At 32.4% G+C, this 72,089-nt stretch overlaps 2 protein-coding genes across 2 annotated transcripts in view; one reads left to right on the forward strand and one right to left on the reverse strand.

Annotated features, from left to right (window-relative positions):
- The first annotated feature begins 12,922 nt into the window (after positions 1 to 12,922).
- LOC123665222 (ABC transporter G family member 20) lies at positions 12,923 to 56,790 on the forward strand. The gene is made up of 15 exons (XM_045599557.1): positions 12,923 to 13,183; positions 18,322 to 18,481; positions 25,202 to 25,338; positions 28,022 to 28,147; positions 33,453 to 33,546; positions 34,808 to 34,993; positions 35,922 to 36,160; positions 36,693 to 36,933; positions 40,253 to 40,430; positions 46,246 to 46,361; positions 47,564 to 47,634; positions 48,245 to 48,342; positions 48,918 to 49,085; positions 55,653 to 55,760; positions 56,270 to 56,790. Exons 1-15 carry the CDS (start codon positions 12,933 to 12,935, stop codon positions 56,461 to 56,463), a joined length of 2,367 nt encoding a protein of 788 aa, XP_045455513.1. The 5' UTR covers positions 12,923 to 12,932; the 3' UTR covers positions 56,464 to 56,790.
- Positions 56,791 to 59,202: 2,412 nt separating this feature from the next.
- The window catches only part of LOC123665085 (lysyl oxidase homolog 2), a 13,346-nt gene continuing 459 nt past the window's right edge, over positions 59,203 to 72,089 (reverse strand). The window contains exons 2-10 of the mRNA XM_045599432.1: positions 72,009 to 72,089; positions 71,280 to 71,530; positions 69,685 to 69,916; positions 64,774 to 64,925; positions 63,119 to 63,255; positions 61,997 to 62,154; positions 61,637 to 61,731; positions 59,681 to 59,827; positions 59,203 to 59,463 (exon numbers count right to left, since the gene is read on the reverse strand). The exon at positions 72,009 to 72,089 is cut by the window's right edge and continues 60 nt beyond it. Coding sequence (XP_045455388.1) covers positions 59,705 to 59,827; positions 61,637 to 61,731; positions 61,997 to 62,154; positions 63,119 to 63,255; positions 64,774 to 64,925; positions 69,685 to 69,916; positions 71,280 to 71,530; positions 72,009 to 72,089 — 1,229 coding nt within the window. The 3' untranslated portion in view covers positions 59,203 to 59,463; positions 59,681 to 59,704. The remainder of the gene's footprint in view (positions 59,464 to 59,680; positions 59,828 to 61,636; positions 61,732 to 61,996; positions 62,155 to 63,118; positions 63,256 to 64,773; positions 64,926 to 69,684; positions 69,917 to 71,279; positions 71,531 to 72,008) is intronic.

Below are 72,089 nucleotides of genomic sequence, written 5' to 3' on the forward strand. Positions count from 1 at the left end.
GAAAATCCTTTTTAAGTTTAACTACTTTTATATAGAGTGCTGTGTGGCTACGGCACTAAAGAATTTAGCCACCCCCTCTCTTCCCGTGGGTGTCGTAAGAGGCGACTAAGGGATAACAAGGTTCCACAACCACCTCGGAACTTAAGAAGCCGACCGATGGCGGGATAACCATCCAACTGCTGGCTTTGAAATACACAGGCCGAAGACGGGCAGCAGCGTTTTCGGTGCGACAAAGCCAGTACTGCGGTCACCAACCCGCCTGCCCAGCGTGGTGACTATGGGCAAGACACATGGGTTCGCGTTATTTTTGGCGTCAACTTGTGGAGGCCTATGTCCAGCAGTGGACTGTATAGGCTGTAATGATATAGATTAAACAAGATTTTTATATTCCCCTCATTTATAAATCATGTAAAACAAAACATTGTAGAAAACGATCTGCGTAGATTTTAAGATAAATAATAAATCAATTAACACATTATGCGTTAATTTCCGTATTTTGCGGTCACGTTTCAATTTACGGATTAGTCTTTATGTCACGTTTGTTTTACCATTTTGTCACGTTATTATTTACGTACAATAGATGTATAATTACACGTGTCGCATTGACACACACACACACACACACACACACACACACACACACACACACACACACACACACACACACACACACATATATATATATATATATATATATATATATATATATATATATATATATATATATATATTATTGAAGCTGCGAAAAAATACTATATATACCAAAAATAGTGTCCATACATTTGCTTTTTATGTAATAATGAGAGATCGATTCGGCAATGAAAGTTCTCAGAACTGAGAAACAGACCTTGACACAGATATCCAAGCTCGTATAACTTTTTTTAAAACTGCACGCCAAAGATGCGCTCGCGGTGTTGTTTTAAGATTTTTTACACGTTCGTAATTTTTAATTTAATTTATAGTACATCACACACCAAAAATAGATGTGCTAAGGCGATCTTGTCGCTAAAATAGGATAAAACTTAAGGCTAAGCAACTCCCTTGTTAAAAACTGAGTATTGGACACAATATAGTAGCAGCTGTCAGGAAGTGTACAATAATATCTAATAGAAATATAAACTATAGCAGAAACGACGTAGTACTCAATAAAATAAAACGGAACAGACTTGGTTTTGCTTGCGTTGAAGCTCATAACGTGATAATGTTATATAAAAAATAGGTAAAAAAACTTTTTAAGTTAAACGGTTTTATGTTAAACATACATTGCAATGGTTAAGATAAATGTACTAAAAACCAAAAAATAATAAAATAGATACAGTCGTGGGAATTATAAACATATGCATAGACTAGACTAAAATAAAACCGTGGGGCACGTCAATTGTCTACAATCGTTGATCAAAATGTTTGTTTTGTAATGTTACACTATAATTAGGCAGTTGTTCAACCGACAACGATGGACGTGTGATAAGTAGGGCTAGAATGTGGAAACAAGCTAGCAAGCTCGATTATAAGCGAGTTTTAGGGTTTCATAGTGGTGAGCGAGTAGTACTTTTATCATATGTTTTGTCGATTAAAGACAAACTACGAGCAGTGAAACGATTCCTCGCCAGCCAGCAGTGTGAATGTCCAACGATAAACTAGTTGAAACATCTCTTTTATTTACATGGAGTGTATAACTATTGGAATTTCCATGAGCAAGAAAATAGTAAGTAATTTCCTCACCGTCTGCGGGCCAACTGCCTATTTTAACGACGAATTAAACGATTCTTCTATCGCACATTAAGCCGATAATTTGTAGACAATTGACGTGCCCCACGGTTTTATTTTAGTCTAGTCTATGCATATGTTTATAATTCCCACGACTGTATCTATTTTATTATTTTTTGGTTTTTAGTACATTTATCTTAAACATTGCAATGTATGTTTAACATAAAACCGTTTAACTTAAAAAGTTTTTTTACCTATTTTTATTTTCTAGTTTTTAGTTTTTATTTCGCATTCTGTTTAATTCATTTAGTGCTTCATTATTGCAAGGCCCATCTTAAATATTGAGGTTGTATAGTGCACTGTATTCTTCTTGTCAAGCCCTTTTATTTGATACCCATATTGGTGGGATTGATAAAAAATTGTTATCAGACATTTGGTAGCGGCGGCCAGCTTAGATTTCAGTTTTGCATAGTAAATTGTATTCTACTTGTTGAGACCTTTCATTTGATACCCATGTTGATGGGATTGATAAAACCTAAGTTATCCGCCATTTTGTAGAGGCCGCCATCTTGGATTTTAATTTTATATAGTACATTGATTATACTGGTTGAGCACTTTCATTTGATACCCATATTGATGGGATCGATAAAACCTACGTTATCCGCCATTTTGTAGCGGCCGCTATCTTGTATTTTAATTTTTTATAGTATATTGTATTCTGCTTGTTGAGCCCTTTCATTTGATACCCATATTGATGGGATTGATAAAACCTACGTTATCCGCCATTTTGTAGCGGCCGCCATCTTGGATTTCAATTTTTTATAGTTTAATGTATTCTGCTTGTTGAGCCCTTTCATTTGATACCCATATTGATGGGATTAATAAAACATAAATTATCCGCCATTTTGTAGCGGCGGCCATCTTGAATTTATAATGATAATGAATAAACATAATTGTATTGTCACCAAAATCCAAAGTGTATACAAAATTTCAGATTAATCGGTTGACAGGAAGAGGGTGAAATTTGAATTACTAAATTTGACCCAAGAATAAATAATAAAAAATAAAACAAACGGGGTGAGCTAAATAAAACCGTTTAATTACAGCCTAAACTAATCCACAATGAACACGCAAAAATGTATATATTCCACAATAAATATAAATTAGATCTAAATTTTACAATATTATGCATACTTATTTAAAATAAATAAATAAATCGACGTCGATGTATTAAGGCAACGGCAATATACATTATTCAACTTTTAATTTCATTTATTTATTAAAAAAATTGTCAACATATTTGTTTTAATTTTTTTACTACACTAATAAAAAGCAGCAATTTAAAGCACTAATATTTATCTTCTTAAAAAAAATTATTGCTTTTACGTATAAAATAAAATACTTCCATACAATTTTTCTCAAATATGAAAAATTTAAATAACAATTTTATTATAGGTGCTTAGTCATTATTATTTTTTTTTTTATAGTTTTTAAAAAAGCCATTCGCAAGGATGTGTTAACATCAAATCACGCAATTAGTTAAGATGCGTTATTAATAGCTGTAAATAATTTATATGTCTTTTTTATAGCTAGAACTTATTTTTTGTGATCGGTATTAAATTATAAATAGTTTTTATAACATGAACATATTGAAATAAAACGATTTATCTTCTTTAATCTATTAAAATGTATTATTACATACTACAATTAGCATTTTATATATTTTTTATAATAATAGTATTGTGCAAAGATATTTTAGTATCTATACGTACGTATCGAGATATAAGAAACAAATTTTAGACAAATTTTGCATTTGGGAAATCAGAAGTGCTAGTACTACTCCTGGTCAGTCAGTCAGTTCATCCTATTGCAGTCCACTGCTGGACATAGGCCTCCCCAAGTTCGCGCCATACATCCCGGTCTTCCGCAATCCTCATCCAGCCCACACCGGCAATCTTACGTAGACCGTCGGTTCAACGGACCGAAGCACATCCCACAATGCGTTTGCCAAGACGCGGTCTCCACTCCAGGACCCGTCTGCTCCAACGGCCATTATATCTGCTGCTGGTATAAAACAGCAAATATAATCATTAAAAGTAAGAGGATTTTGACCAACTATATAGAGCGGTGGTCAATTTCTATTATAATTATTCATGTATCAAAATATGTTAAGATGATCCTTACATCAATTCAGTTGACTTACCTTGAAATGTATATGAAAGTAAAAAAAAAGTAGTAAGTTTTTTGTTTGGGTATGTAAAGTTTTTTATGTTTATTTCTTGTAATTTACTCATGCTCCCGTTCCCCTAACTAACAGAGCATAAAATAAATCATTTAAATGGTACCTCTGCTATGGTTTACCAAAAGACCTTGCTAAGTCTCTCAAATTTCTGGCAAAGGGATACCTGAGGTCATTTACGTTTATTTATTGTTAATTACCATATGTTTGCGGAAAGATTCCGGTTTATCTTCAAGAGTTATATAGGTACCCTTTTTACCATATTGTTAGTAGATATTAACCGATTTGTAAACTGTATAAAGTCAGACAAGGGTGCTTAAGGATATATACTTAAGGTTTTTTAGTTGAGTGTAATTTATCTTAATATTATTATTATATCTATAGTTTGATAGATATATTTCATCAATAATATCGAATAAATAATCTAACGTAAATGTGTTCTGACAAGGGTTCAGTATTGAAAAGAAGTTATTTTATAAATACGATGGTAAAAAAAAATTATAATAAGCACAGACCATGCAACATTACAAATTTTGCCATAAGGGGGGATCGAACCTGCAATAACGTAATAAATAATTGACCTACAGATAATATAATTATTCTAATACATATTTTACGTTTTTCAGTAATTTTTGTTTTCTTGACATAATAAACTTTACAGCGCTATTACATGTATATTGTTACTGATTTGGTTTAGTAAATTTCTAAAAGATATTAGTAAAACTTAGATAAAGTATAATTAGCACTAACTAGCATTACTCGATGCAATAATTAGTTTCACCTAAATTCTAACCATGCGCAACATTGCCCTCTAGTTTTTATTGGATAAACCTCATCAGAAAAATCTTACCAGACATAATAAAAGAAATTTAAACTAGTTTTAAATAATTAAGAGACGATTTGAAATGATCTGAAGATTATATAACAAATTTCTAAATAAAATCTACGAAAACAAAAATCAAATAAGTATACGAAGATACAAAAAAGAAATTACTAAACGAAAAAAAAAGAACAAAAATAAAGTTCAGTTTTGTAGATTTTAAAAAATATTTTCGAATCATCATCATATCAGTAGATACACGGCATAAAATTTTCCACGCTCGTTTATCTATAACTTTATTTTTTACATTTTGTTTTAGATTTTTTTGCTGTCATGAAAAATCACAAAAATGTTCATAAATATAAATACTTTTCATATAACAGAGAATTGAGGTTTATTATTCAGAAAAGGACCCTAAGTTGACCCCTACGAAAATCCTATTTCATTTTGACAACAAGTCCAAAGAATGTCATCTAAATCATTACTGTTGAAAATTTTTGGAATAATGATAAATTGTGAAATTTTAAACAATACGAAATATGTTACGCTATTTGATAGTCACGTATTCAGATACAACATGGATTAATCTTGTAAGTGTTTATATGGTCAACATGCTCAAACATGCTTTAAAAATCTAATATAAATTGAACTTTGAATAATAAAATTTTTATTGTCAGTATATATAATAACCATAACAACCTTAAGAATTACAAAATAAGGTAATTGAAAAAAATACCAGATACTCCAAGGTAAAAACAAGCCTAAAATATCTTGAAATATTTTTTTGCTCTCTAATTACTTGTATTAATTATTGTAGTGTATTCAAAATACCAAAACCAATTAGCAAATACTAAATCATTTTATAACACTGTTGCAAACTGGTTTTATTATAATATTCATTGAACGGTCAGCGGTGATTTATCTTGACGTCATAAATATTTTCTACGTAATATTAATGAGTGCCTTTGTTCTGACGTGGTTTTTTTATCTCTTCAAAGAAATAGATTATTGAAATATCAAAGTTCATGTCTATGATTTTATTAATTATAAACATATTAGAATCATATATTGGAATCTACTTATCCTTTTTGAATAATCGTTTTTATATTTTCATATCTTCTAGCTAAAGGTTGTAAGTTCATGTGATCTATAATTTATGATGATACCGCTTATTATAGCAAATCTGTTACCATAAACGTCAGAGAAACGTGTACTGTGTGGCTACGGTACTAAAGAATATAGCCACCCCCTCTCTTCCCGTGGGTGTCGTAAGAGGCGACTAAGGGATAACACAGTTCCGCTACCACCTTGGAACTTAAGAAGCCGACCGATGGCGGGATAACCATCCAACTGCTGGCTTTGAAATACACAGGCCGAAGACGGGCAGCAGCGTCTTCGGTGCGACAAAGCCAGTACTACGGTCACCAACCCGTTTGCCCAGCGTGGTGACTATGGGCAAAACACATGAGTTCACGTTATTTTTGGCGTTAACTTGTGGAGGCCTATGTCCAGCAGTGGACTGTATAGGCTGTTATGATGATGATGTAATGATGAAACGTTAGAGACACCTTAAGAAAATACACATATTTGTTAGAGTATATCGTGCAAAATTAATTATTTCATAGCCGGGTTATAGGCATAGCTTTTTTAAAAGAATTTTTGTGTTTTAATTTTTATTGCTTTCCACTGCTTAAGGAGACATTGCAGGAAAGCCAGCTACATTTAAGTAAAATACAAAATTTGACAACGCGTTGGCGCAACGGTTACAGCGCTGGCAACAGCATTTTTAATTTACTGTACTACTAAAAAATTATAAAACGTAGAACTTGTAGCGGTAGATTTCCTACCTCTCAAGAATACTCGTGTATTAAATTGACGCATAATATAATAACTTTGTTTATTCAACATAGTAATTTAAACATTTTTAAATATCATATCAAAAATTGACCGCTCCAGCGGGATTCGAACCCGCGTCTTCGACATACCGTGTCGACGCTCTAGCCAATTAAGCTATGGAACGATATACTCGCCAGAGCGAAACTTTTGATATGATGATTTTTACTTTCGGTTTAAGCGAACCGTGGCGCCGTCTATAGTGAGTTCTTTACAGAGACTCGTAACTATTCAAAGTTTCATATTACAATGAAAATCTTTGACAGGAGACGACACCATGCTATTTTTAATATGTACGATTTTTATTTTTGTGTTACCCACAATTAGGAATTCTAAACATTTTTAAATATCATATCAAAAATTGACCGCTCCAGCGGGATTCGAACCCGCGTCTTCGACATACCGTGTCGACGCTCTAGCCAATTAAGCTATGGAACGATATACTCGCCAGAGCGAAACTTTTGATATGATGATTTTTACTTTCGGTTTAAGCGAACCGTGGCGCCGTCTATAGTGAGTTCTTTACAGAGACTCGTAACTATTCAAAGTTTCATATTACAATGAAAATCTTTGACAGGAGACGACACCATGCTATTTTTAATATGTACGATTTTTATTTTTGTGTCTAAACATTTTTAAATATCATATCAAAAATTGACCGCATTCATTGTAATATGAAACTTTGAATAGTTACGAGTCTCTGTAAAGAACTCACTATAGACGGCGCCACGGTTCGCTTAAACCGAAAGTAAAAATCATCATATCAAAAGTTTCGCTCTGGCGAGTATATCGTTCCATAGCTTAATTGGCTAGAGCGTCGACACGGTATGTCGAAGACGCGGGTTCGAATCCCGCTGGAGCGGTCAATTTTTGATATGATATTTAAAAATGTTTAGACACAAAAATAAAAATCGTACATATTAAAAATAGCATGGTGTCGTCTCCTGTCAAAGATTTTCATTGTAATATGAAACTTTGAATAGTTACGAGTCTCTGTAAAGAACTCACTATAGACGGCGCCACGGTTCGCTTAAACCGAAAGTAAAAATCATCATATCAAAAGTTTCGCTCTGGCGAGTATATCGTTCCATAGCTTAATTGGCTAGAGCGTCGACACGGTATGTCGAAGACGCGGGTTCGAATCCCGCTGGAGCGGTCAATTTTTGATATGATATTTAAAAATGTTTAGAATTCCTAATTGTGGGTAACACAAAAATAAAAATCGTACATATTAAAAATAGCATGGTGTCGTCTCCTGTCAAAGATTTTCATTGTAATATGAAACTTTGAATAGTTACGAGTCTCTGTAAAGAACTCACTATAGACGGCGCCACGGTTCGCTTAAACCGAAAGTAAAAATCATCATATCAAAAGTTTCGCTCTGGCGAGTATATCGTTCCATAGCTTAATTGGCTAGAGCGTCGACACGGTATGTCGAAGACGCGGGTTCGAATCCCGCTGGAGCGGTCAATTTTTGATATGATATTTAAAAATGTTTAGAATTCCTAATTGTGGGTAACACAAAAATAAAAATCGTACATATAGTAATTTAAATTTATAATGAGAAGATATTTTTGCTAATTACCTCACTGTAAATGTCACAATTACATACATAACCATCTTTTGTTTTGTCAAAAGTGTCAAATATAAAAAAAAGTCTACGAAATCACTAAAGATCCTACTGCAAAGATCAACGATACTTTAAACTAAAAGGTTTACTACTATGTTTACTACTATTCCTATTAAATTACTAATCATGTATTCAAAATATCGTTCACTTAGAAAATACGGTAGAATTTGCTTTACTCTAAGGTTGCCTGAAAGAGATCGATCTTTGTCGATAAGGCCGCCTTTTGTACTTATTTCTTTTTTATCTCTTGTAATAATTTTTATCCTACGACGCGTTGGCTGAACTGTCACAGTACTGGTTTGTTGGTGTTGCACTGGCGGTTACGGGTTTCATCCCCGTTTGTATTAGCCATACAGATGTTTGTCGTGGTCTGGGCGTTTGTGTATTGTGTATATTTTCAGACCCCCAACACCAAAAATAATCTTAATAGGAGCCGTTAAGTGTAAAGCGTTTTTTTTAATCTTGATGTACAATAAATAGTTATCTATATTTTCTAGGCACTCTTAGCACTGATTTGATGTACTGTTATGAAACACACATGAATAAGTAATATTGTGTGATTTAATAAAAACAGAACAAAGGTAAGCTTAGAGCCTCTTGATGTTCTTTTATAATAATAATAATAAAACACTCAAAAAGCGATAAACTGCTATTTGGCTACAAAAAATAATGTTATACCCAATAAAAGTAAAGCAGAAATAAGAGAATCCAAAACAACACTTCGTTGAGTTAGTCATCCTATGTATTATTATTTTACACTTGTAACGCTAATGTGTTTTTAATAACTTTAATAATTGCGACAAAACACTCTTGAACTTGATGTCAATTCAAGTCTGAGTCTTGTGTATTTTTCCGAAGGTGATTCGCTTTGTCTTTTTAAGCGTAAAGATAACTTTTTGTAATGTGCCTCTTTGAGTAATCTTTGCGTATTTACTTGAATATTTATTCATCTATCTACGTTGTATTACTCGTCGATGTAATTGAAGTCGGTTTTTTATTTAGTTTGCGAGCAAATGCAACTGTTTAATCTAACGGTGCTTGACATGTGGTTCCATTTAAATTTGACTGAAATATGACGAGTAATGTATCAGCCTAAAGTGATGATGATGATCCGAGTATTTTTTCGTCTACCTAAATTGTATTATTCTTGTATGTATGTATGCGGGTAAACTCAACTATCGTAAATATATCTTTTCTTAATATTTTTATATACAATCTGACAATAATAAACACAAATAAATGTGTTTTGTCGACTTTTATTTACATCGAAAAGTAGTACAACGTAAGTAGGCGAAAAATTAGTTAATTAAACACGAATTAGATAATTAAAAAAATACTCGACACATATTGATCTAATTGAATTAAAATGATACTTAAATTTAAATGATACCACAAGACAAGAACCAGCTTTCGTACACACAATAAAAAATAACGCAGTAAAAGACATAAAAAATACAGTCAAGTTGAGAATATTCTCATTTTTGAAGTAGGTAAAAAAAGGGTACAGGCACACCTGAGTCCTTGGATTTATATTAAAACAGTAAACCTGTTTATCCTGTTTCGTTAGTAAACTTATCTTGATGATGAACCAGTCAGAAGGTATTGTATGAGTACAGCTAAACATTTAGATCAATGTCTTATGATCATGTTGTTTTAATTTAACTTTAAAAGTCTTGTGTATCATAATAAAAATAATTTTCAAGCTAGTAAAATTACTCGTGATACTAGAAATACAATTTTCAAACAAATTTATGATAATACATTTAGGTAATCATGCAAACAGTATCATGTACACCTGATAGCGATCTTTACTCATAGTAGGGAATATATCTACAAACTCCAAGTGGAGGAGCGTGATGGATTATGCTACAATCCTTCTCCTATGCACTGGCTGTTGCGCTGGCGGTCGCAGGTTCGATCCCAGCTCACGACATTCATTTGTATTGGCTATATAGACTTTTGCCGTGGTCTGGGTGTTTGTGCAGTCCTCACCGTGCCTCGGAGAGCACTTTAAGCCGTCGGTTCCGGTTGTTATCATGTACACCTGATAACGATCGTTACTCATAGTAGGGAGTATATCCGCCAACCCACATTTGAGCATCGTGGTGGATTAAGCTCTGATCCTTCTCCTACATGGAGAAAGAAGCCTATGCCCAGCTGTGGGATGTTACATGCTGAATCAATCAAAAAATGCTATCAGTGAATGATTTAAACGTAAAATACAAATTTAACAGGCCGATGTTTATACATGATACATATTTAAGAAATTACGAACTGTATGGGTCTTTATTATAGCGATAGACGCTAAATTAATTAATTTAATTTTTTTAATCTGTGTCTCTATTTTATTTTTATCTGTGTGCTATGCATTACGCAAAATCGACAGCACGAAATTAGGTGTGATTTATCCAATAATGACTACGAAAGTCTAAAATAAGTCTGGTAAAGGTTTGATCTCGATACAGAATAGAAGTGGAGTTATTACTCTATAAACGATCGTAGTGAAATCGTAACAAAACCTTTTCGTACATGCATATGTCATGTGTATCAACTAATGCATAACAATTATGACATGTTTATAAATAGGTTGACTCGTTTGTTTACTACTTCGTTATTATGACCTGCAGTGATTTTATTTAGCCTACGACATATCTTTGCAAACAGGTTTTAAAGTAAGGAATGTTATTTTAAATGATCTTTTTCTGAGATGTTTTTATTATGTGAACTAGATGAGTCTGAAGGCTACAGTCGTAATTTTACCTATCACTAAGTTTCTCAGAGTATCTAACATGATTTTTGTAACCGTACATAGGTTATAACTTTAAGGTAAAGACCTATATTAGACAACAGACAGACAAGAAGCTCACAGTGTCTAAGAGAGTGGTCTAAGAATTAATACATTTTTAAATTTAATTAGTATATTATTTGTATTATATAATATATTTTTATATTTATATTATAAATTGTCTAAGACTAAGACCGTAGTTTGCTGTCCTTCGTAATTATTCCGCAACTCAAAAAGAGCATTTAACCTATGACTTCGTTTTTCAAAGTATATAATATTACTATTGTTTAAGTAACAATAGTTCAACTCAGCCGTCACAAACTTAACACTTCAGAAATATTTAATAGCTTTAAATCATAATAACAATAGCGCGGAAAATATATATTATTTTTATTTTCCTTTTAAATATTCTCAACGTGACATATGACCTTTTTACGACGTGTTTACACGGCCATACATTGGAAATTATGTTTTTTTTTTACTTTGTAGTAAATTATTTTAATTTTTCTTAGAATTAATATACGATTGATGATCCCCTTCAAATACAACCTTTTAAACTTTATTTTTGATAGGGTTTCTTATCCCACTCATGTGCAACAAGTAACTTTTGACAATCTTTTTAAACAGGATAATTTTTTTCATTAACGATTCAACTGTATTTAAATGGCTTTGATTGTCAACGATGTAAATAGTACCTTTAGTAGTACCTTTTTTTAATCGACTTAAAAAAAGGAGGAGGTTACTCAATTCGACCGTATTTATTATTATTTTTTTAAATGTATGTTCGGGGATAACTCCGACGTTTATGAACCGATTTTGATAAAAAAATTGTTGGAAAGGATATTCCTAGTTTGGTACCATGGTAAGGAAACCAGAATCTGATGATAGCATTCCAGAGAATTCGAGGGAAACTCTCGAAAATCCGCATACTGGATGTACCGATTTTAATGATTTTTAATTTAATCGAAATCCGATGTTTCATGTGGTCATTTAAATTCGTCATGATCGAGATCTGATTACAACTTTGGGAGTAATCTTTGATAACGCGTATTTACTTGACTATTTTTTCGTCTACCTACATTGTATTACTTGTCGATATAATTGAAGTCGGTTTTTCTTCGTTTGATGGTAAACACAATTATAGTTGAATGCAGCACTTACTATTAATATTTCACTTTACCAACGTTTTTAGGGATAAGATAAATAGTACTGGATGATTATGCAGAAGTAAGTTACAGAGTAATTCATATATTAAGACAAAATAAAATTTAAAAAGGGCTAAGGTTTTTTTTACGTGAAATGTTATCCATAACATATACATACACTTCTTATTTGAAGGAACACAATTAGGATTCGAACAACCTATATATAAAAACATTCATAAGTGCCTGCTCATACATATATGATAATACCTTCTTATCAGCCTAAAGTCATCATTCTATATATAAATAAATGTGTCATGAACAAATTTTAAACATTTGTTTTCCTCTTTGCAATATGTACAAGAATTTGCTAGGAGTTTAGTTTTTGTTTTGGACATTTATATAATTTTTACATTGGTTTGGTAAAATTTTTAAATAAAACTGCATTTTTTCAAATTTTTCTAAAACATTATTGTAAAATCTTGTCCTAATAAATAATAATAATAATAGTAAAAACTTTTTATTGTAAACCAAGAATGAGCAACATTACAAAAAAAGGAGATAATTACAAAAGGTGGCCTTATCGCTAGTGAGCTGTAAAAAAGTAATTTTTATTCCATTTCGAAGATATATGGCTCATGGTATTAACGTAAGTTAAATACTTTTACGATACTATTAAGTAATTAGACTGTAATTAAAATATCTTTTGCAGAAAAATGCCAGCCTACGACAACCAGGGCGCGACGATATCCTTAGAGGATGTTCGTGACCCAGAATTGAACGTTAGCACAATACATGAAGAAATAACGGAAAGAAGGAATCGGATGCTCAAGCCTCAGAAGTCCACATTGGCTTCTAGAAGAAAGCAAGCGGTCTGCGTTAGACGCGCTCACAAGAAGTACGGAACGACGAAAAATCCTAACGTCATTCTTGATGGCTTGAATATGACTGTGCCGAAGGGTGCCATGTAAGTATTTTTATCTTCAATAATTAGAAAAAAATACGTTTTCTACGTTTAGATTTATACGAAAAGGAGGGCGAAATTTTAAGTTTATTGATTGTTTTTAAATAATAAACAAGTCAAAATTTACTGGTTGGTATCCCTATGACGGGGTTCTCATCCACTGAGGCAATTGATTTGAATTAATATACATTTGGAATATTAAATTTTGTGTGTGTGTGTGTGTGTGTGTGTGTGTGTGTGTGTGTGTGTGAGTGTGCGCGCACGCGTGTGTGTGTGCGTATGTAAGAAACCCTGTAGATAAGATATGGTTAAATGAACATTTAAGAAAATTGTAATTAAAAAGATAGGCACATATGTACATTCCTTTACGAGAAGTGTATATGTTGCAGTCAGAACTCTTAACCAGTCAAAAGTACTATTGACTAGCGAAATTAGTCAAAAGTACTTTTGACTGGACAAGTTGGTCAAAAGTGGTTTTGACTGAAAATTATTGGTTATTAGTACTTTTGACTGCAAATTCGCGGTTAAAAATACTTTTGACTGACGCTCTCCGTCAAAAGTAGTTTTAACTGCAAAAAGCGTCAGTCAAAAGCACTATTAACTCGTTAGATGTGAATAAATTTAGTCAAATGATCCTGATAAACCATAATAAATTTATGCGCGCGATCTTCTTGCGACTGCACGTCAATCAGATCGACTTGGCAGCGGCTGTTCATTTCAGTGTGCAGGATCGGTTTCTAAACCTGACCCATCCTTTTCTTGCTTTACTTCCTTTGGCATACTTCGCACATTGATAAATATATATTAATCATTTATTTTGTAACATTAGCGTATTTTTTTGCCGTTTCATTCTTAAGTCTATCGCGACCAACATGCCCTATAAAAACATGAGCAGCATCAATAATGTCGTAGATTTCCTCAGCCGGCAAAAATATTTGACAGGTTCTGTGTTTGTAACTAATTTTTTTATACCACAAACTTCAATGTGTTAAAGCGTTGTAGTCTACTGTACTGTAATGGTGTTTCCTTTTCATTAAATTTCGCGTCTTCCACATCCATTGCAAACTTTTCAAATTTTTCTTTTGTCATCACATTGAAATGACTATCTTTCATATCTTCCATCGCTAAAATTCTTTGCAAAAAGCCTTCTTTCTTTTCGTAGTCACTCATTTTTGTTCTAATATCAGCACGTTCTCCACTAATAATGAGTAATATAAAAGTTTATATTACCGTTTGTCGTTATTTTTATCGACCACCTTAATTTTTTAAGAGTTTTGACTGATACAACCAGTCAAAACCACTTTTGACGGAATCATTTAGTCAAAAGTACTTTTAACCAGCTCCATTGGGCAAAAGTACTTTTAACTGTTATTTTAGTCAAAAGTATTATTGACTAAAGCAAACGGTCAAAAGTACTTCTGACTGATTTTGCCAGTCAATAGTGCTTTTGACTGGTTAAGAGTTTTGACTGCAACATATATAAATCTTTCATACTGTCTGTTATCCTAATACACGCCGAATAAAATAAAAATTTCTATAAAGTAACAAACTAAAGAAGCGTTCAACGTTAATAAGGTTCTTAAGCTCATTTTTTTACCATCAATCTTAAGAGTCGATAATTTACTCATACATCAGTCTTAAAATAAAATAAAGTTATATTTAATTGCTTGCCACTCATTATTTTCATTTATTTCTAAGTTAATTTGTTTTAATCTTAGAATAAAAATAAAAGCTTGCAATTCTTTTGAACATTTTTTTGGTCGTAGCAACTCGAAAACCTTTGTATTGCATAGTTTACGATTTTATAAAGGACATACAGACAAACATTCATTATATATATCGATTAATGTGAAGCGTAACTTCAAAGCTTTAAAAACCTATCCTGCAAGAATATAACAGTCATAAAGAAGGCTCACTTCTGGAAACACTTCTCAACCTTGCAGTTTTATGTTCCCAAGAATAACGTGTGCTTATCTAAAAACTCAATAAAAAGAAACATTTACAAAGTCATTGTGAGTAACTTCATGCAAGGAAAACTTTCAAGTTAATCTAACTTTTAGTCGTTGCATATCTGAAGCGGTAATAATCGTTGAGTACGTGGTCTGATATAGAAATAGTACTTATTTTGTCTAAATCTTAAGAAACTGGCCTCTTGAGCCCTTTGGGGCAGTTTGCAGTGACCCTGCTATCTGTTCCAGGGTTGTGGGTACGATTCCCGCTCGAGTCCGGGTGTGATATTTAATTAGATATAAGTACGTTAATATGTAGCTGTAACAGTCGGCTGTCACTTATAACAAAATAATTAAATTCCTTACTGTAGCGTGTGGGTATGTTATACGATATTTATTTATTATTTATTTATTTACCGGTAAATTGTGTCTCTATTAATTCTTATTTTAAAAGCTTTTATTTTATATTTGTTAGGGCAGAATCTTGCAACTCAATTTTAAAGCATATATCTTTAACCGATTGAGCTGAAATTTTGTACACACGTTTAGTTTGAATGACAATGTATAGCTAGCTATGTGATGTCATTCTAAATCCAACATGGCGGAATACACAATAAGTCAGACTGGTTATTTTTAACAAGCTCCTACAATATGGGTATCAAATGAAAGGGGTTGATGAGAGAAACTTTAAAAAAAGTATTTTTTGAATTACTTTAGCGACAAACTTTTATATCAGATAAATTGTATAATAATATTATATGTTGATAGAAAGACTTATTAGGGGAAATAATATATTTTTTTAGCGCATTTAAATAAAAGACTGTTTTTAAAAACTTTTTATTTTAATTTTTATTATTTGTAACATACTATTGTTAATGGCAATGTCTTCAATTTAAGTATGATGGTATGACGATCTTTTTATATGTATTATATGATTTATAAATTAAATGTTACATGTTAAGGGTACATATAAACGACTGCTCTGGTGTATGGTTGTGTGTAGTCGGCTAAAAAACCGACGGTTTGCGGGTTCGATCTTCGCTCGGGATGGATATTTGTATTTGTATAAATATTTCTTCCCGGTTTGAATGTCTGTCCTTGTGGGTCTCCGCATTATGCCTCGGAGAGCATATTAAACCGTCGCTCCCGTTTGTTATTATAAATACCTGACACAATCGTTACTTAGTAGGGAACATATCAGCCAACCCGCATTGGAGCAGCGTGCTGGATTAAGCTCCAATCCTTCTCCTACATGAAGAAAGAGGCCTATGCCCAACAGTGGGGTGTTACAGGCTGAATGCGTGCAGAAGTACATAATTATACAATAAAATATGAGGACGTTTATATTTGTCTATCTAATAAATAAAATTCAAGTGTCTGTTTGTAATATTAAAATAACCGCTTTTTACTAAGTGCATATGGATGTATACACTGCACATATACCACAATAACATTTTTTACAATTTTTGTCTGTCTGTCTGTCTATCGGTCTGTCTGTTTATTCCAGCTAATCTCTGAAATGACTAAACCGATTTTGACGGGGCTTTCACTGGCAGATAGCTGTTGTAATAAGAAGTAACTTAGGCTACTTTTATGTTGGAAATTTACATATTTTATAACTCTACGAACTGAACAATAACTTTTTTGTTAAATTCCACACGAATGGAGTCGTGGGCACTGCTAGTTCTAAATAAAGTGAATACGGCGGGAAAGACTATCGCGTGTCTAATCTATAGCCAGACTTTCAAAAAATCTAAGAGAATACACTTTATTAAGAATATAAGTATATATAATAATATAGCCAGTCTTCCAAAGAAACTAAGAGAATACTCTTTATTTAAAATATATATCTATAATCAATATTTACTAATTTCAAAAGTGTATATTATACACGATTCACATTTTTCCATATCAAAAAGAACGATAATTCTGAATTGCAATTACAATTTATAATTTTATAGAGAATTATCACGAATGTAATCGAAAAATTGATACGTGAGAAGAAACGAATTATATACTAGTTGTGCCCGCAACTGTGTCCGCTTGGAAATAAACAAAATAAATATGGAAATATATTGAAATTGTAAAAAACAGAAGAGGTAAAATATATATATATATTTATGTATTGTGTTATTCTGAAGTGCCATGCCATATCCAGTCGTTTTTAATGCATGTTTTGTCCGCAAAGTACGAACTTTCGGTCACTGTTGCTGACATCTACCCACCAATAAGTTTTTTATTTTTATGTAATATCACTTTTTAATGGAATGCGATTTGTTGATCTTGTTAAGTTTTAATTTATTATGTGACAGTTTTTTTTTAATTTTTTTAAAATTATTTATAATGTTTTTTTATCTGTAATTTATGAAACGTGAAGAGTTGTCTTGTTGTTGTGTTTTGCTGTTCTTTTTTACTGTATGAAACTTATATTGCAATGATGATATTATGATGTGATTTGATGTAAGTCTGAAACTTTATTTGATATTGATTGATTATTACTTATTTACTGTATTAGATGATGCAACCATAATTTGTGTAAGTATAAGCTTACAACGAGTTAATTGTTGAATTTATTTAATTTTTTTTTGTTCTTGATGTACCTAAAGCATTTATATGCATTCTTTTATTTGATTTATATTATGTTCTTTTTTAATAAAGTTTTAATTTTACTTTATTGTCTTACTAAATGAAACTGTGATTTTTGCATGCGGTGTTTGCCTATAAGTGGTTGTTGCATTTATGTGTGATGTATTATTTCACAATGCTAAACATTTATGAATCGGTTTAAACAATTGTTGGCTGACCTAATAAATAAATAAATAAATAAATAAATTAATTAATTAATTATAAATTTATGAAAAAGCATTTATATTAATATTGCAAACAGACACTCCAATTTTATTTATTTGTATAGAAGTATAGATTATAACCTTTGAATATAAAATATACAATTACATTTACACCTCTAAGGAATATATATCAGATATAATTTTTTTTATATTTCAAGTCAACTTTGAATTTTACATAGAGTACATAACTATGTATATAATAACACGTTGTTCAATAATATAATGTCGTGCTCTTTTATGTAATTACATTTTATACTTTTTTATATTCATCACGTATTACATTAATATCCACATATATATGAGCTAGGCACGGGAGTAATAACATATAATATTTTTCTTCTAGCTATGGTCTCCTTGGAGCTTCTGGATGTGGAAAGACAACACTACTTTCATGCATAGTTGGGAGACGTCGTTTGAACTCTGGTGAAATATGGGTCCTGGGTGGAAGACCTGGGAGCCCTGGAAGCGGAGTTCCAGGTCCTAGGATAGGATATATGCCACAGGTATTTTTTCTTGTAGTTATAAATATGTAAAAGTATTATTGAACTAGGGCACAACTATGCGAAATTTCGAAAGTGCTCGACCCTAATTCAATCTTACTAAAGATCACAGCCAAATAATGCTGTCCTCAAGTCGTGTTTATACCTGTGGTGAGAAAAGTAGCCAGAGTCGGGGGTCTGTAACGCGCTTACTATACTCCTAGTATTGCAGACGTCGATAGGCTAACGATAGGGTATTCGTTTTTCATGAAGCGGACCAACATTTTTCTTGCCATCCAAGTTATATTATATAGCATAAAAGTTAGTTAAAATAAATATACAATAATAATAATAAAAATAATAAATATCATATAACATACACACACGGTCGTGTTCCTATGGTACGCAACTTAATGCTTGTGTTACAGGTAACAGCCGACTGTTATAACTATTTTTTTTTTGATAAATATACATAAAAATAATACATATATAAATATTACACCCAGACTCAGGTGGGAATCGAACCCGCAGCCCGCGGAATAGAAAGCAGGGCCACTACATACTGCGCCAACGGGCTAGTCAAAATATAAATTTAGCTCCCTGCACTCAAATCCAACTCTTGTTTGACCGGTTTCATATTTCATAGATGGATAAAATTAGTTTGAAAAAAAAAGGATTCTCTATGACAAATCAATTAAATATCTTCTTTTTTCAAAATAAGGTTATCCTTCTATTTAGTTGAAATGAAAAAAATAAGTAATATTGCCCGTAATCTGCAAAAGGAATCTTCTCGAATCCTCCTAAATCCAACGTAAATGTATTATCCGGATGTCCGCATATCGGGGTATTTTATCACGTTACAAAGAAAAGTATAATTATATTAGACGAGTATTTTTGTAGAGATCTGATCTTCCTTCGGTCTTGTTTTCTTATGTAACATTAACAAATTGGTTTTGGACTTTGTTATTTGATTACATATGTTGTAACATTTAGTTATTTTTATATTTGACTGTGATTATAAATAGATTATACACGAGCCGTCGGATGCGATTTTAGTGTTTTTTTTTTTATACTTGTCAGTTTATTATGAAATCAATATCATAATATATATATGGTTCCACTTCCACCTTGGAATTTAAAAAGCCGACTGTTGGAGGGATAACCATCCAGTTGGATGTTAAATACACAGGCCAAAGAGCGGGGCAGCAGCGTCTTCGGTGAGACAAAGCCAACCCTTCGGTCACCAACCCCAGCGTGGTGACTATGGGCAAAACAAATGAGTTCACGCCATTTTTGGCGTGAACTTGTGCATGAACTCCAGCAGTGGACTGCGATAGGCTGAATTGATTACTGATGATATATATGTCTGTGTGTGTGTGTGTGTGTGTGTGCGTGCGTGCGTGAGTGCGTATGTGTGTCGCGACTACGGGACATAATTAGACATAATCGTCGCCATTAATATAAAACAAAACATCATGATGTTCATCAGTGTCTCTGGACTTAAATATGTTAATACAATTCTAATTGCAGATCCCCTACCTCTTTATTATTATTTTTATAATTATATACGAGGTCCTTAACCAATGTTGAAATATCGTGCACCAGCTGTCTGACTGTGCGCTTATGACAAAATTATATTTAGTCGAAATAATAAAAAGTGTACACGTGCACGTAAATGACACATGCCAGTTATTACACACGAATGGAGTTTACGCATTAAGAATGATTACCGAGGGGCATAGCGGGAAATATCCTGCTCAAAATGTAGAGCAGCTCGACAGGAATAGACAGGGATGTCTAGCGTGAACTTGGGGTGGCCCATGTCCAGCAGTGAACTGCAATAGACTTAACTGACTGACTGAACTATGGCTAATATTAAATTCTTTTGTAGGGTACAATAAAAACGTAATAAGAAAAAATAAATAAATATAAAAACGCCAAAAATATTTCTCTACAAAAACAAATATAAACCTCACATAATTTACCAGCGTTAATATGTCAATGTCGTTCATATTCGTAACAAAACACCACAAGCCGAGAGGCGCTCAAACGAAAATTTAATATTCACCCTGCAGACTACAGACACCGTCCTGAGATGAAGATACTCTTTTTAACAACAAAAAAAAATTAGGTGGTCTATCTAATCTGTAGTGGCTTTATAATTTTACATTGCACAAGGTTGCACATAACACTGGGTACATTACCTAAGTTTGTAATGTACACGATGTTAAGATATAAATTTTTATTTTATTGCTTGATTTTATTTTGCTACCTTAACATTATTTTATTATTGTCGAGTATTTTTTAATTTTTATTTTTGTATTGTAAATGACACGATTTTGACTTTCGTTAAGTGTGTATATCACCTTATGACGAAATAAATGTTTTCATTTCATTTCATGTTATTAGGAAGCTAGCTACTTTTTATTTATTAAGGTTACTCTTTTTATTTTTTCAATAACGCTTCAGCCTGTGATATCCCACTGCTTGTTCATAAGTCTCTTTCTCCGTGTAGGAGAAGGATCAGAGATTAATCCACGACGCTGCTCCAATGCGGGTTGGCGGATATATTTCATACTATGAGTAACGATCGCTTTCAGGTGTATATATATTATTACAACCGGGACCGACTGCTTAACGTGCTCTCCGAGGCACGGTAGGGAGACTCATAAGAACTGCACAAACACCCAGACCACGACAAACATCTTTGTGGCCAATAAAAATGTTTGTCATGTGCGAGTATCGAACCCGCAACCGCCTGCGCAACAGCCAAAAACCAATGCTGTGACCGTTACGCTAGCGCGACGTCTTTTTCTATCTAGTGAAAAAAAATGCTAATTGTCTACCATGTTGCTCAATCCTCTGCACTTCATGAAAAGAAAGAAGTGCTATCATAGATGATAGATCCGCCATGTATACGATTGATTAAGAGTATTTTATTTTGTTCTAAACCTGTTTATAAGCATTTTTCTATTGGCTATAGTATATTTAATGAGTAATATCTGTTACTTGAGATAGTTTTGGTTACTTATGTAATCAGTAAATTTAATAATATATACAATGTCTAGTCTGCGGGAACTCTTATACTACGTTCAGACGATTCTGTTTTTTTCATGCGAAAATTAATCAAAAACAATGAACAGATTATTCATATTAAAAACCTGTATAACAATTTTTTACAATTAAATACTTCGCAATAAATTACATAATTATTTACTTATATACTTTTTTATTTATGCTTGGGAAACAATCAGATATACTAAAAAAATTCATTGATAAAATTTCAATAGTAAAAAAACCAAAGTTAACTAACGACCATACTTTACAGAAAGTAAAGTAATAATTTTAATACTAATAATAAATTAAAAAATAAAAAATAAACTTACTACAAAGTTATATTATGCAGGTGTATATATCACTTTAAGTAAGTCCTAATATTGACGTCTGTTTGAAGGTAAAGATTAATCGGGTCAACTAACGTCTCTTTAATTTTTTTTTTTCATTTTACATTGGTTCAATTCATAAAATTAACCGTATTCTCTGCAATACAGAATATCTGAGAAATCAGAAATCAATACATCGTCAAGTAAGACAACGTAGTCAGCAGTCAGCTCAGCCTATTGCAGTCCACTGCTGGACATAGGCCTCCCCCAGTTCGCGCCAGACATCCCGGTTTTCCGCAATCCTCATCCAGCCTACACCGGCAATCTTACGTAGATCGTCGGTCCAACGGACCGGAGGACGTCCCAGACTGCGTTTGCCAAGACGCGGTCTCCACTCCAGACCCGTCTGCTCCAACGGCCATCGGTCCTGCGACACAGATGACCAGCCCACTGCCACTTCAACTTGCTAATTCTGTGGGCTATGTCGGTTACTTTCGTTCTCTCGCGGATAGTCTCATTTTTAATCCTATCTTTGAGAGAAACCCCAAGCATAGCTCGTTGCATTGCTTGTTGAGCGACTTTAAGCTTGTGGACCAGTCCCTTCGTCAGTGACCACGTCTCGGCTCCGTGTGTTAGCACAGGCAGAACGCATTGCTCGAAGACTTTTGTCTTCAAGCATAACACAACGTAGGCAAACGAAAAAATAGTCATTTAAAAATTAATTATTCGAAGTTATTCAAAAAGTACTAGTGAGATTTCGATTAAATTTAGATGAAACCACACGATAAACACCAGTTTTTGATTACAATAATTGTGTTTGCTCGCAAACGAAAAAAAAACCGACTTCAATTACATCGACAAGTAATACAACGTAGATCGACGAAAAAATAGTCAAACAACTACGCGTTATCAAAGATTACTCAAAAAGTAGTTATCAGATCTCAATAAAATTTATATGTGACCACATGATAAACATCAGCTTTCGATTGAATTAAAAATTATCAAAATCGGTACACCCAGTAAAAAGTTATTGCGGATTTTCTAGAGTTTCCCTCGATTTCTCTGGGATCCCATCATCAGATCCTGGTTTCCTTATCACGGTACCAAACTAGAGATAACCCCTTTCCAACAAAAAAAGAATTATCAAAATCGGTACATCCAATAGAAAGTTATGCGGTATAATACAACGTAGGTCGACGAAAAAAGCGTCAAGTAAAAACGCATTATTAGATATAACGCGAAAAGCAGTTGTTAGATCTCAAATAAATTTAAATGGGACCAATTGGCACATACCACCTTTCAATTAAAGCAAAATTTGTCGAAATCGGTCTACCCGGTCAAAAGTTCTGATGTAACATACATAAAAAAAAAAAAAATAAAAAAAAATACAGTCAAATTGAGAACCTCCTCCTTTTTTGGAAGTCGGTTAAAAATAATATCAAAATCGGTACGTCAAATAAAAAATTTACAAGTATAATAACACACGTAAAAAATCCAGTCGAATTGTGAATTGCCTCATTTTTTAGAAGTCGATTAAAAATATATCTACCAGGGTCTCAACAACGTCCGCTAAGGAACGTCATCGCAAAATCTTGTTTTGCTGGTTTTTACTTAGTCATTACTTTTAAATATTTTATTATGATGCCCATTGACGTCAATGTGCAAAAAATACCTGCGAAAACTTGTAAATAATTACAAGAAGGTGACTTCAAACGTTGATGTATATATTTTTTTAAATTAATGCGTTTCATTTTTAGTAAGTTACGTATTTTTTTAATAAAAATAACAAAAATATTATATAAACATATAAAAAAAAACTGTATTCAATGAGAACTATATTAACAATGTAATAATAGTCCATAGGAGTTATTTGCTATTGGAATTTTCGCCTCGATTAAAAAGATCTTTCATTACATTTTGTAATCTGTGACACAAAAATAAGGTTCATATTATAGGGATGCGTTGTGAATAGTCTAAAACCTCATCATAGTAAAAAAAATATCAAATTATATACAATAATAAACTGAGTGTACGTTTAAATAAATCCATAGAAATTAATAGACAATAAGATCCTTCCTATACCTACTACTTTATCACATTATGAAATATTCCGATAGTTATAGAGAATGGGTAAAATGCCATTCAATCTTTTTCTAACAATGTTATTGTTCTATAATCTTTGCTTCATATTATTATGATTGCGTGTACTTATGTTACAATTGATACAATGATACAATGTAGAGGCAGTACATAAAGACATGTAAAATAAAATTAAACCCAAGAAATTATTAATTTGGTCGATTCTAGTACTGAAAATAAAACCTTAACTAATAAGTAGTCCTCCAACTTCACTTTAGCACTAAGTCGAAATAGAGAGAGAATAAATGCGTTTGATTATCATATCATATCAGCGTCTCTTTATTTTTCAGAAAAAATATTATTCCCATGAGGTTCCCGGTATGGAACCATATAAAAACGTAATAATCCATATGCTTATGTTTGTAGTTTATTATACTAAAGAATGCTATTCAAATCCGACCACTCCGTAAAAGGTTTTTTAATTATCATACACCCATACTCGTTTGATTGACCACACATTCTGCTAGCTTATAAAAGGTTAATCCACATAATAAACAGAAATATAGTTTCTGCAAAGTAACAGTGAATCATTGTATTTTTATGTGTATGCAAACTGGATAAAACTGTAAATTTTCCACTCCCGTGTCAACCTTTTCATTTGTCTAGGAGATGACATATGCTATTCTATATACATATGTATGTATATGCGACTTACTCCATCATATAATTTCTCAGAAATTGGCATTGTCTCAGCTCCACATGACCAATCGTCATTGGACTAAAGCATTGCCGTTGAAATATAAGACATAAATAATATACCATCGACCCGAATCTGCTTCTACCCTTGTACTATCAAGAAACTTTTAAAAATATAATGTAAGAGTCAAAATAAAAAATAATATAAATAATTAAGGCTACAGTTTATAACAAAAAACATTACAAATATTTTCAAAATCAAACTAATTTATCGGTCTAAATTATTTTTTGAGCAAGTCTTTGTAATCTTATTATCTTACTAGCATCCCGCCCCGGATTCGCACGGGTATTTAACAAAAAATTCAATATAATTTTTTCCTCTACTTTTTTGAAAATATAATATAGCCTATGTCACCCGCGGATAGTGTAGCTTCTCAACAGTGAAAGAATTTTTCAAATCGGTTCTTTAGTTTCGGAGCCTATTCAATGCAAACAAACAAACAATCAAATCTTTCCTCTTTATAATATTAGTATAGATGTATGTTTGCGTGTAGCAAAATTCTTATGTTCTTCAAATTTTTTGCAGGAAGTAGCGCTTTTTGGTGAATTTTCCATTCGTGAAACAATGATATATTTCGGTTGGATCGCCGGCATGTCAACGAAAGAAGTTGAAGAACGAATAGATTTTCTGATATCGCTACTACAACTACCAAACCATACGAGGTAAGAAATCTGTAAATTTTTACTATTGCTGTGCGAACCTTTGCGCTTAATAGTGCAAACTTTTGCACTGACAAACGACTTAGATGTAGTAATACTAAAGTATTATACGGTAAGTCGATATATGTTTCCTATATTTATATGAAACTAGCTGACCCGGCGAACTTCGTATCGCCTAACACAAACTTTATCGTATGGTATTAAAGTTCAAATTGACTTTTAAGTATTATCACAAATCTTTTTTATGGGAGTATAAAAGTGTTGTTTTTAGACTTTTTCAGGAAATTTAATTTTTTTTTTGAATTTTTCTCTCCGTAAGAACCATCCTCGTACTTCAAGGAATATTTTAAAAAAAGAATTAGCGAAATCGGCCCAACCGTTCTCGAGTTTTGCGCTTAGCAACACATTCAGCGACTCATTTTTATATTATAGACTAGGTATCTATATGCAAGTTTTTAAGCATGTATCAAAAATGTTTCAATAAATTCGTATTACAGACTTTAATAATATTTACGAGTGCATATATAAATGAAATCTTTGTCAATTGTATTTGCTTGTTGTGAATAAACAATCTGCAGTGGGTATTGTATGTACGATAAATTTTAATTGTCTATTTGTTTTAGTAAAATAATTTTGTAGCTTATAGCTTTTATTTGAAAATTTCATTTAGTTTTATTAGGATTTTTACCATGTAGGTTATGGTACTTACTATTAAGAACAAAATGAGTATCATTATAAAAGAAAAGTTTAGGTGAGAAATCATCTTACTATGACTCAATTGTCTACGCTTCAGCCTGTAATATCCCACAACTGGGCATAGGCCTCTTTCCCCATATAGGAGAAGGATCAGAGCTTAATCCACCACGCTGCTCCAAGCGGGTTGGCGGATATATTCCCTACTATGAGTAACGATCAGGTGTACATGATAACAACCGGGACCGACGGCTTAACATGCTCTCCGAGGCACGGTGGGGAGACCCACAAGGACTGCACAAACACCCAGATCACGGCAAACACCTGTATGGTCAATACAAATGTTTGTCACGTGCGGAGATCGAACCCGCAACCGCCAGCGCAACAGGTACAATCCATGGCTGTGACCGTTGCGCCAACGCGGCGTCATTTGTCTACTTTTATGAACATGTCAAACATGCCTAAGTATCTAATGTATAATTAAACTTATACTAAACCAAAAGGGTTCTAGTATTGTAAACAATCACGAAATATAAATTAATTTAAAAAAAGTCGAGTTTTTTCAAAAAAATATTATAATATCATGCAAACTCATAGGTCATAGGTGTGACTCGCATAAACTATTACATAACCGTAATTAATTAGCGCATTGCAATGTATTATTCGATTTAATCGGACCGATTCTCACATAAATTAGCAATATCACCAGATTAAATAAAATGGTAATACTATTTCATTACAATAAATCAAGTCATTTTAATCATTAAAAACAAATTTTAAGTTACTTTAATCCTCTTTTTTATAACAATAATAGCTGTGCCCGCGACTTCGTCCGCGTGAAATTTAACAAAGTTTTTGTTCAGTTCGCAGTCTTATAAAATAAATAAATTTAAAAACTAAAAGTAGCCTAAGTTACTTCTTATTACATCAGTTATCTGCTAGTGAAAACCCCGTCAAAATCGGTCCAGCTGTTTCAGAGATTAGGCGGAACATACAGACAGACAGATAGACTGACAGACAGACAAAAATTGTAAAAAATGTTATTTTGATATATGTACCGTGTATACATCCATATGCATTTGGTAAAAAGCTGTTATTTCAATATTACAAACAGACACTCCAATTTTATTTATTTTTATAGATATAGATTATATGATAGCAATTTTATTACTGCAGTTGCCTCAATCTCGGTAATATTAATAGGCAATTGTAATTCTATTTTTTTTTAATAGACCATTAACTATATAGATTTGCTATAATATCATCATTTACTTTTAACCTTTTATATAATAGTCTATAACAACTATGTACAATCAACATAATTAGAACTTAAATACAATGCGCAGTAGACAGAATACAAAGGAGGTGCTAGTGACATTTCATCGTAACTATTGATTCTGGTGAAGGTAAACAGAAAATCTACACGATTTAAAAAAAAAAAGTTCTTAGATATGTGTTTTCGGTAATTTACAGTAAAACAGTATGTGTGTGAAGTAGGAATCTTCTTGTTTCTAGAAGATTTTTTAGCAGTAAAACGTATAAAGATTATGTATATAAGATATTGTATTCCATTCTTGCAATATCTATGTTTTTATCAGATTTTTTGACGTTATTTTTAATAGTTCCGCTCTAAACAGTCATGCTACCTCAATAAACAAGCTTAGTGCAAAAAGGTGTTTAACATGAACTAGCAGACCTTCAGAGTAATGCGATGAGGAAGAAATTAAACTTTACGTATAAAACAAAGTATCTTATAAATCAAAGCAAAATATGCATTGCATAGATAAACTTAAAACAACATTTTGAACTTAAAAAGCGAACTGTTCAGATTTCATAAAAAAACTGATGTTGGTCAACTTCAACCAATGGCATAATGCTCGTAAGATCTAACTGTGTAGGATTTCAGACACTTAAAATCTGCCCGAGGCTCAGTCCAAAATGAATTAATGGAAGTCCTTGGAAAGTCTTAAATGTATCTGTTCTTGTTTTTCAGACAAGTGAAAAATCTGTCAGGAGGTCAGCAACGTCGTGTGTCTCTCGCAGCTGCCCTTATCCACGATCCTGAACTACTGATCCTTGACGAGCCCACAGTTGGTGTTGATCCTGTTTTGAGACAGAGGTATGAAATTAATTTTTGAAAGAAAGATGCTTATAATAATATATATTCTTCGCCAGTTATTCCAATACTAGCGACCCGCCCCGGCTTCGCATGGGTGCAATGCTGATACTAAATATACTACAGAATGTCTTTATTTATAGTGTGAAGCTAGCTTATAGCATGGTTATTAACATAATAACAACAACATTCAAATATGCGTCGTTAGATTACACGTTGTTACAGAATGCGTTGAAGAGATAAAGGTTCACTGCTCGTTCCCCGTAGGTGATAGCGTGATATTATGTAGCCTATATATTGACCCGACTTCTTAATAATATTCGTGCCAAATTTAAAGTAAATCCATGCAGTATTTTTCGAGTTCATCCCGGACATACATACAGACAAACAGACAAACAGACAAAATTCTAAAAACTATATTTTTGGCTTCGGTATCGATTGTAGATCACACCTCAAATATTCTTTTAAAAAAAATATTTAATGTACAGTTTTGACTTTCCTACCATTTTATAATATGTATATGGATATTTAGTTATGGAAAAATTTCAATAGATTGTGCATTGAACGAAGCCAAAAAATAGAGATGGCGCTGAGTACAGATGTTTTCTGTAGAGTCCAAAAGATTGGATTTAGGAGAGGATATAAATATGTAGATAATAATTAACACTAGATTTATAGACATGTCTTTACATTCGAAATAAAAAAAAATCAGTGATAATAGTGAAACAATTCTTGGAAAAACAAAAGAAATAGGCATATACAAAAATTGTTTTGTAGAACCACATTAGGGTTTGTCAATGTAGTTGAAGCCATTGTTGTTATCAACCCATATAGTAATGTTACAAAACTTTTAAGCTTTTATGGTTGCTAATAACCTGATTTATAGATAAAAGGATATATGTAGCGTATCCCGTGTTAATATTAATCATAGCTATTATTATTTAAAAGTTAATTCTAACAGCCGTATAAGAATTTTGACTTTAATATTCCCGGAAATGACGTAGGTATATTGTATTGGTTAACTTAAACATAAAAATGTCACACTCACGGAATATTATTCGTGCGTTGTTACTATCTCACTATTTGTTATCCGCATAATTTTATTTAAAACTATAAATGCGCACTTAGGGCATTCAATATTACAATTTTTATTTTTTATATCAGTACCATTTTACTAAAATTAAGTTATCATTGAATATTACTGCATATTATTTGTACAAATTTGCGTCTCCCCACCATGCCTCGGAGAACATGTTAAACTGTCGGTCCCGGTTATTTTCATAAACATCTGATAGCTATCATTTTTCATCGTAGGGAACATATCTGCCAACCCGCAGTCGAAAAGCGTGGTAGATTAAGCTCCAATCATGGAGAAAGAAGCCTATATTCAGTAGAATCAATCAATCAATGAACCCTATCTCATGCTGCATATTTTGCGTAATGCTCATAATAAACAGACAGTTTAAATCTATCAAAAATATTTTTTGCTGGCAATCGAAAAAAAACTAATTTCGATTACACCTCCAAGTAATACAATGTAGGTATACGAAAAAATAGTTCAGTAAATAAGTGTTATCAAAGATTACTTCAACAGTAATCCAGTCAAAAGTTATGAGGCATAATACAACGTAAGTCGACAAAAAATCGTCAAGTAAATACGTATTATTAGATAAAACTCGAAATGTGCTTATTAGATCTCAATCATATTTAAATGGGACACGCACCAACTTCCAATAAAAAAAATCGTTCCATCCAGTCAAAAGTTCTGATAACGCCAATAACAAAAAATACAATCGAATTGAGAACCTCCCCCGTTTTCAGAAGTCGGTTAAAAATACTGCGTATGATTCGTTATTTTTTTGATTGGCCTAAAATGCTGACTGAGAGAGAATGCTGTTAGGCATTAAATCAGCCCTTTGTTTCAATTATATTTCTTTAATAAAAAAATGCCTTTATGAAAGACGATAATTCTTTAATTGTTAATAATTCACTTTAATCGAAATCACTGTTTCATAATACTAATAACGAAACTTAGTTAAGATTTATTTAATACTAGCGACATCTGTCTGTCCATATTTTTTTTACTCGATGAGTAATCACCAACATATTATATATCCTTCATCAAAACAAAACAAAACAAAAGATCAAACAAACAAACAAACATCAAAATGAAAGCTGCATCTTATGGTATAAAGTATTGTTCCGATAGGTTCAGCAGTTTTCGAGGTATAACCGAACGAAAAAACCGGCTCTCTATTTGTTAGTATAGATAGAAGTTAGAAGGTAAATGGATTAAATTAACCAAGTATTGTACTCTGTAGATACAAAAAATTATGGATGAGCATTTTGTATAATAAAATTTTAAGATGTTGTAGTGTTATTACGTACATTGAACTTATGAAGTTTCAATGACCTCACGACGTACATAAAAGGCGTATCATCGCAGGGTCTACAAACATTTTCAAAATGTATTAAATTATTTTGTTTTTATATTTATTACTAATTAAATTGATCAGAAAAAGATTTATATCTCCATAAAGTAGTCAATGACATTCTTATTGAGTTGACTGGAACTTTTTAGTCGGCGGTGAATTGGGGGATTTTCAATTTACCAATTACATCTAATCGATGGCGACAGGGTTGCTAGATAAAAATTAAAGAGAGATAATTAAAATTATTGAGATTTTGGTTTGATCGTTGAGAGAGATGAAAATACTAGTAAAATAGTTGGAATTACTCGCAAATGTTAACGTTTAAATGGATATGTATAATACGGTACTTTTTAAGTTATTGATTTCTTTAGGTAATAAATGTGTGATGATATATACAAAATATATTAAATTTAAAAATATTGGCGTATAATAAACTATTATTATTTTATATTTTAGATATTCGTGTCAAGTATCTCTGTAGTATTTGTAAGTAAAGTTGTTTAACAAGGTAGTTTGTATTTTTACGGAATGGTGTCTGAACATAATCAAAATGATTTTTAAACTCGGGCGGATTTCGGCAATTTGCCAACCCTACCAATCGTAGTCGAATATCCATGTCTTCGGTGCTACAAAGCCAGCCCTGCGGTCAGCAACCTGCATGCCCAGCGTGGTGACTATAGGCAAAACAATAAGTTCACGTCATTTTTGACTCGAACTTGTGGAAGCCTATGTCCAGTAGTAGACTGTAATAGGCTGATGTGATGACCCATGTCTTACTGCATATTGAGATAGAGTTCACATATAACCAATTGACTATAGCTTTATACCCTACACACAAGAAAATCTGCCTGAAGTTAAAATGGATGAAATCTGACGGCACACGAGAGCACCAAAAACTAAAATCTTTCACACTTCTTTTTCTTTTAATCCGATTCATGTCTTAACACATTATAAACTATGAAACTTATTTAAAGTGCTCGAAGGAATTCAAAGTGTACCTTTTATCTTTTTCCTCTACTAAAAACTTTTCAGAAAAGATCGATGTTTTAGCGATAGTGCCGGGGAACAATTTATTATGGAACCGAAATTTCGAAGTGTATTTATTCGACATTATTAAATTTATAACGGTTTCGTAAAAGATTTGATGGTTTTTAAAAGAGTAACTAATCAGCTACTTGTCAATTCTTCTTAGAAGAATTTATATTCCTAATCGTGTGTGGTGACTTAACATCAAATATACATAAGCTTACAGAATATTCCAAATTTTTTTAAATGAATCAAAGGTATTTGAAACCCTAATCTTAATATATATAAATCTCGTGTCACAATGTTTGTCCTCAATGGACTCCTAAACCACTTAACCGATTATAATAAAATTCGCACACCATGTGCAGTTTGATCCAACTTGAAAGATAGGCTATATTTCATTTTGATATATGTAATTATTATATTTAAGAAAAAATTAGGCGGAACGAAGTTCGCCAGGTCAGCTAGTTGTATATAGGAATGTTTTGAGTGATTGATTGATAGATAGCTATAATAATGTTACATCATCTACTCCATAGTCATAACGCAGTTTTTTATTCTCTATAAAATAATAAAGACTTTTGGACCTAAAAATTATTTTCGAAGTAATTTAAAATATTCTAAGATTTAATAAACATATACAAATTAGATGTACAGAAAAGTTAATAGCCAGTGTCTGAACTGCACAAATTTCGTTATATGTGAACTACCCTTCAATCTCAGATAAAGTTCACAGCTGCGTGTATTCGAATTGATGAAACGATTATTTAATCAAAGTTTTATAAAGGAGTAAATATTCTACTTGACAAAGCATAAATTATTCAATGAAATTCATTATTGAATGCGCGAGTAACGGATAATTTTGAGTTTTATAGATGAAATTGTACACATTTTTTTTTTACTTTTCTTTTCTTTGGTTTAATTTGAAAATTAATTATATGATAGAATAATGAATTTACTTGATAAAACCGATACTATGATATGTATACGAGGTCTGATTGAGTAAATAATAATTCTGTTTAACAACTTCTTTTGTACTATAACAACATGATGTTGTGTAGTAGGTATATATATTCATTTAAATAATTAATATCCTAGTAAATATGCATACAATGTAGGTAAAAACTAATTATGTTCTATCCGTTACATAAAAATGCAATTATTTTAGTTATTATATGGTATAATTGTATAAAGTGGTTCTAATATTACAAAATCTTGAACAAGTATATACTTAGTACAATTTTAATATCTTTTTATAAAATAATTTAATTTTTTAAAAATTCAGAATTAGCAAACCTCAAATCAGTTAATGCTGAGGTTACTGCTATCAATGAAATCTACATTACGAATCATTAGTAACTTATATTTATTAAATGAAGACTCCAATCGTCTATAGACCCAATCAAATTAAAGAATATTGTGTGACTCGTTGATTAAAAACTCTTTTAATTAAAACAAAGAAAATAGAAATAATTCAATCACCGGATACTTTAAATTTTCTTTTTGTTGTCGTTTTCCTATTACAAACCATTTCTTTAAATGAAACGTATCAAATTTTACTTTATCAAACCAGATAAACTGTTTTCTTCATAAGTTTTGATCTAAAATAAACATATCATAAATATGGGTAATACCGGTCCCCGGTAGAATTTTTTTCCTCAGTCAGAGGTTTAGAAACACAATACACGACCGCAACCGCCGAGACCACAACCAAATGGCCAATACAAATGTTTGTAATGAGCGGGCATCGATACCGCGAGCTCAAGTGCAAAAGCCAATGCTGTGACCGCAGCGCCAACGCGTTTGAAGTATAAGAAGACTAATATATTTTTGTTTTTTTTTTTTTTCAGTATTTGGGATCACTTGGTTGATATAACTAAAGGCGGAAGAACAACAGTCATTATAACTACACATTATATTGATGAAACTAAACAAGCTAATATTGTAAGTATAAAAATGTGTACATATTTTTAAATATTAACTAAATTAAAGCCCCAAATTCTTATATTTACGCCATTAATGTTAGGAAAAATATTTCAAAGACTATCTCTGAAGTTATATTAAAACATAATGAAATAAATAACAATGTTAATGTTTCTTTTGATCTATAAAAAGGTATTAAGGAAGGATTTGAACAATAAAGTTTGTGGTCCCTTTGTGGCTCCGTAATTCCGACTTTCCCAAAATTTTTTTGATACCGTACACGTTTTCTTCTGGTATTTTCCTGGTCATTAGGACAAATGTATCTGTCACATATTTTGGCAATAAGACGTTAGTTTTTGTTCGTGATAGTTAATGACTCGTAAACAACAAAAATGTGGATTTACGTTCATTAGCTTTATTGGGAGATAACTGCGATTATTTGGAACAATTATTTAATGTTTTTATAACAGATCACTTTTGAACTACTTAAAAAAAAAGTGGGATGAGATTTAAAATGATGATCAGAGCATCAGGTTATATTTTTTAATACTTTAAAAACAGGCGTGTTTCACCAGTTTTTGATAACGCTATTTGAAAAATGACGATACTAATAGTCTTTAACAATGGGAGGTAGAGTTTTTCCCGTTTGTAGTTTAATTACAGAGAACTGTCAAACTAACCATTGCTTTGAGGCTTGTTAACTAGGTGACCCAGAGAAAAATATACTATTACAATTTTTTTGGGTATGTTTCGATTTATTTTTTATTTTGTCGTGCACACCACGATGAACACGTGAACAATTCAGTTAATTGCAGTCGTTCGGAAGTCAGTTGAGTTTAAATTTAGATAAAAGTATAAACGAGTACATACATACGTTCCGGCCATTCACTTTAATTTATCTAAATAGATAATTATAAAAATAAATAATTGTATTTGTTCGCAAACAAAAAAACCGACTTCAATTACATCGATAAGTAATACAACGTAAGAAGACGAAAAAAATTAAAAAAATGCACTAGTCGTCTCTACGATTTTCGAGGGTTTCCCTCAATTTATCTGCGATTCCATCATCAAATCCTGGTTTCCTTATCATGGTACTACACTTGGGATATCTCCTTTCCAACAAAAAAAGAATTATCAAAATCGGTTCATAAGCGACGACGTTATCCCCGAACGTTCATAAATATATGTATATACACGAGCGAATTGTGTAAGTGTAACCTCCTCCTTTTTTGAAGTTGGTTAAAAATACGAAATAAATTAACCTAAATCTATTTCTTAGATCGGCCTTATGCGTGGAGGAAGATTCTTAGCAGAAGAGTCTCCGAGTGAGCTCATCGCAAGATACCAGGCAGAAAGTCTTGAGGAGGTATTCTTGAAGTTATCAGTTCTACAGAACTTGGGCAAGAGAAGACGGTCCAGTATACTGGCTGATGTTGTGGAAAAAGTTGAAATACCTTCATTACCTGTAAGTAACTTAAATATCTAGGGATTTGTGATATTAATGACACTTAAATCTGTGAATTAAAAATAATTATAATCAATTCAAAAAGCTTTGCTAATTAGTGAAAATTGTTTTTTATTGTAATTATTTTATTCTTAAATTCACAATGTATCAAATCTTAAATCTACAAAAGTAAAATTGGACTACCACAAGACAAACACATAAGAAATAATACCTGATACACCGTATTTATTTGGTTAAGACTAGGCAACTTTGAAAATTTTGTTTAGTTGTGTAGTGTATTTTTATGATAGTTTTAACGCAGGATATTTTTGTGACCATTTATGAAAATCTAAATTATTCTTATTACATATTAACGTAACTGACCGAGTACCCTACAATATTTAAATAATACGTTATGTAAAAATAAAGCAAATTTTATTTCTCAACCAAAAACGTAATTGAATAATTTCGTATCGCCGAAAATTTGTGTCAAGTTTAAAAATGTAACAATATCTTCATTATTTTACAACTAACTATTCTTGAAAAGAAGCTTATGGCAATGGTACTTAGTATTTTATTTACCACTTGTACACACCATTGTATAATTACTAGGTAAATTATTTTCATTAAGTTTTCTTTTCAAACAATTTTCATTAATTTCTAATTGACACAAAATCTTGTACGAGTATTACCATATTTTTGAAATAATGCTTTAAATTTCAATATATATCTCTTGAAGCTTATTGAAATTGTAAACCTTCCAAATTTCAAGTATGTCAATTTTGATTTTAAGTTTTAATATTTATTGCTCCTTTCATTTTCGACAGATGAGAGGTCGTTTGTACCAAAACTTGACGAAAAGCTAATTTGCCATAAAGTAATTACTGAATGAACTATGTATTTCGTTTATTTATCTTATTCTATTTTTTTTGAAATCTCTAAAATCTAGGACCCAACCATTGATGTCGAAGATCCGGAAATTGGTGAAATTTCTGGAGAGTTTGGAGACAATGTGTCTATGAGTAGCAAGGGTCGAGGTATCGTCACTGAATCTGTTGCGGTGGTGGAGGCCTTACCACCAGAAGAAAAACCAACCATTAGATTCTTAGAGAGAATAAAACCCATGAAAGCTCACCACATGCAAGCATTGATTTGGAAGAATTTTTGGAGTCTGTTCAGGAATTTCGGGTAATATATTTTAACAGATAATCAAACAATATCAGCAGCAACAGAACTTAATTTATCTAATTTTGCGGCAAAAGCTAATGCATAATAATTAATAGCTGCAATAGCTTGCGTTAATATCGTATAATGAATAAAATGAATATTAGAATTCGCTTACAAATTTTATGCAAATTGAACGGCCTTTTTAATTAGGAACGAAAATAAATGGTTTCATTATTCTTTTACTCTTTAACTCACATTTATAAATGAGTGTAAACATATATCTTTACTACACTACTTTTATTTACCTACACGAAATGTTCATTAGAGCCTTTAAAGAACTCATGTAATATCAAATATCTTAAGTTCAAAGTCATTTGCTTCGTTGGCCAATTTGCGTGATGCCTTTAATATTTTCTCTACTGCTGCGCCTTTGCACTTTCTGAAATTAGAATATTGTTATTTTCTTCGTTGTTAATATTCTTAAATGTCATTCTAGTATCTTGATTAGACTTATTTCAATAACTCATGTTACAAAAGGTTGTTATATTTGCAGATTACTCTCTTTTATCGTCGGGTTACCAATTTCTCAAATGGTCCTCTTCTGCCTCGCTATTGGTCACTACCCTGTCAATCTACCCATCGGTGTTGTCAACTACGAATTAGAATCAAACGACACTGCCCTCTGTGACTATAACAAGTTTACCTGCCCACAAGATCGTGAAACTTGGGAATGGAATATTACGAATTTCAGCTGTCGCTATTTGGACTTCCTGTCTCAAAGGCAGCCTAACCTGGTAAGTTAATTATTTTTAATTACATTTCCTTATTGGCATAGTCAATAGTCTACTTACTTTCTGATTCAAGGTTATGCATTATAAATATTACACAAAAAAAATTTGTGTGTTAGTCGTCTGTTACCCAAAACATTCAGCGGCCTAACTTAAGAATGCTAACATATCATGTTTTAATGAGCCTTTATTGTACCAACCTTATATTTTTAAATATAAACAAGTAGGTCATACATGCATTGAAAAAAAAACACACACACACACACTCAAAAACTTTTTTGTGTGTAAATTAAATAAAATTCTAAAACGACAGGAGGATTAATTCAACTCAACTGAAAGTAGCTGGTTTATTGGTAAAGAAATTTTATGGAAAGAACCGTTCTATAGCTTTAATCTATATAATATCCTAAAAACTATGAAGAGGGTTTGACGTTATTTTTCAATTACAATATATATCGATGTGATACTACACAGCCTATATAGAAACTACCATATTGTTATTATATTATCATTATCTATTACTATTTATCATTTTGTCACAGTATTTACTATTTTTAAATAATATTTAAAATGTGTTTTAAAATTAACCGCGGTGCACGGTTTCATCCGCGCTATTATCAATCCAATGGAAATGTCGGGATAAAAAGTTATAATTATATTATTCTAGGTCGTTAGTTACCTACGTGTCAAGTTTAATCACAATTAGTTTAAGTAATTTTTGCTTTAGAGTGAACAAACATCCATCTACCCTCAATTTTAGCATTTATAATGTTAATCAATACATATAATAAAAATGTAACGGGGCGCTGTCATCACATTTAAGATATATGAAAAAAAAATATTAGGACCTTTAACAATGATTGTCAGAATTTTTTGTCTGTCTGTTTGTCAGTACGTTTGTATGCGCTAATCTCAGAAACGGCTTTTTCGATTTAGATGTCGTTTTTATTAATATATTGTGGCAAGCTTAGCTTAAAATTTAGTGTTTGTTTCATGTCAATCGGTTCATAAATAAAAATAATAATGCTATTTTAAAGAATCACGATGAACATGTAAAGTCACTATTCCACGTGGACAAAGTCGCGAGCACAGCTAGTAGAATAATGTAAATGTTTTATATAGTTGGTGAATTAGTATTCAAATTAACAAAGATGTGCTACGTTTTAGTAAGTAAGCGAGGAAATTAATATTATAGTTTACTTAAAACATAACAGCTTGTTATTTTTACGCTCTAGAGCAGATATAAAATAAATGAGACTTAACTTAAATTTAACTAAATAGTTTTAGTACACGTTGTGTAATTTTCGCAAATGAGTTTTTAAATTCCTTTGCGTTCTTAATTATTATTAAGAAGCGATTACCGTATTTTATAGTAATCTGCAATACCAGAAGCATCGCAATCGCGTTGCTGACCCTATCCCCAATTCCCCCCAGGAGCTCTGTTCACCTTACTCACCACAGGAACACAACACTGCTTGAAAACAGTGTTATTTAGCTGTAATCTTCTATAAAGTCGAGGCTGCTCCGTGTTTTAGGCAGGTTTCCTGCTGTGCCCTAACTCAGTTAAATAGAGTCAGTAGCTTTTCCAGCAGTTCTACCAAAAGTTTATACCTAGTTACATTATATAATAATAACAATAAAATTCTGATAAATAATCAAAATGACTGTACAATAAAATAAACCGTCACTAAATTTATTAACATTTAACGTAAGTACGAAATACAATCATGGAAACATTAATCAAAATGGAGATAACAATCTCTCTTTTATTACAAAATGGCTGATATAATTAACATCGTGAAATACAAAGCTCATTTACATTTCATGGGGAAGCTGAGGAACTTGTAAGCATTAAATTGTTTAATTACACAATCCTATTCGCTGAACGGAAACGAAACGGTACGGCGTTATTTATTAAAATTACCAAACAACATAGATATCTCTACGAAATTAACACGTGTGGGTTCTTTATAAGAACCATGAATTAATCTGTCTAGTATAACTTAGAAAGGCTTAATTTTAAAAATGGTAGACATCGTAAGCCTGCTCGAGCAGAGTTCTGTAATACTTATCAAGTATTTTTAGTTAATGGTTTATTGAATTTAGTTTTAATGATTGTAACTGGTTGATAAGAACAAGTTAGACATATTTTAAATTCAATTATACTATTAATTACATTACACGCTATTTATTTATTTGAAATACTAACTGAATTTAGTTACATAACATATAAAATGAAATTAGACATTATATACATACAGAGACGTTTTCACAATTAACACATTCTTAAGATAGGTACAACTGTGTGGGGATCTTTGCATACTAATTTATTAACTATAATATATACAAATATTTTCAAACTTTGTAACACACACATGCCATATTTGCAATATTTCTTACGTAACTCTACAAATCATACGAGCGGAGAACGCGTTAACTGTGTAAATAACCTACGATTCATTGTCGAAATATTACAAACAGCGATACAAAAATACTCATTTACTCGAGAAATCGTGTAATTTATCTTATTCCGAAGTCCTTTATCGCTTAAATTCCATTCGAAAAGCGTTGTGGAGATTCTAAAATGAATTAGCGATTCGCACCGACGTAATTCGTTCGTGAACTCTCTCGAAAGTTTCATCAATCAAATCGATTACTTATTTAAATGTAGCTAAAGTTTATTACGAAAATAAAGCAAATATTAAAGAAGCAAATTACAGGAGCCTGACACTTCTAAAATAATTAATTCAAAGTCTCATAACCTTCTCTGCTGATATCAAAGTTGGTGCATTTTGTCCAGACAATCGGATTTATGCCAAACGCGTCTATATATTAAAATAACCGCTTTTTACTAAATTCATATGGATACACGGTATACACGGTACATATACCAAATTACATTTTTTATAATTTTTGTCTGTCTGTCTATTGGTTTCTTCCGATTATTCACTGAAACGGCTCGATCGATTTTGACGGGACTTTCACTGGCAGATAGCTGATGTAATAAGGGGTAACTTAGGCTACTTTTATTTTAGTTTTTTTTTTTTATTATGCTATAACTGCGAACTAAAAAATAACTATTTTGTCAAATTCCACGCGGACAAAGTCGCGGTCACAGCTTATGTTCTATAAAATTTGATTTATGTACTTAAACCAGTACATACATCTATTACTACTAGTATTAATTACTAGTTCTTTGTATGTTACTATTTTTATTTTCAGTTTTTGTTTCTTTTAACAGTGTACAATAAAGAGTATTTATTATTATGGTAACCAATTAGTGAAACATACATTTTTAAAACAAAAATGCATCTCTTGTTAAAAGGTGTCCTTCCCAACAAAGGAAGTAGCGATGGCTGAATCAATAAAGGGAAAAGCTCGTGCCGTGCTCGTGTTCCCAGCGAACTTTTCAACGAACTTGCAGGAACGCGTGCGGGACCCGAGACACGCAGACGATTACACCGTCATACATTCAGAAATCGAAGTACATATGGATGATACAGGTATGAATCTATTGAGGCTTTATACAAACTTTTTCTTTTTGGCCAAATTTTTTTCAGCAAGAAGTCGCTTTAGCAAAAAGGTCGCAATAAGTTGTCGTTTTTATTACCTTTCCTCCAAAATTTTGTCAGAAAAAAATTGCTTTTTCAGCAAAAAGATTATAAAATTATAGTTTTTAATGTTGGTATTGCTGTGTGTTTGTGTATTCTTTCTTTCTATCCCAGTGAACTTCGTACCGTCATATTATGTTTTTTTTTTTTAACAACAAAACGAATTGTTTCGATTCATTCGTAAATGTTCTTGATGAATGAAAACTCTTTTGTTAAGCGGAAAATATTCTAGTTTTTATCGAGAATTCTAGAGAGTACGTTTCGAATCAAAATTGCAAATATCGTAGACGTCAGAGAACGCGCAGAAATAGTACAGTGCATTTTTTGGCAACTGTACGAAGATAAAAAAAAATAATACAGCCAACCTTTCACCGAATACAATAAATTTTAAAATCTAATTAATTAATACTAAATAAAACTAAAATTGTATATTAAATAAAAAAATAAAGTTAATCGAATTATGACTGTTTTTAAATAGCCTTGAAATTATAATATTTGCTTAAAGTCGTAACAGAATTGGACATTTGATTAAATTACAAGGTAAGGAAATCTGAAAAAATCTGTGTCCAAAGTTATGACAGAGGTGTTTATTGGCTTCCTGCTAAACAGAATTACGTTGCCCTGTTTCGCAAACTGACAAACGCGAGAAGTTGAAAATTTTTTAATTTTTCTGAAATTGTAGTTCCAATATTCTGTTTTTTTCTATTCCATAAAAACTATCAAAAAAATATAAGAATACTTCAGAATAAAATTCGAGTAGGAACTTAGTATTTGTTGTACAGTTCTCGAGTTTTGCCCTTAGCAACGCATTGGCATTTAGTGATTATTATTTTTTACATACAAGATCGCTTCTGTACTAGATGTCCCTAGTGATTTCACTGGCTTTAATATTATTGACTAACAGTAATTTATTTAAGTAATTTCAAATTAACATTGTTATTTTCATTACTAAAATATTTGAAACGGGATATTATTGAATCATTTAGCGGAGCTTGATATTTCGAGATTATCTACGAATGTCTTGTTCAAGAAACTGAGCTCGACAAAAAAAAAAATGGCTGCAATCCCGTTTTAAGTAATTTTATTAATGATTCGTAATACGTTATGTACATATTACATTTGGTGCAAGAATTAATAGTATAAAATCTGTTCAGGGATATAGTTTTAATTATTATATACCAACAAAATACATTTTATTTAACTTTAATTAATAACAAAACGCCGCAATCAATGGCTGTAACCGTTGACGCCGCGTTGGCGCAACGGTTACCATGGTTCGCACCTCTGTTGCGCTGGCGGTTGCGGGTTCGATCCCCGCACATGACAAACAATTGTATTGGCCATACAGGTGTTTGCCGTGGTCTGGGTGTTTGTGCAGTCCTTGTGGGTCTCCCCACCGTGCCTCGGAGAGGACGTTAAACCGTCGATCCCGGTTGTTATCATGTACACCTGATAGCGATCGTTACTCATAGTAGGAATATATACCATATGCGAATACCTGTAAATGGCTTAGTCGAAATGTACAATTTGTACTCATTTAATGTCTTATGTGCTGTTGGTGTTCCAAATAAAATAAATAAATAAATAAATATTCGCCAACCCGCATTGAAGCAGCGTGGTGGATTAAGCTCTGATCCTTCTCCTACATGGGGAAACAGGCCTATGCCCAGTAGTGGGATATTACAGGCTGAAGCGTAATAACAAAACAACTTTTCCGAATTTTTATCGTGGTTTTCGTGTGCAACACAGCTTTTAAAATAATCTCTATGCCATTTGTAATAACTACATAATCTGCAAAATCACATTCTTCACGTTTCGTCTACTACATGGTTTGAACTGCGAAATTCAAAAACATTTCAATATTTCACATTTTCCGCAACCAGACGTAGGCATTTTCCACAGCCAAATAGGCATTGGACAATGTAAAGAATTTAATAGCGAAATTTCTAAACGACAAACAATTTTCATTAGTTAAGTTTCAGCGTTTGTACAGAGACCGGGAATCTTTTTTGATAAAAGTACTTATTGGTCATTACACGGAAATGACCGAAAAAATACCACTTAATTTACATATAAAAAAAATGACTTATAACTATGTTTTTTTTTTTAAAGTGCAATAAAGAATATATAATAAATAACATTTTACAAAAATGCGCTCGTTCGTACATTGGGTCTTTTCTAAAGAATATAAGGAGCATTTTACTTAGTGCCGAATTAAACGTATTGAGTACGCAGAATGGAATAACAGTGGTTTTCAAATCGTGGTCATGTTTTTGTTTTTATTTTTTATTTTAATTGACCCGCGGTATCTGGTTGGTTTGTGTTTAATGATTTGTCTGTTATTATCTCCATTGATAATCTAAGTACGACAACGAATTTCTGTTAATTGTTTGTTTTTTTTTTTTTAAATTGTGTTCTCATGTAGCTGATGTAATTGTTTTTATGAGAATAAATCATCTTTAAACCTCAGTGCTGAATTAAACTCGTTAGTTAAGCAAAGAAAAAAAATTAATCAAATGAATGAACAAAAGACTATCAGGCCGTGCTTTTAGGGTCTTGCACTTAAGGCTGCTAATGGAAAAACCACCTATTTGTCTGTAAAAGGGCTATTCCATATTATCATCATTTAATCCAACCTACTTGTACCTACTTAGACTTTCCGACTGAAGAGCTCGACCTTAGAGGAGATCACAGCTAAATACTACTGCTTTCAAGCAGTGATGTGGGAAACAAGTTTGAAATGATTCTGACGTTACAGGCGTACATATAGTAGTCGCTTACCCTCGAGTGAGCCGTACGCTTGTTTGCCGACTTAGTTATAAACAAAAAATACATACGCATATAGTTTTCCGATGCTTGCTGTCAATATACATATTGTAACTTCTTGTGTAGACAAAATAATAACAAAAGAACTGACGCTTGTTATTTACCACAGAAAACAAATATTCGAATAACCACGATTACAAAAATATAGAAGAGGTAAATAAAAACTGGGTCCCATAAAAGCAATTTATTTTTCTATATTTTTAACTCGATCTTGAAAACCATTAAGTATTGAATATTTAATTATGGTACGGAATTTTTATTGTGGGTCCAATTCACACTTGGTCATTTTTTATGAATAAATCATTACAGCATTAGTTATATCCGCCGGCCGATAACATTTTATGTATATTATTATTCATTGAAAAGCATTCTTAGCAAATTTTGATTTTAAAGATAAAAGGGGAAGATATCCCCTTGGTATTTGTTTTTATTATGTATATTATTACTAAGTAGTTTCACTTTTAAAAATATCATAATCAATTAAAAAATTTTATTTGTACAAGAAGAAGAAGTCTACATAAACAGAAATAAATCCAAATGCATTTACGCGCTTAACTTTCGAACGTGTGCACGAATTGTACTATTCTTTTATTGTTTTTGTTATTGTCAGGACAATCAGTCAGTCAGTCAATTCAGCCTATTGCAGTCCACTGTAGGCCTCCCCAAGTTCGCGCCAGACATCCCGGTTTTTTCGCAATCCCCATCCAGCCTACATCGGCAATCTTACGTAGATCGTCGGTCAAATGTACCGAAAAGAAAATCGATATATTGACAAAAAAGAAAAACAGTGAAACGAAGTTGGCCGGGCTGGTAGTTAAAAAAAATGTGGTTTCTAATATTTTGTATAATATTTTTTCTCTACCTTTTTAAATTTGTCGTATTATCAATCTGACATAAAATCTTGAATATGTAAATCAATCCATTGATTTAATGATACTCATTTCATTACCATCGTCACGTCACGTCATAGCTTCACTTTGTCATGATTCTAAGTGACTCATTGACAGTTTGCTCTTCAGAATTTGAATAAATCTTGAAGAGATCTAAACGACGAAGCGCTTCGAGAAAAGATAGGTAGTGCTTTTCGTTTTTCTTTTTTTTTTGGCTCGTCTTGGCGGGGGCACTATCGTGCCCCCAGATTCTTAGTATTTTTAACTAATAATAAAACTTTAAATTGCTCATTCCTGTACAATAAGGATATTTATTTTTTTGGAGTGCATTAGACAATCTTTTCTGAAGGCAAAACTGCGTTTATTTTCTTTGAATTTTTGTCTGCCTGTCTGAGACTTTGCCTAGCATAACATGAAAACTATTTATTGAACTTGAATGAAACTTGGCATGATTAATTATACTTAAATATTATTTTGTAATTTATTCTTTTTTTTAGAGTTACATTAAAATTGTAATTTAAATTAAATTTTTTCTTTACTTTTTTTTATTGCCAATAAAGGCGTAGATTTCGCCCTTAAATTGGCCATCTTGATAAATTGATATAGCAGACATGCGCATCGCACAAATAGATGAAACATAAGCCTGACTTTTAAAAATAGGAATAAGACTTCTTGACACAATGTTTAATGGAAAATAATTTATAAAAAAAAAATCTTCTTAGCAACACTAACGACAATATTCCTCAAGGTGACTGATAAAAGGCTCAGCCGGATCCCTAATGCCCTAAAATTGCCTTTCGGTAATCTCGTTAAATCTTCCTTTTGATGCTTTTTCAACAAAATTTTATATTAACACTTCCGTTGAAGGGAAACGTTATATATCATTATAGAAATATTTTTTTATTTATTACGTTGACATCCTGACTAGACTTTGCAATATTATAAATAAATAATAATAAATAAACCATTCTCACGTAACTGTACGTCTGATGTGCTTGTCACGAGCAGGTGTAGAACCCGCGCCGCGATAGCAAGCGAAATAGTGCTGTGACTGTTGCGCTAGTGAGTCATCATTTGATTTTCATCGATTTGATTTCGTATTTTAAGACAACTTGATAAATGTCATAATCAGTATGACATTCTTTTTTTTTTCATTTATCTTTATGTGTGTTTTTAAGTTGTAACAGCTGTAAAAGCTTATGGAAATATTTGTGCTGAAGAATAAGGCAGAGTGGTGTATCCAACTATAAATAATTAATTAAAATATTTAAACATTTTTTGAACTTATACGTACTTCTATAAATTAATATACACAAAAGAACGCATATAACAAAACAAAGCCAAAGTCAAAGATCATTACCAAAGTTAAAAACAATTATTATTTATAAAATGGCAATTGAAGAGTACTATTGAAGCCTACTTGAATGAAACAATTTTTAACTTCAATTTTTTTTTGTTTTTGTGATCAAATCTGCATTATGATGTAATAACTTAATTGCAATCAAAAGACTGTAAAGTACATAATTTATTATTATACTAGCGACCCGCCCCGGCTTCGCACGGCTGCAAAAACTATCAGTGTTTATCAATGACACTAGCGCATCTTTTCCTTGTTCGGTGTGTGGTAGAGTCTGCCGCTCCCGTATCGGCTTGTGCAGCCATCAGAAAAAATGCTCTACATACACCGTTTAAATCGTCTGGAATAGACGTAAAGGCCCATGATGATACATATAACCTTCCTCTGAAATCATTCTATTTACTAAAGAAAACCGCATCAAAATCCGTTGCGTATTTTTAAGACAGCGGGAAGCGACTTTTTTATACTATGTAATGATAAAATTAATTTTATACTCATATTTTAATTAGAAATGTAAAAACATTTTCTAATGACAATTTCCGAATGATGAACTTTATGAATATACATATTGAAACTACTTTTGATTTGATTTATATTGAAAAAAAAATTAAAAATGTTTCTTTCATTCTTTCAGATAAACAAGTGGAGTGGATGTTGAACCGAGATATACAACTGGCGTTTATGGATGCAACGGAACACTTAAGTGAAATCTGTGGTCTGCCGAAGAGACTGCTATCTGTACCTGTTTCTGTGAGTAGTGTTTTTGGATTCATTGATTGATTCAATCACTTACCCTACTATAGCTAGCTATAGGTCTTTTATTCGATGTAGAAGAAGAAGCTATATAGTAAAATTTAATTTAAAAACTTGTAAAAGTGTTAGTAAAACTTGATTTTTAAATGATCGGATGAATTAAATAAAAAAAAATTGCGTGAATAGGCGCGCATTAAGCAAATTGTCGATAAACTTGAAGACAGTTTTCTACCAATCCTATGTCGAAAGCACTAGAAAACCAAATGTTGAGCAAAACGTATTTTGTAATCCATTGCCGTGGATTAGAAAAAAACCTAATGTCTACGATGGTAAGCGTATATGTTTACAATATCAAGACCGTAACAAGCTCTTTGTCAAGCCTACCCTGCTGTCAATACAGCGCCTTCCCAGGAGCTACATTACTCACCCAGGAACACAACACTACGTGAGAAAAGTATTATTTGAAGTATTACTTATGAGATTGACTACTATATTCATATTAAAAATAAATGTATCGTAATGTTTGCAAGAGAAAAATGCTCACAGCCCCTTTTGGCTGATCCAACTCTTACAGACAATATAATTCTGTAGCTATAAAGAACTTCGAAAAAAGTTGGCACGTATTTTTTTTTTTTTTTTTTTTAATTAAAGCTCCTTGATTTCGTTTGAGAACCTTATTATTTAATATATAAAAATATAAAGTAAGCTTCTAAATTTTATTTTATTTCGTCTTTCAACTTTAAATAGCGATACTCTAAGAAGTTAATACAATTAAATGGTAAAGGAAATTGAGAGATTTTATTGATGTTTTATATTAAAAAATAAGCTCTTTAAAAGGGTCGCTTTGTTCTTTTTAAACTAACTGACTTAGGGAACTTCGTATCAACACATTTTTTTAAAATGTCACGTTCCAATAAATTTTCTTGTATAAAAACCTTGCCCTGACAATAACGAACACAAAAAAAAAAAAGAAATTATCCGATTTGGTGCGGTCCTTTGGAAGTTATGCGCGACCTCTGTCCGTCCGTCCATATTAAAACCTTCTCCGAAACACGTTGCATTTTATGGTATAAGTATTATTCCGATTGGTTTAGTAGTTTCCGTAGTAAAACCGAACAAAAAAAACGGTTCTCTATTTATAAGTATAGATACAGATATCATATTATATAGAGCGGGCCTTAATAAATTTTCATTTTCAGTTCAACAAACCAATTTTCGGTCTTGAGGTACCGAATTTCACCGATTTTGCTGGTCCAGGCGTTATTCTCACGTAAGTTAATAATACTAAATTCCGTAAACTGTCACAATTTTCGAAACTCAAATAATTTTCAAGTGTTGTATGTGAAAGAGATTTCCTACACGGAAAAGAAAGCATTTTTGAGGGAATTGTAAACAAGGATTTTAAAATGTTCTGAATTTGAATTCCTCTATAAACAGTATTTGTAAAAGTAGATACTCGTAGTAATAAGCTAAGTAGTTTGTGGTGAGTATTATATATACACACACATAAACACACATACACACACCATACTGGGTAGTTTGTGTGACTAATAAATTATTTATTAGTACAGTTTTATTCGTTTTAGTGTGACTATGTATGACTTGTAGGTCTGTTTATACAGAATTGCTTAAATGTGTGTAATATTCAAGATTAAAAAAATGGCGTCACGCCTCATTGCCTTCTTTTGAAAGAGAGGTAGAGTGTGAGAGTGAGAAGATTTTGTTTGTTTGTCGTTTGTTGAATAATTCTTATTGTCCATTTACTGACAAAGGCTATAGGGTACATAATATTTCAGCACATTTTTCCTCAAAGTAACACCGGTGAATTGGAAAGTAAATTTGCATTCGTGGATTCAAGATTAATATTTTTAAATTTACAGGATCATATTCTTCTTGGCGGTCGCACTAACATCGGGTTCCATGCTGGCAGAAAGAAATGAAGGCATCTTAGAACGCTCTCTAGTCTCTGGGATTACAGGTAAATAACATGTATATATCACTTGTGACCATAATTATCTGTTTATAGAATTGACCTTTACCCATCATAATTGGTTTTTTGATGATTTTTCTGAATCTTTGATAAAAAAAATTGTACTGGTCTAAAAATACCAGTTCTACATATTTTTACATATTTTTGAAATGTCTGTCTGTACGTTTCAACACACATCGCAGCTAAAGTACTAAGGATGAAACTGTTCTATGCAATAAGGCCAGACTGTCTTTTGTACTTTTCTTGTTTTTGTATATATATTTTTTGGCATACAATAAAGTACATGCATCCATCCCATCAATCATCCTTTAAAAGTCCACTGCTGGACGTAGGTCTCCCTTAATGCTTGCCCCTCCGTTCGGTCCTGTGCCCTCTGAATTCCTCTTCCCGCTATTTTCTTTAGGTCGTCAGTCCACCTGGTTGGAGGGCGGCCTGTTCTTTTGCTGAGACGTGGTCGACATTTGAGAACCTTTCTTCTAATAAAGTTCATTTATTAATAATAATATTTTCAGAACATACAGGATAACACCAATTTTATCTGATATACCTAATTATCCCACCAGGTACAGAGATACTCTTCTCCCACGTGCTGGTTCAAATGCTCGTGATGATGGTACAGACCGGCACCGTCCTTATTCTGGGCTTTCTGGTCTTTGATCTGACTATCAAAGGATCTGTTCTATGGGTCCTGGTGCTGACCCTCATCAATGGTTTATGTGGAATGACTTTTGGTAAGTTTTTTTCATATAATTTTATATCATGTTATTTTTAGTTATTTAATATACTCATAAATAAATATATTTTCATTTTTTGATAGCACTTAAAACAATTGTAGTTTTTTTCATCCCTATTATATCTGAAAATATATTTTCCACGTTTCATTTTCAAATAAAAATAAAAAATGCTATGTAGTTTATTGAAATAATGCTTTTAATCCTACAAATGTTACGAAAAATTGTGAGGTATTGTGATTGGAAATTGATGGATGGATGGATGCATAAATTAATGTTTGTAAGCTTTTCACACAAAAATTACTGAACTGATTGTAATGTATACGTATTTAGCTAAATATCCAGAATAACACAAATCCCAGCTTGTTATATATGTTCAAAATAAAACCACAATTAGTTTAAATTACTCGATCAATTCGTAGAAACAGGTTGAACAACTTTTCATTACATTTAACGGTCCGATTAAAACTATTTCAATATTATATAAAACAAAGCTTTCTACCTAGACAAGTTTACGGGGGCGCGAAAGGGCTTTTTAAAAATATTACAATAATTACACTAAAACTATTTAATTAATAATTATCTAAAATTACAATAGACACGTCCGAACAGAATTACATGCTCTGGATTAATCCCCGATTTAATTCTAATAAAACTTTCCTAAGACATATGATCCCAAAGCATGAGACAACGTGAGAAATCATTTGTTATTCCTATTCCGCTGATTAAGCATTTACTTCTTTTGTTCTCATGCTTTGTTCTAACATAACTATGTCTGTTGAAATGATTCTTTGTAATGATTCCTGGAAATTAGATAGGAATAGGATTTTGAGATACATAGATACAGGATTTGGACATATTTGAGCGCTTAGCAGAAAATGTTCTACATAAAATTGTGAACATTCCGACTAGGGGCTCAAACTTACAGTAGAGCACAGCCAAATAGTAGTACTCTTAAACAAATTGTTTTACTGTGATGAGTAAGGAAGTCAGAGCTACTAGCGAAGATCGCGGGTCAGGTCGGTAACGCGCTTGGGATGCTTCTAGAGTTACAGGCGTAGGGTCGTATGCTTGTTTACTACCTTAAAAGAAAAAAATCAAAAAAAATTGTTGGTAAAAACGAAAGGCAGTCTTGTTTATAAATAAAATATTTATTTATAAATATCGTATAATGGACAGTTTGAGTTGGAAGCTAAGTATTGAAACTTTGGTAGAAATTTAATTCATCTCTATAAACTGTGGTCTTTCTAAACTTAAAACAAAATTATAAATTCCGAACAAAATCATAAAATATTCAAATTGATCTATTAAGGAAAGTTTACTGAAAATAGGTTACTGTATAAATAAATATAAATATATGATGACCTTATTTCTTACTAGCGGCCCGCTCCGGCTTTGCACGGGTATAAAATATATAGCCTATGTCATTCACTGAAAAAATGATTAAAATCGATCCAGTAGTTTTAATTTATTCATTACTGCCCGAGCATAAAATAAACGCGTTTGATCGCTGCTAAATTCAAAGTACTACAGGAAGAACCGCGGCCTCCGACGCGCTATTTATAGGCACGCTCCCGCCCACGCCGCCCCGGCAGGCCGGAACCGCCGCAAATGCTACGTCCCACAATTTTTAAATTTGTAATATTTTCGAAAATATTCATTTAAATCATGTGCTGTAAAGGGCCACATAGATCTATATTAAATCAACAATTATTTTAAGGTATTTAATTAGATAAGTATTAATGCTGTATTGGTTAAAATTGCTTCGAAAATTAGCCATTATTTGTCGTAAAAAGTAAATGACAAAAAAATGTTATTGTGGGATATCCATAAGAGATAGACATATACCGTAGCAGAGTTTTATGTAGAACTTTTCAATGTGTACAATACTTAGTACATTATTTTGATAAATCTCGTAGGGTTCAGCCTGCGTTTGCAATGTAAGCGGAAAAAATTGAATTATTTACGACATCACATTAGAAACCTCAAAAATAACAGTATTTCTCTACTATTTAATTTATGTTATTATACATACAAACCTTCTCCTTCTCTCTAACTCTATCTATTAAAAAAACCGCATCAAGATCCGTTGCGTAGTTTTAAAGATTTAAGGATACAAAGGGACATAGGGACATAGGGACAGAGAAAGCGACTTTGTTTTATACTATGTAGTGATTTACTTTCAGTATTACTATTAAGCATCAATGTTTTATTTGATAACTTTTCTTCATTCAATAATTTCTAACAACAGAAAAACGGTTATTGTAACCCAAGCAACTTATATAAAAACTAATCTATTAAATACATAATAATACATATATATTTTACATCTTGTAACAGATTAGAATAAACATGTGAATTATAAACACATATCTTTTAACACATGCGCTCGTTTATTCCTGAAATATGCAGCTTAATTCCTGTTATAAATAAAAACCAACTGATACAACTGATTTTTTCTTCTATGAATATAAAAAGATACATATTACACCAAGACTCAGGGTGGGAATGGCGTCCACAACCCCCAAAGCAGGAAGAAGGATTACTGCAACATACGTCAATAATTATTTAATAATATATTGAAAATGTGTCATCAATTTTAATTACATTTTTAATTAATCGGTATAATAATAAATTTTGTGTAATGTTTGTGTGTTAACAACTTATATAATTTAAATTATACGCTTTAAATTTCAATTTAATTTAATACGATTAACAAAAGTAATATTAATAACAAAATTACACATTAACGTAACGTAATATAGGTATACCATTTAATCCGTGTAACATGAAACATTACGCTTTCAAATAATATTAATCAATATGTGAGACTGTGAGCTAAAGGTTATCGAGCAAATAAGTTACGAATAGAATTTAACAGCAGGAGGTAGAATATGTCATCAGAGCCTGTTTCACCTCAATTAATAAACGACAACACTTAGAGAAAGAATTTAGCCACCCCCTCTCTTACCGTGGGTGTCGTAAGAGGCGACTAAGGGATAACAAGGTTCCAATACCACCTTGGAATTTAAAAAGCCGACCGATAGCGGGATAACCATCCATCTGCTGGCTTTGAAATACACAGGCCGAAGACGGGCAGCAGCGTCTTCGGTGCGACAAAGCCAGCCCTGCGGTCACCAACCCGCCTGCCCAGCGTGGTGATTATGGGCAAAACACATGAGTTCGCGCATTTTTGGCGCGAACTTGTGGAGGCCTATGTCCAGCAGTGGACTGCAATAGGCTGGAATGATGATGATGATGATGATGATGATGATGATGATGATGATGAACACTTAGGTACATCATTGCTAAAAAATATTCCACAAATAAATCGGAAATCGACAATGAAAAAGAAAAGTACTTCAATCAATTTTTATCAGTTGGATACCGCCATATGTCAAATTGCTATATCGGCAACCGGTAAAACGGGCCTCAGGGGTTTAATCAATGAAGAATGTAAACCTTGAAACTATTTATTACTAATTAACTTAAAATTGGAAACCATAATTCACTATGAAAGTTTAATTAGTTTTGCGACCCAAATCTGTTTAGAAAAAAGGAAAATTTGTCTCTTGATACATAATTAGCTTTTCGCTGAGACTAAACGATTTAGACTGTTACGAATTTTTTTTTGTTAAAATATAGCCTATGTCACTTAGAAATATGGCATTTGGACGGTGAAAAAACTTTGAAAATTGGTTCACCAGTTTTTTATTTTTTCGTTTGAAAAATCCAAATTAAAAAAAAAAAATTCTCTTTGCACAGATTCGGAAATTATAATGTAAATGTTTTACGAAATTATTCTAATTACTGGGGATTAAGAAGCCTATTATTAAAAGAAGACGCTTTGTTTTCGCTGTCTTTATTAGCATTTGTATTTATATTAATTTTTTCCTTAGACTACAGAAAGTTATTTATTTTAGACACAAAGAAAAATCTTAATATTGTCTGCTATTGACTTGAGATTATTTATTATTATTCAACAGTTCAACAATTTTAATTGTTATTTTTATATGCAGTATGATCAGAGTCTAATAATAAATGTCTAATATACTTAATTCTTCGGCTCATTCATTCAATTAGGAATACCGCAAAGCGGGATCCCGTAATCCCGCGGGATCCCGTATCTTGAAAACACGGATCCGCAGATGCCGCAAGTTTAAAAATTTGTGTTAAATCTTTCGGGTAACGTCAAGAGATAAAAAAAAATATAATAGTCTCTATAATTGGAGACAACTAGGAGTATGATAGGGACGATTTCGAAATAGTCCTACAGCCGGAACATCTGCAACTGACTCAGTTACTTAAATCCTGTTAAAGGAAGAATTATGGAAAGAGCTTCAGAACAAAAAAAAGAAATACTAAAAAAAAGAACAACAGAAGACGCCGCGTTGGCGCAACGGTCACAGCCTTGGATTGTACCTGTTTCGCTGGCGGTTGCGGGTTCGATCCCCGCACATGACTAACATTTGTATTGGCCATGCATGTGTTGCCGTGGTCTGGGTGTTTGTGCAGTCCTTGTGGGTCTCCCCACCCTGCCTCGGAGAGCTCGTTAAGCTGTCAGTCCAGGTTGTTATCATGTACACCTGATAACGATCGTTACTCATAGTAGGGAATATATCCGCAAACCCGCATTGGAGCTGCGTGGTGGATTAAGCTCTGATCCTTCTCCTACATGGGGAAAGAGGCCTATGCCCAGTAGTGGGATATTACAGGCTGAAGCGTATGAGAAGATTTGGAAAAATTAAAAGGCGTGCTGTGTCCGACGGAATCAGAGGACTGTAGCTGACGCTTGACTATGACGGTCCAACCTATGCGTAGAAGCCAAGAGACTACAACATACATAATACAACGTAGGTAGTTGAGAAAATATTCAATTTAATACGAATTATAAGGGATAACGTAAAAACTTTTCATCGGATCTCAATCAAATTTAAATGGGACCACATAACACACATTTTATGCCATAAATATCATCAAAATTTAGTTATATTCTAGACATACTTTAGGTTTTACCCTTAATTTTAAGCGTTTCTGATTGGCACGTAATTACGTCATTGGCCTGAAAACTCTGATTACTTGTACTTGATTATGATTTAATTATTATTTTTTTTAGGATATAAATCATGGTTGTTAAGTTATTATATGACATGTCAAATAAACGTTATTACAAACAGTATGATAGGTTAAACAAAAACCTGTAGTTTCAATAAGATTTTATAATATTGTTTTAAGAGTGTGGGATCCCGCGCGATTTAAAAAAAAGCTGCGGGTTTGAAACCCCTTCTCATGCCTCTCGTACAATTTCATATACTTGCTCTATCTTTTATACATTAGCATTTACACTTCGTGTGGGCTGAAGTCTGACGACGTCAAGTTTTCATAAGTTTTTAACGTAACTTTCAGTATCTTGAGTAGAGAGGTCTTTGTATGAGTTTTGAAAGTGCTTAATGTTTAAAGTGTCAACATTAGAAATACTCGTATGATGTTTATATTTGCCTTTTAATACAAGCAGTACGTAAAAAACATAAGTATAAACTTGAAAAAAATATATATGTTTTAACTTAATATTTTACCTCTGTTTATAGGTCTTTAAGTATCTAAACTATTTCTAATTTCTAAATTTTTCTGTTTGATAAATAATATTATTTTACTCGATAACCTTTAGAAAGTTTGGATAGCAAATCTTTTTGAAAAAAACTATTTCTAAGACCTTGACGTTGTATGAAGATAATTTGATATCTAGTCTTCTGTTTACGGGTATTTAAGTATTTAAACTATTTTTAATTTTCAAATTTTTCTATTTGTTAAATAATATTATTTCACCCGGTAACCTTTAAAAAGTTTGGATAGCAAATCTTTTTGAAAAAAACTATTTCTAAAAAATTCTAAAATAATTTTATATCTAGTCAAATTTAAGATCAAACACCACATTTTTTTTTTGTCTAAAATAATAATAATAAAATAAAACGGTAAATGAAATAAAAACACGATATCCTTATATATAGTTCATATTAGTCAAATTTAGTTATTACCAAAGACTGTACATAGTTACATACTATTACCATTTTAGGCTGATTCGGGAAAAGGGGAAATAAATAAAGTTAGTCTCTTGACGCGCTGTTCTACCATATACCAGCAGAGACACTGTAATATGTTAGAATATCATCAAGGGCTTAATTTTCTTGAGGACGTTTTCCTTAACCGCCATGACGATGATACCTTAATGCAGACACAGGAACTAACTGAAGCCCTAGTAGTTGCGGGGTCGACAATCACACATATAAATATTTTTATAGGTCGTACAAATATTTATCGTTGTCTGAGTGTTTGTGATTGAATTTTTTGTTTAAGTTCTTCGAAATATAATACACATCCTACACCCTTTGATTGAGAAGTGTTTATTTGTTTCATATTATTTATTTACAAAGCAAGGTATGAATTCGGAGCTACGGTATTGATAAAAGCACTTGAAGATCTATTTATAGTGGCCTTCCTTTTCTGTCGATTGAACCGTTTTTTCCTAGTATATCTTATATTTATAAATTCAAATATGTTTTGTTACAGGATTCGTCGTTTCATGCATATGTGACACGGAAAGAACAGCGACTTATCTTGCCCTGGGTTCTTTCCTGCCCATGATGTTGCTTTGTGGAATTATCTGGCCTGTTGAAGGTATGTGTATTTCATTGATTTCTAACCAAACTTTAAATAGAAGGTTCTTTATTGTAGTATGTCCTGAGTAGTTTATCTACTTACGTAATATATTGTTATTGATATGATATTATTTGCCAAAACTTTGTAAGAAATTCCAGTTTCGATGCTCAAAATAAATTTCGGATCTGGTCATCTAATCAATCAAATCAAAATAGAAAACAACTTTATTCAAATAGGCCCATGAGCACTTTCGAATCGTCATTTTACAAATTAAAACTTTAAAAATGATATTTATTTTTGTAAATGTAAAGCTACCATTGATTCGGATGTAGATTCTGCAGAGAAAAATCGGCAAGTAACTCCGCAGTTACTCTTTTGAAAAATAATATATAAACTGTGTTTTACTACAAAATCAGTAATATCTTGCATGAAATACAGCGTCACCTAAACTGAATTATTTTTATTTTTATGGGTTTTTGTCTACAATATAGGTAACAATTACTACATATATTTTCCTATATTTTCAGGTATGCACCAAATCCTCCAGTGGATAAGTTACGTGCTTCCACTCACTAAGTCAACGGAGTCACTCCGATCAATGCTCCAAAGAGGGTGGTCCATTAGTGTACCGACAGTGTATTCAGGGTTCATTTCTACCTCTGTCTGGATTATAGTATACCTTAGTGTTAGTATTCTCCTTATAAAGTTCAAGAAAGGCTGATAAGAATCCAAAGCCTTTAACATCAAATTGTTAACTAATATAATAATTATAACAATTATGCGTCAGTGCTTCTAGCTCTTTGCAAATATATTTGACAGGTTTTTAAGTTGACGTCGTTAATATATAACAAAATAATTAATAGAAATAAGTCTGTCTTACAAGTGACATAGTTTCGTGTTTGATTGATATTTGAATCTTTGATCGAACAAACATAAATATCAATTTTGCCGTTACTGTTATGTCAGTACATTATAGATTAGTTATCTAATATATAAAATTCTCGTGTCGCGGTGTTTGTAGTAAAACTCCTCCGAAACGGCTTGAAAGATTCTCATGAAATTTTGTGTGCATATTGGGTAGGTCTGAGAATCGAACAATATTTATTTTTCATCCCCCTAAATGTTAAGGGTAGTCCACCCCTATTTTTTTTTTAATTTTGAGATAAATTATTTATTCTTTATTTTATTAGGATTTGGCATTGAAAAATACATACAACCCTAAATTTTCACCCTTGTACCATCAACTCCTATTTTTAAATAGCGCTTAGCGGCAAGATAACGTTTGCCGAGTCAGCTAGTAATTTTATATTAAAATGTTTAAGAAATTGTTTAAATGCCAAACAGTAATCTTCAAATGCATACAATTTAATAATAATTAAATAATTGCTTTTCACAAAATCAAATCTTCACCTTTAATCTCACAAAAAAAAAACAATTTTCAAACTATGTTATTAAAAAAGATCAAAAAGAAAAGTAGTGTGACGACATATTTTCTTTTTGTAATAATAAATTTAAAACCTTGAAAAACCAATTCGAATCGTTGATACATTTACTACCATAACCTAGATTATGTATATTTTTTTTTAATATAAGCTGTAGGTTATAAACAGTACCTACTATCCAAAAATATCAAAAAGAAAACAAACGAAATAATTAAACATTAATCAGATTATATTAATAGATGATAAGTATTATAAAGTTTGGATAGTATGCAAACAGTTAACTATGTAATCACGAGGTATTAGTTTATAAATGTTACATAATGTGTGATTCATTTTTAACGGCTTAGGTTCACAAGTAATGTGATATTTTGTGATTTTTATTTAACATGACATTGTGATAGCGAAAAATAGTAATAAATTATTTTATCATATTTTATTTCTTCTCTTATCTTCATTATATTATATAGATTTTTTATAACTAAAAGTAATGGTGTATACTCGAAGCTACGTTGACATGTGTAATGTCACTATTATTTATTCACAGTATGTCATCGCACAGAATCTAAATATAGTTATATATTTTACGAGTATTCCGCGGGGTAGTAAAATATACCAATTAAGTACAGTTCATCGTATTTTGATGGATTAAGCAGCGCCTTTGTTATCTCTATCAGAGTAATATCTTATTTATTGGCTATTTGGTATAGTATTGTTTCTATTTTTGAAGTGGAACTTCTTTAGTAACCCATTGGCATATTGGGTTTGGTACAAAAATTTTATGAATAAAACGCAATAATAATCATATTAGCGTCACGAAATGTGCAACGTATTTGCAACAGAGCCACCTAGTGTGAACTATAGAAACTACAAAGGTAGTTAAATTTATATCGATAGTAATACATTCCAAACTAACTAGATGGCGCTGAAACGGAAACCTAAAGCTTTAGATTTGTATAATAAACGACTGACTAAATTAATGACTTAAAAATTAGTTTGCCAAGGAAGTTTCACTTCTGACATGTGTACTTTGTACGTATACACTTTTTTTTTGTATAAATTGAATTATTGGATGAATGTTTTATATTTAAATGGAATCCGGTTTGATAAAATTATATGTAAATACGAGTTAGTTTTTAATTGTCGGGAAATAATACTAAGTATAAGTGGTTTTGCTCAAAACATTACACATGATAATCATGTGTCAGTAATGTAATTTTAAAAATAATAAACTATTTAAACAACATAACATTTTTATTTATTATTGCTCAGATTTTATAAAATCTCGTAATCCGTGTAGGTGGTCTATAAATATAGTGGATAGTCTAGAATTCTAAGCATGAATAATATTTATGCGAAAGGCAATACATTTTTGTTGCCCCAGTGTGGCTGATATAGTAATTCCGGATCTGACTTCAACGGGTTAGGAAGAGATTTAACCACAACCACCTTTATACTAAAAAACTTAAAACCCCTTTGTAATTTTTATTTCTGTAATGTATTTATGCTTTTTCTCATCTTCTGAATTACAAATTCGTTACGCTATTTCTTCTGTGTTAGAAATATTCTTTTACCGATTTTAATAACTTTATGTGATTTGACAAACTGTAGGTAAGTATGGTAAATAAAAATAACCACAGGTAACACTATAGGATGAGGATTAAAGCATAAAAAGAAACAAATATTTCTAAAGCAGGGCTAAATTAGTACGTGGATAAAATAATACAGCTAGTCGGCATGTAAGCAGTAAATAATTAAGAATGAATTTTCTGTATATCATTAAATAAGTCTGAAAGTTCGAAAACATTATAATATCCCTTGTACTAATTTAAAACTATGCAAAATTTGTATAACCACTAATACCTATTAGGCTACAACTCATTCTAGTGGGACCTTATTTCTAGTACACGACAAACAGCAGAAAAACTGTTAAGTAAACTGTTACCGCTAACCCATAGCGGGATACTTTTATGTTGTTTTTATTTAATATATTATATGGCTACTACCTCATATATACTCTCATATATTTATTTATTTATTTTATTCATTTATTAATATACTTACAAATTTTGTTCTGACTTTACAAATTCGCCAAACTGTCAACACAGTTAACAATATACAATTTAAAATATATTATATTTAACTAAAAAGTACGTAAGACGGAGAAAGATTGATCGTCTTTGGCTCTTCGGCGTTAATTGGAATGAGCTTAAGTAAAGAAAAAGACAATTCTGTTTATTTTGAAAACTTGATTTTTAATTTCGCTTCTATGAGTCACTTATATAATAATAATAATAATAATAATAATAATAATAATTTATTTATTCACTCCTTTTAAAAAAACAATTTACAGTACGTTAAGTATTCACATTTTAAACAGAAACATATACAAATTAACGTTGGCAGCCGTAATAGTATAAACTGTGATACAGCTGCCTGCGTCTTCCACTGTCAGATATAAGACATAGCAAACATTACGTACATAACAGGTGCAAATATATACGCTTAATGTACAGATATTGACTAAGGTCTTTCAAGTTTACACCCATACACAGCAGCAAAAGATTCAGTAAGACGTAAATGACACGAAGCGGCGTTATTGTGAAAAGTTTTTTCCGCGACGCGCGCATGAGGATTGATGGCAACCTGAAAAAACACAAAATTGCTCTCGTTGTAATATATCACACATGAAGTGAACGTATAGAGTAAACGTAAGAGTAAATGTTCTGAATACATAGATCTATATGTAAAATCGTTATGTTACACTTATCATGAAATATCGAAACCGCTCGACGTATAAAAAGAAATTTGGCAGGAGAGAATGGTTATAATTAGTAGAGGTATTGTGATAGAGTCAGATTAAGGGAATCTAAGGGATCGCAAGTCTAATGAAAGTACGTATATAATTAGAGTAATCTAAGAAAGTTTTGTGATAAATAACACTTCTAAGGGGTGCAATGAGCAGGGATTGAAAGTTTATGTGGTAAGTTAAAGTCAAAAATATGAAACTTTTTTTGGAACTATTGATTTAGAATAAGTAAATACATATTATAGTATTTGTGGAAATTCTATACTTGTAGGTGTACAATAGGGGTTATAGAGTTGTACAGAAACTTTGTAATTTTTATAATAAAAAATAATAATAAGTAAGCACGTTGAAGCAACGGTTGAATTGATAAAAACGATGGTGTTGAGAAGTGAAACAGGGGGGTCATAGAGTAACAACGAAAAAAAAAAGAAACAACAAAAAAAACCTCCTCCTCAAAAAAAAAAAACCTTTAAAAACTATTATAGGTGAAATTCTGAATGGTAAAATAGGAGATTATTTCCTATTACTCAAATGACGCAAAGGAAGACTACTTTTCGCACGATTGTTATATGAACCCTGATCTAGAGCAAGGTCTGCGAGGAGTCTGGTAGTTCTTCACAGTCACGGCACAAACATTGTAAGTAAAATAAATAGATAAATATCTACATAATACACACACGGTCGTCTGTTCCTAAAGTAAGCAACTTAATGCTTGTGTTATAGGTAACAGCCGACTGGTATATAGCTACATTTTTTTTCGATAAACATACTTATGAATAATACATATATAAATATATAAATAAATATTTATATTACACCCAGACTCGGGGTGGGAATGGAACCCACAACCCTCGGAGCAGAAAACAGGGTCACTACAAACTGCGCCAACGGGCTAGTCTTGTGTATTGTTAACAAAGAGATCCTAAATGATTGTTCATATAATATTGAATACTTTAATACTTTTGCACCTCTTTGTAAAGTAATACAATTTTATTTATTAATTTACTCTTTATTATACACCAAAATATAAAAATACAAAATAATAATAATACAGACAATTTAAGAATGTGTAGTACAAGAGGCGGTCTTATGGCTAGTTAGCCATTTCTTCCAGACAACCCGAAATAGTTTTTTAATACTATTTATACAATCAATAAATACGCGAGTGAAGCCGTGGGAAACTGCTACTAATAAGTAAAAACCTCACACTCAATGGACCCACGTTGGATTTACTTCTGTGTGCTGCGACTGGGTTCCAGAAACATATACAACATAATTTAATGTTATTGTAATTACAACCGCCAAGATCACGACAAATGTCATTACTTATACAAATTTGGGCATCGAACCTGTGATCATCATCAGCAACAGCTAGCGCAGTATCAGTGCATCACTCTTAAATATAACTACTAAATATAAAATGTATTTGTTAAAGAAGCAAACATTCACTGACTGTTAAATTCTGATGATTCCCTATTTACAAAACTGCAATATATTTATAAAAAACAAATGTGTATTCAAAACTCCTGTATTTGTACCAGCGTATAGGCAATTTATCCACGCTTCAATTTCATACGATAAAATTTCCATCAGAAAAGGGAAACTAAACTAACGTGTACAAAGATAGAATAAAAATCGGAGTTTACTTTGAAAGTATAATCTCCAGGCGCTACGTCGGTTACATCCACCCACTGGCAGTCGATATTGTACTGGTACACGTCTGAACAGTTCACAGAAACTCCTGGAAGAAAATATATTTATAATAATATACTTATGTGAAATTGTTATAAGGGAAACGATTATTCCTAACTTAAGGTTTTACTTGGCTAATTATATTTGTTTACAATATTTTATTACAATGGCACATCATTTTTTAAGTATGAATCAAGTAAAAATTAATAAAGATTGGAACACTTTGAAAACATGACTTTCTCGTGGATAGAAAACCTCACAAAAAGCAAAGTTATCCTGAATTTAATGTCATATATCAGCCATAAATCAAACACCTTGATCGCCATAATTCTTGCACGAGAACTTTCTTTCAACGCCAGGGAGGCAAGTGTTGTCTTCTAAGCAAAATGACGCCTTATGTCCTTCGGCCACTCGCTTCTTATTGGCATCCAGAACATCAAACGTTGCGAATACTTCCATACTGTGGTAATGCCTGTAAAATTTTTAGAAATGTCTAATTGCTTTTTACCTCTTAATGAACCTTAATTTTTAACTGAGGTAGGGCACAGCAGGAATTTCCTGCTCAAAATATGGAGCAGCCCGACTGGGGTAGTACCTCGACCTTACAGAAGATCACAGCAAAATAATACTGTTTTCAAGCAGTATTGTGTTCCTGTTGGTGATTAAGGTGACCAGAGCTCCTGGGGGGATTGGGAATTGGGTCGGCAACGCGCTTGCGATGCTTCTGGTGTTGCAGGCGTCTATAAGCTACGGTAATCGCTTACCATCAGGTGAGCCGTACGCTTGTTTGTCGACCTAGTGACATAAAAAAAAACATGTGATGAGATTACCGTAACTATTGTGTATACATTTACAATACAATACAATATACATTTGGACATTTATTAGAATTGTTATAAATATGTTTATGTGGTAGGTATTTCTTATAAATCAATCAAGTCATAGATTAGCTTCTTGTAACTACTCTATTCTAGTCCTAGTTAATTCATTACAAGTGATTCAGTCATTTTAGCCTGTAATTTTCCACTGCTTAGGAATCTTTCTTCATGTAAGAGAAAGATAGGAGCTTACTCCACCACGCTGCTCCAATGCGGGTTGGCGGATAAATTCCCTACTATGAGTAACGATCGCTTTAAAATATACACGATAACAACTAAGGCCGACAGCTTAACATTCTCTCCGAGGCACGGTGGGGAGACCCACAAGATCTAACAACCAGCCCGGTAATAAATATTTGTATAAACACAAATTTCCACTCCGAGAGGGAATCAAACCCGCGACCGTCGGTGTTTAGGCGCCGCCGACACAGCACACGCACCTTTACACCAGTTCAGTAAAGTTAACATATTTCAAAAAAAAATTGTATAAAAATTATTATTTTCAGGTATTCAATACAGGATTTAAATGTGCAGAATAAAAGTTACGAAAATACATACATATGGCAAAGATGCCACTGCCACAAATGTTTTGGCAGATAGGGTCTGAATTCAGCGTTACCAATGTTTAATGAAGACGCCGTAAAGCGAAGTAATCTTCGGGTTTCGAACTGCCAGTTAGGGTTTGTGTTTTGAATCTGTTGAAAAAAGGAAAGTCTTAAGAATAATTTTTCTACTAATATTATAATTACCCAAAAAAAAACATATTTTGCTTTTTGTACTGGATTATTAACTATAAAAGTTTAATTAATTTTAATTAATTAATAAATTTAATTAATTAATAAAATAAAATTAATTAATTAGCTTATGTAAACGGTCCCATGATCTATTTAAATAGCTGTTTGCTATCAAACAAAACAAAAACTTAACAAAATGGCATCATCGTCAACGTGATAGCCGAAAAAAAGTCAAGTCAAGTACGCAGTGGGGATAGTTCAAACAATTTCTCGTCAGATTTTGCTTAAATTTAAATGGGACCATAGCGATTCAAGAAGGAAATGCTGCCAGCATTCTTGGCACGATTCCACGCGGACATGATTTATACCAAAACTATATGTAAATGTTTAGTTCTTAAGTTGTGAATTGTAAATATGTGTAATGTTTAGTAAACTATTGTTATACTTTTATAAAAAAAAAATGGGACCATACAACGAGCAACAGCTTTTAAATATCAAAAACTATCATTGAAAGCAATACACGCAGTAAAAAGGTATGAGACACACATTAAAAATACATTCGAATTGAGAATCTCCTCATTTTTTTAAAATTCGTTTGAAATTAGAAAGAACCGAAAAAATTACATGAATTATAGTTTGATATAAAAGTTATGAAAATATTAAGCTACAAATTATATTAACACTCATTTTAAAAGCAGCTTATTCATTATTAATCGTTAAATCTGTTTAAATTTTTAATAAATAAAATCTTATACTATTAAACGAACAATTCTTGTATATATATAATTTTATATATCTATATAATCTGAATCTCGGAAACGGCTCTAACGATTTTCATAAATTTGGTCTGCAGGGGATTTCGGGGGAGATAAATAAATCTAGCTAGGATTCATTTTTAGAAAATGTCGTTTTATCCCTGTTTTTAGGTAATGAAAAAATGGTTACAATATCGTTAGAAGAGGAAGGTAAATTTCTCAGCCATTAATAAAGTTATAATAGCTCATGGGAAATCAGCCGGTCGTGATCGACCGAAAAGTTCATAGTTCAAATCCTCATGTTTCCAAGATCGATTATGATTTTTTCTTTTTTTCTAATTGCACTCGTTATTTTTCATTTAAATAGCCAGTTCATATTTTTTATTATTATGTCGGTAAAAGCGAAAAATATTATTCGTATAATATAATCATTTTTTTTTTCATTATCGACGTTGTTTTATTTGTCATTTCTCTATTTATATAATTTGTCATCAAATTTCGATTTCAACAAAATTCGTGGCGAACATAAGTTGAGAGGGAGATATAAGTTAGTTAGGATAGAAAGAGAGAGATTTACGTTTCGTAAGTTTCACTACAGTCGTGTGGTCTAAAGCACACGTTTTTTTATCACATAAAAACTTTTTTTTTTAAATTTTCTTAAAAATCTTTATCACACACTTATTACTGTAGTACTAACCGAAAGTTTAAATAAAAGCACACAAACCTCATACGCAGATTTGCTCAGACAGTTCTCTTCCATCGCGCATTGCAGTTGATACATCGCTACATCTTGAAGATGAGCAGTATGTTCGATAGCTGAAGTGTCTAGATACAGATCAGCTAGATGCTGAGTGCATACAACAGCAGCCACGTGATCTGGAATAAAATACCAACTGCTTTTACTTTAGTTCTTTTGTATATCTCTACTAATAATTATTATTTATTATAAATGTGAATGTAAGTTTGTTTGTTACGCTTTCGCGCGAAAACTACTTAACCGAGCATTATAATACTTCGTATACATATTCTTGGAGGTATTAGAAGTAACATAGGATACTTTTTTAATAAAACACTTTTTTCGGATTTTATCGCGGTTTATTGTTAACTTTTGATTCCCGACGTTTCGGATACTTTACAGCAACCATGGTCACGGGAGGACTGAGGTGTCAGACGTCCCAACGTTACAAAGTTATTCGAAACTACCCGACATACATCAATATCTTATATAGTCCTATCTACGCAGAATGTGCTAATTGAGTCTTTAATCTGTGGTGAATTATGCTTGGTTTTTGATTTAATTATATTAATAATGGGGTCCCAAGCAGGTGGTAATTGCCAGCCATCTTCTCTATTGAAATTTGGATGTTTTTTAATTTCAATAGCCTCACGGATCATCCTTGGTTGGAATCGGTGTTCTTTTGCGAGGATCTGTGGTTTATCGAATCTAATATAATGGCTAGCTGTGTCTAGACTGTGTTCACAGATTGCAGACTTAGTATAGCGACGATGTTTTAAGTCAGCTATATGTTCTTAAACTTAAAACATCGTCGCTATACTAAGTCTGCAATCTGTGAACACAGTCTAGACACAGCTAGCCATTATATTAGATTCGATAAACCACAGATCCTCGCAAAAGAACACCGATTCCAACCAAGGATGATCCGTGAGGCTATTGAAATTAAAAAACATCCAAATTTCAATAGAGAAGATGGCTGGCAATTACCACCTGCTTGGGACCCCATTATTAATATAATTAAATCAAAAACCAAGCATAATTCACCACAGATTAAAGACTCAATTAGCACATTCTGCGTAGATAGGACTATATAAGATATTGATGTATGTCGGGTAGTTTCGAATAACTTTGTAACGTTGGGACGTCTGACACCTCAGTCCTCCCGTGACCATGGTTGCTGTAAAGTATCCGAAACGTCGGGAATCAAAAGTTAACAATAAACCGCGATAAAATCCGAAAAAAGTGTTTTATTAAATGAGTAAAATTCGCGTAAACATTAGAAAACAATAGGATACTTTTTATTAATAAAAATTCAATGCGAGTGAAGTCGCGGGTAAAAGCTAGTATTCTATAATTTGCGTTGGATGTTTGTTATTTATTTTCTTGTGCATACTCATGTAAGTCGTCGAATCGTAATTTTGTAAATTATTATTATATTATTGTTTGGTAAATTCATTATGGGTAATATGAAACTACATTCAATTCGGAACGAAGACTCGACAAGAAGCTACGCAATTACTCTTTAAAAAAAAACTATCTAATATCGTAAACTAGCAACCCGCCCTGGCTTCGTACGGGTGCAATGCTGATACTAAATAATATAAAATTATTAGTGTTTCTCTACCATATTATATATGTATAGCTATAGATATAAACCTTTCTCTTGAATCACTCTATCTATTAAAAAAACCGCATCAAAATCCGTTGCGAAGTTTTAAAGATCTAAGCCTACATAGGGACAGACAGCGGGAATCTACTTTGACTTATACTATGTAGTGATAAAACAAAAATAATCTATATTATTTAGGCAATAAAATTCTTATTTAATATGGGTTGCAACTTCCATAATTTATTTTAAATATCCATAACTTTCACCCGGCGACATTGTTTACTTGATCATTAATCAAGGATCCAACCTCACGACCCAGCTTGTTTGACACCGCGACTGCTAAGCAGTTTGTAAAGTTACTGCCGAAAATACATTTTGTGGTCGTGTAGTGTCACTGTTACAGGAATGTTTTATCGACTCAAAACTTTTGTACACAGGTATTTAGGTCACATTTAACCGACTTTAAAAAGGAAGATCTCCATGCGCCTGTATTTTTTTGTGTGTTAAAAGGAGTTTAATAAATTGATTATATGTACTTTTATTTTAATATGACTAGTGTTACCTCATAACTTTTAACTGAGTGAACCAATTTCGATGATTCTTTGTACTGTTTGAGTTAATGGGTATTTAATTGACTTATACTTTACGTTGTATTACTTGTTGAGAAAATTGAAGTCGGTTTTTTTCGTTCGCGAGCAAACACAATTACAGACAACAAACTAATATAACTAAGATAATGAACTCTATCAAGTACAGCAAAACATTAGGAGAGAGAAAGTTTTTACTCATCATAGAATCAATATAGAATATAATGCATTACGCTATGAATCATAATAGCAAAAGAGTAGGCATAAAAATATTTATATGCAAGCAAAATCGTGATGTGAGTCGCGCTCTCAGCATTTTAATATCTTCTATATATTTGTACCGTAGTTTTGGCTACCAAGAAACTGGTAGTTGATTTGCTAAACAATCTAGACAAATCAATGGCTTGATTTATATGGAAATCAGATAACCGCTATCAAGCATAAATCGTTTATAGTCTAACGCATAAATTATATACCTATCTATCTACCGATAGGGTCTTTGTGAACTTTTAGATTAAACATGGAACTTAATACAACGATTCATGAATATTATTCGATCTTATTTCATGAAAATATCATCACATCAACCGCTGGACACAGGCCTCCACAAGTTTGAGCCAAAAATGGCGTGAACTCAAGTGTTTTGCCCATGAACACATGAAACACATGAAAATGTAGTAATATTTATTTTTAGGACAACTAACAAAACAAACACTAATACAGATTATACAAAAATGTTTACAATAATTTGCTGAGTGTTGTTTTATTTGCAAGTTGTCACGGCGTGGTTAAGGACAGTTCCATCTAAGTAGTAATTATTTTATTAATATAATATAGTTATGTTTTTTATAACATGAAGGTAACAAGCGTCCGGCCTGCCTGGTGGTTAATGGCTACCGTAGCTACCTGCAACAACAGAAGCATCACAGGCGCGTTGCTGACCCCCCGATCCTCCCCAGGAGCCCTACTCGCCACACAAACACAACTCTGGTTGAAAGCAATATTATTCGGTTGTGATTTTCTGTAATGTTCTGGTGCTTACCCAGACGGGCTGCTCCAAATTTGGAGCAAGATATTTCCTACTATGCCCTACCTCATTAAATTTTAATGTTACGTATAATTCTGTTCTCCTATTACCAGTCAGGGGAAGTGAATTCCACCTTAAAAACAACACATATTGTATGTAAAGTAACACGTGGTTCAATAAGTCCAAAAAAAGGTCTTTTTTATAAAATTAATTTATATTCATCAACATAGTCTCCTCCAAGAGCGATACAGTCCCTCCAACGCTTTTCTAACTTTTCTTTCCCATGTGTGTAGAACGATTTGTCTTTGGCTTCAAAATAAGCCTCCGTTGCTGCGATAACTTCACTATTTGAGTCAAATTTCTTACCCTGAAGCATTTTTTTGAGGTCTGCAAACAGCCAGTAATCACTGGGGGCCAAGTCTGGCGAATAAGGGGGATGAGGAAGCAATTCGAAGCCCAATTCGTTAATTTTGGCCATCGTTCTAACGGACTTGTGACAAGGCGCGTTGTCCTGGTGAAACATCACTTTCTTATTGTTCATGTGAGGCCGTTTATCCGCAATTTCGTACTTCAATCGCTCTAATAAGCACATGTAATAGTCACTATTTATATTTTGCCCCTTTTCAAGGTAGTCGATGAAAAGTATTCCATGCGCATCCCAAAATATAGACGCCATAACCTTACCGGCCGATTTCTTTGGACGCTTCGGGCGGCTTTCACCAGCCGCTCTCCACTCCGCTGCCTGCCGATTGGATTCCGGAGTGAAATGGTATATCCAGGTTTCATCCATTGTTATATACCGACGTAAAAAATCCTTTTTATTATGATTCATCAGCGCCAAACATCGCTCTGAATCATTGATACGTTGTTCCTTTTGATTAGTTGTAAGCAAACGCGGCACCCACTTAGAAAAAAGCTTTTTCATGGCCAAATTTTTATGTAAAATAGTGAAAACACTACCAGCTGAAATCTTCACTATCTCTACTATCTCTCGAACTTTTACCTTCCGATCTTCCAATACGATTTTGAGGACTTGGTTAATATTTTGTTGAGTCACTGCTTTATTTGGACGACCTGAGCGTTCCCCATCATTGGTGTTCATGCGACCGCGTTTGAAGTCGGCATACCACCGACAAATGGTTGCTTTAGAGGGAGCTGATCCTGCATAACATTTTATAAGCCATTGCTGTGCTTCAACGGTATTTTTTCCCATTAAAAAACAATGTTTTATCAACACGCGAAACTCGTTTTTTTCCATTGTATCGAAATTACAACCGTAGCGTCACTTAAATGTTTCAAAATCAATAATTGTATGGTTCCATTTTTAAAAAATTGACAAATATTCTTGTATTGATAGCCAGTACTTTTTAAAAATCAAAAGAGTTTTTAATATATGCGCCATTTCCAGGTTAGTCTCGGGACTTATTGAACGATCTAGTAGTAGAAAAAAAAAAATTCAAATACAAGTAATTATTAACCAGAAATTGCTACTCAAATTTAAATTTAGACGCTAAAACCTCATTAGATTGATAATCTATATTATATGACTTTCTGTACGTACCAATTATAGAAATTGGACAGAAATGTTATTTATATAGCTTTTATTAAAATTTCATTCCACGCTATTACCAAAAAAGTCTAGAAAGTCAACGAAGTATCTAAGTAAAGTAACTTACCAAGTTCACCAGGACAAGTGACATCTCCCAAATCTTGATGTTTGCACATAAAAAGGTTTGTTTCATTTCCTGCACATTGTACTCCGCTCAATATTATCTTGGAATTTCCAAAATAATCTGTTTGTAATGCCTGTTCGGCAAACCCGAGGGCTAAGTGATGGCAAATTACAGATGCTTCATAGAGTGTCCAGCCGTCTGGACATATACTTCCCCAAATGCCATTATGGTAAATCTGTAAAACAAAGTCGTTTGATATCAAGATTTATAACTATGGTAAGTGTCATTTTAATTTTACCGTACTATTTATCAACACACTAAGAAGTTTAATAAAAAAGTTTATCACTTCAGTCTATGGCAGTCCACTACTGAACATAAGCCTCCCCAAGTTCGCGCCTGACATCCCGGTTTTCCGCAATCCTCATCCAGCCTACACCGGCAATCTTACGTAGATCGTCGGTCCAACGGGCCGGAGGACGTCCCACACTGCGTTTGCCAAGACGCGGTCTCCACTCCAGACCCGTCTGCTCCAACGGTCATCGGTCCTGTGACACAGATGACCAGCCCACTGCCACTTCAACTTGCTAATTCTGTGGGCTATGTCGGTTACTTTCGTTCTCTCGCGGATAGTCTCATTTTTAATCCTATCTTTGAGAGAAACCCCAAGCATAGCCCGTTCCATTGCACGTTGAGAAACTTTAAACTTGTGGACCAGTCCCTTCGTCAGTGTCCACGTCCCGGCTCCGTATGTTAACACAGGAAGGACGCATAGCTCGAAGACTTTTCATCATCATCGTCATCATCATTACAGCCTATACAGTCCACTGCTGGACATAGACCTCCACAAGTTTACGCCAAAAATAACGTGAACTCATGTGTTTTGCCCATAGTTACCACACTGGGCAGGCAGGTTGGTGACCTCAGGGCTGGCTTTGTCGCACCAAAGACGCTACTGCCCGTCTTCGGCCTATGTATTTCAAAGCCAGCAGTTGGATTATTATCCCATCATCGGTCGGCTTTTTAAGTTCCAAGGTGGGAGTGGAACGGTGTCATCCCTTACTCGCCTCTTACGCCATTCACGGGAAGAAAGGGGGTGGCTATATTCTTTACTTCCATAACCACACAGCGTACCAAACTTACTCTTCAGATTTCTTCTTTTTTAAGTGTATTGCCAACTAGCAAAGTTCAGCAGTTCTGCATAGTTTTTACTAGGCTGAACGCTTAGCAAGTAGTATATAAAGAACTTTTATATTTTTACAAGACTTACACATATATATGCTATATAATAACTAGTGAGGTAGAGCACAGCAGGAAATATCATCCTCAATAAGTGGAGCAACCCGACTGGGGATGTACCTCGACCTTATAGAAGATCACAACTAAATAATACTGCTTTCAAGCAGTGTTGTGTTCCTGTGGTCAGTAAAGTGACCAGAGCTCCTGAGGTGGATTGGCTGTAGGGACGACAACGCGCTTGTAATACTGCGGTATTGCAAGCGTCTAAAGACTACGGTAATCGCTTACCTTCAGGTTAGCCGTATGTTTGTTTGCCAACCCAATTGTATAATTTAAAATAAACATGTTTAAAACATGCTCACCTCGATTCGGCCTTCATTAACACTTCTACCTCCAACAAGTCTTAAGCTGGCTCTTCTTATATCAATAGCTTCATCTAGACGTTTATTTGATTTTCTTTTAATATTAACTGGTACAGTCTCAAAAATATTGTTACAAATAACCCCAGCCGCTTCACCTGGTTCACAATCAGATATACCCCAGCCAGTAAAAGTACATTGAGATAAATATTTTTCATTCCCTTCACACACTACATCATCCATCCAATATTTTTCTGTAAAAATTAGTGAATATATAATTTAGTTCATTAAATTTTATATAAAGTTTTATAACTGTGTTTTTTTTTTACAGATATATGATACGTTATGATGTGATATGTTATGAAATATCAATTATTACTCGTACATCAAATATTTTAATTCGTCATTTACATAAGTGAACAAATTATTGAAAAGTAAATACAAAAATTGCATTCTTAACCTTTTCGATTTAGAGGATGAAAAAGGAATTACGTGTAATTTTAATATCATATAATATCGATTTATATTTAGATTTTTTTTTAAATAATAAATAAATTTTATTAAACATTATAGGTACATATTTACAATTTACAACTTAAGAACTAAATATTTACAGATAAACTATTTAGTTAAAATATTTATTTTAGAAATCTAAATGGAGTTTCCATTACAAAATTTGCTATATATTTTTATAATAAAATTAACAAAGTGTATATAAAAAAAATAATTTACCGATAGCCTCTCCAAACTGACCACCGTGTGTAGCAATACCAGTTCGATTAAAAGCACCACATACCACTTGAGCAGCAGCAT

Source organism: Melitaea cinxia, chromosome 23 (genome assembly GCF_905220565.1).
Source record: "Melitaea cinxia chromosome 23, ilMelCinx1.1, whole genome shotgun sequence".
Lineage (NCBI taxonomy): Eukaryota > Metazoa > Arthropoda > Insecta > Lepidoptera > Nymphalidae > Melitaea > Melitaea cinxia.

Coding starts and splice junctions, on each gene's coding strand:
- LOC123665222 (XM_045599557.1), top strand. CDS start 12,933: ATGCCAGCCTACGACAACCAGGGCGCGACGATATCCTTAGAGGATGTT. Junction 28,148..33,452: donor GATCCTGTTTTGAGACAGAG/GTATGAAATTAA, acceptor TTTTTTTTTCAG/TATTTGGGATCACTTGGTTG. Junction 36,934..40,252: donor CTCAAAGGCAGCCTAACCTG/GTAAGTTAATTA, acceptor TCTTGTTAAAAG/GTGTCCTTCCCAACAAAGGA.